Consider the following 72,089-nt stretch of genomic DNA (forward strand, 5'->3'; position numbering starts at 1 on the left):
GCTATCAGTATATCTACTATCAGTATATCTACTCTCTGCTATCAGTATATCTACTCTCTGCTATCAGTATCTCTGTTCTCTGCTATTAGTATCCCTACTCTCTGGTATCAGTATATCTACTCTCTGCTATCAGTATCTCTATTCTCTGCTATCAGTATATTTACTCTCTGCTATCAGTATCTCTTTTCTCTGCTATCAGTATCTCTACTATCAATATATCTACTCTCTACTATCAGTATCTCTATTATCTGCTATCAGTATCTCTACTATCAGTACATCTACTCTCTTCTATCAGTATCTCTACTATCAGTATATCTACTATCTGCTATCACTATATCTACTCTCAGTGTATCTACTCTATGCTATCAGTATCTCTATTCTCTGCTATCAATATACATGTATCTACTCTCTGCTATCAGTATCTCTACTATCAGCATATCTACTCTCTGCTATCAGTATCTCTACTCTCTGCTATCGGTATATCTACTCTCTGCTATCAGTATCTCTGCTCTCAGAATATCTACTCTCTGCTCTCAGTATATCTACTCTCTGCTCTCAGTATCTCTACTATCAGTATATCTACTATCTGCTATCACTATATCTACTCTCAGTATATCTACTCTATGCTATCAGTATCTCTATTCTCTGCTATCAATATACATGTATCTACTCTCTGCTATCAGTATCTCTACTATCAGCATATCTACTCTCTGCTATCAGTATATCTACTCTCTGCTCTCAGTATATCTACTCTCTGCTATCAGTATATCTACTCTCTGCTATCAGTATCTCTAATATCAGTATATCAACTCTCTGCTATCAGTATATATACTCTCTGCTATCAGTATCTCTAATATCAGTATCTCTACTATCAGTATATCTACTCTCTGCTATCAGTATCTCTAATATCTGCTATCAGTATCTCTACTATCAGTATATCTACTCTCTGCTATCAGTATCTCTACTATCAGTATCTCTACTCTCTGCTATCAGTATCTCTAATATCTGCTATCAGTGCTATGTCTGCTATCAGCATATATACTCTCTGCTATCAGTATCTCTACTATCAGTATATCTACTCTCTGCTGTCAGTATATCTACTCTCTGCTATCAGTATATCTACTCTCTGCTATCAGTATCTCTACTATCAGTATATCTACTCTCTGCTATCAGTATATCTACTCTCTGCTATCATTATATCTATTCTCTGCTATCGGTATATCTACTCTCTGCTATCAGTATCTCTGTTCTCTGCTATCAGTATATCTACTATCAGTATATCTACTCTCTGCTATCAGTATATCTACTCTCTGCTATCAGTATCTCTGTTCTCTGCTATTAGTATCCCTACTCTCTGCTATCAGTATATCTACTCTCTGCTATCAGTATCTCTATTCTCTGCTATCAGTATATTTACTCTCTGCTATCAGTATCTCTTTTCTCTGCTATCAGTATCTCTACTATCAATATATCTACTCTCTACTATCAGTACCTCTATTATCTGCTATCAGTATCTCTACTATCAGTACATCTACTCTCTTCTATCAGTATCTCTACTATCAGTATATCTACTATCTGCTATCACTATATCTACTCTCAGTATATCTACTCTATGCTATCAGTATCTCTATTCTCTGCTATCAATATACATGTATCTACTCTCTGCTATCAGTATCTCTACTATCAGCATATCTACTCTCTGCTATCAGTATCTCTACTCTCTGCTATCGGTATATCTACTCTCTGCTATCAGTATCTCTGCTCTCAGTATATCTACTCTCTGCTCTCAGTATATCTACTCTCTGCTCTCAGTATCTCTACTATCAGTATATCTACTATCTGCTATCACTATATCTACTCTCAGTATATCTACTCTATGCTATCAGTATCTCTATTCTCTGCTATCAATATACATGTATCTACTCTCTGCTATCAGTATCTCTACTATCAGCATATCTACGCTCTGCTATCAGTATATCTACTATCTGCTATCAGTGTCTCTACTCTCTACTTTCAGCTATCTCTGCTATTAGAATCTCTAATCTATGCTGTCAGTGATATCTCTGCTATCAGTATCTCTACTCTCTGCTATCAGTATATCATTATCTCTAAATACTGCTGAACCTGTCTTGAACAGCTATGAAAGGCAGCCATGCTGAACCTGTCCCATTGGGTGCATCACTACCCTGCCTGGTTTATAGCACTCTAAAGCATAATCTGTCAGACCAACTGGTCATAACTAATACTGCATGGAACCTTCATTCATTTTGTCTGTAAACAATACATGTTAAGCCAAGTTAATTAAAAAACACCATTGCAAAAACACTGGCCACCAAAGCTATTTGGGTGCCCTAAGCGAGAGAGAAAAATTGACATTTTAAAATACATTTCCTGCAATTCTACACATTTTGCCACGGGGAGTAGAGAAGTTTAGCAATTTTATAACACATTTCATGCAATTTCACTCATTTTGCCATATGGTAGAGAAAACAAATGTGCAATTTCACAGCTAATTTCCTGCAATTCTTCCAATTTTGCCATGGGGTGGAGATTTTGCCACTGGGGCCATGCTCTCCCCCATCCAGGACATCTACTTGAAACGATGCCTAAGAATGTCCCGCAGCATCATCAAGGACCCCACAGACCCCGGCCATGAGCTCTTCACTCCCTTACCGTCAAACAGATGGTATCGGAGCACGGGGTCTGATATCAACAGGTTCAGAGACAGTTTCTATCTACAAGCCATCAGACTGCTGAACACTTTAAATGGACTCTCCACACCTTAGCACACATGCGCTCACACACCCACACACACCCACACAGACATACACAAACCCACACAGACCCACACAGACATACACACACACAGACATACACAAACCCACACAGACCCACACAGACATACACAGATATACACCCAGTCACTGGAAAAAAAATCTGCGACATTTTCAGCTGGTCCTAGTAATGCTTCATCTGCCCCCCTGCGGACCGCCGGCCAAGCTGAAGCTGGTCATTCAGGATCTTCTGTGGCAAGCACTCCTGAGACATTCTAATGACATGCCCGAGCCAGCGTAGTTGATGTTGGGTGACCAAGGCCTCCATACTCTTGTAGTTGGTCTTAGCAAGTACTTCTGTATGGGGAACATGGTCACACCAGGTGATTCCCAGGGTGCACTGCGGGCATCTTATGTGGAGTCACTCGAGTTGCTCGTTGTGGTGACTGTAAGTGACCCAGGCTTCACAGCTGTAAAGAAGTGTGGTGATGCAGGCGGCTTGATAGACGGTGACTTTGGTGTGGAGGTGGAGATCCCTGTTGTGGAAGACCTGAGTTTCCTGAGTTTCCCCGAAAGCAGTTAATGCTCGATCCTATTTTGAATTTGAACCTGCTGCCCGGGTATTTGAAGGACGGGACTATTGCCAGTGATTTGTGTTTAATGGTGAAGACAGGCATGGTGGGTGGAGGGCAGGATCTCCATTGGCAGACCACCTCTGTCTTGTGGGTGTTGATAGACAGTCCTATAGACCCTCACAACCTCACAGACACTCACGGACTGAAGCTCTTCCGGCGCCACAAGAATACAGTCATCAACGATGAGATTGTGCTCGGCACATAGAGTTAGCAGGCTCACGCCGTTCTCATGGACCTGGCCAACAGCATGCCTACCCAGCAGTCCACTCCATATCCTGTTGTTCTGTCCCAACCTTGCATTGAAGTCACCCACATCTTGGCTAGGGTCTATACGGAGAGACATGAGTCTTTCATTTCTGCCTACAGGTGGTTTCGGTGAAGGCTGGGTAAAAGGCTGTTCTTAGTTGCCAGTCCCACGCCGTGCTGATGTTGTCCACCTGGAGGGTAAACCATTCCAGGATAAGGCCTTCTCCCTCCTCTTTCAGGGACCCTTCATCCAGGAACCTGTTCTCACTCAGGGCAGCAATGTCAATGTTGAAGAGCCTTAGTTCTGCAGAAATCAAAGCTGTTCTCCGATGGGGCCTAATCGCTATTATCGTCAGTTTTCCAAAGGAGTTCTGATGTTCCATGTCTCCAGTTTCAAGGGAATTATTTTCTTTAGCATTTTTCGACTACCCGATAGGCGCGGTAGCCTATCCAGGATGTAGTGAGTGAGCCATTTTTAGGCCACTTTTTCCATGCCTCTCCCCAGCTGGGGTGAGCAGTGTGATTCCTAAATAGGGCTGCTCAGTCATACAGGGGTCTGCCGAGAGCAGCTGCCACTCAAGTCCCAACCGCTGATGACCATAATAGTCCTGTGCCGCTGGCGTGCAAGGGTCTGATTAAGGGCTTCCGGTGCATTCACTCCTGCCCCCATCACCGGATACCCCAACGCCGCCAGACATTAGTCCGGTTTCACGGTTGATGGCTTCACCTGAGGTCAGAAGTGGATACCTGCACAAATGAAGTTATTTAAAGTGCAGCTGAGGGTGTGCAATCTCCAACAGCACTTCCTCCCTGTAGGAAGGTGAATTCCAGTGGCAAGGGGGGAAACCCAGGATGACCAGTATCTTCCACACCTGCAGGAGGCTTCCGGATTCCCCAGTCTGTCCACATCCGCCCACCGTGTGCCGCCAGCACGCTGCTTTTCTCTCAGGGTGTTCTCCCCTAGCCTTTGTCATGCCTGACTAACCCACAAGGCAGCGGGTTAGTGGTTGATGGCTGCCAGGACGTGTCCATACAGAGGTGGGCCTGTAGAGATGCATCTCGGGGGCACACTGCTGCTCTGAGATCCCCTGCCTGAACAGACGCATCTCTGGGGCCCACTGCTGCTCTGAGATCCCCTGCCTGTAGAGATGCATCTCTGGGGCCCACTGCTGCTCTGAGATCCCCTGCCTGAACACACGCATCTCTGGGGCCCACTGCTGCTCTGAGATCCCCTGCCTGTAGAGATGCATCTCTGGGGCCCACTGCTGCTCTGAGATCCCCTGTCTGTAGAGATGCATCTCTGGGGCCCACTGCTGCTCTGGGATCCCCTGTCTGTAGAGATGCATCTCTGGGGCCCACTGCTGCTCTGAGATCCCCTGTCTGTAGAGATGCATCTCTGGGGCCCACTGCTGCTCTGAGATCCCCTGTCTGTAGAGATGCATCTCTGGGGCCCACTGCTGCTCTGAGATCCCCTGCCTGAACAGATGCATCTCTGGGGCCCACTGCTGCTCTGAGATCCCCTGCCTGTACAGACACATCTCTGGGGCCCACTGCTGCTCTGAGATCCCCTGCCTGAACAGATGCATCTCTGGGGCCCACTGCTGCTCTGAGATCCCCTGCCTGTACAGACACATCTCTGGGGCCCACTGCTGCTCTGAGATCCCCTGCCTGTACAGACACATCTCTGGGGCCCACTGCTGCTCTGAGATCCCCTGCCTGTACAGATTAATCTCTGGGGCCCACTGCTGCTCTGAGATCCCCTGCCTGAACAGATGCATCTCTGGGGCCCACTGCTGCTCTGAGATCCCCTGCCTGTACAGACACATCTCTGGGGCCCACTGCTGCTCTGAGATCCCCTGCCTGTACAGACACATCTCTGGGGCCCACTGCTGCTCTGAGATCCCCTGCCTGTACAGATTCATCTCTGGGGCCCACTGCTGCTCTGAGATCCCCTGCCTGTACAGATTCATCTCTGGGGCCCACTGCTGCTCTGAGATCCCCTGTCGGTTAGCCTAGACTTTCAAGACAACCAGTTAACTTGTGCAGCCGTGAGGAGGCCCGACAGGAGTCTTTGTCATGAAGAGGCTTTGTACCGGCAAGAGGAGACTTGTGCATGAAGTTGTTCCCCAATTCACCACAAGGAATGAACCCGGCGGCAGGGAGCTGTAAGAGAGAGTATGCAAGCACGTGGTAAGCGGGCATTCAACTTTGCTCTACCTAGGCACTATTGCAGTATATGCATCACATGCACCCTGCAGATGCAAACACACACACACACACACATCATCATCATCCTCACAACTGCTGCTACCAGACCCTTATTTATTATAGCTAATATGGCACCATTTAAAAACTTGCCCCCCCCCCCTCCCCCTGTTACAGGTGTAAATATTGTACAATAAATGGTCCCTTCCTGTATTATACTTATGCTAAAATATTTATTATATTTTACTGAGCCATTTAATTTATGTTCATATTCGCATCTTGTATTATTTATTATTGTCGAGAAGGAACCTACAAGTAAGCATTTAGTTGGACAATACGTATATAACCATGTGTATCCTGTACATACAACTAATAAACCTTTAAACTTGAGGTCAGGGCCCCTGGGCACATGCCATGTGTGCCCTGTCGGTATTCGGCTATGATTAGCTGACTAGACTAACTTAATAATTACATTTTTTTTTTTGCTGACATAGCTAACTGAGTGACTGACATAACAAGAGAAAAACTGATAATGCGCAAACACATTGTGACTTGTGTATTCTACTATTCTCTAAGTTGTGACCTCGACTGAGTTTCACATTTTTATATATTTTTTATTTATTGCCTTTGCAGACGGCAGATTGACATGAAGTGTAGTCAACTTTGTTCTAAGGGCAGAAAGAATCTGACTTGTTTGTGGCAGAACAAATCCGATTGGTTTCTTAAAGGTCAATGGGCGGAGTTTAAAATGGGCGGAGTTTAAAAGGTTTGAACTGAGAATCTTGTAAATGAAATGTTGAATTACAAGTTTGAAAATAATTTAAAATCATTATTGTGTTACAATAGTCAGACTTCATGTGACAATATCTCTAAGATACAACTGGTCTTCTGACTTGAAGCAACAAAAAAAAGTTAAATGTAGCAAGCTAGCAGCAACATGCTAAAATAATCAGAGCAAGCAAGCTAGCTAGGCATTTAGCAACCTCTTAGCTACGTATGTTGAATTAATACATAGAACTAGCTAGATAGCTAGGTGTCAAATATACAAGTAAGTCAGCTAACATTTGCTGTATTGAAATTTGATAGCTTGAAAAGATCACTTGAGGCCATCAGGGCACTTCAAGCACAAAAGGTAATACTAGAGTCTTTACTGTCCTCGGGGAAGCCATTGGAATGCGCTGTTTATATGCTTCCCCAGGCGAAATAATGTTTGGGTTAAGATCAATTTTGTGCCCTAAAGGCATACTTCAAGCAAATGTTGTTAATTCATGCAATAAGTATCTAAAATATATCCTATGGTTATCTTCACCCAAACTAACAATAATGCTCCTGGATCAGCATTCCGATTTGTAGTTTATTAAAAATTAATCTTACCAATTATACTTGCTTCTTATCATTTTTCTCATTTACTGGAATATTTGAGACCTAGCTAGCTAGCTATATTTTATGACTCAACATTAGTAAGAAATAGCTATTTGCTAGCCAACTAGCTCTGTTTAGCTTAGCATTTAACTTTGCTGTCCATTACTTATTTTATTTAAGTTCATGAACCTTATTCAACTTAACATTTCAATAAAGCAAATGTTAGCTGACTTACTTGTATATTTGAGACCTAGCCAGCTAGCTCTATTTATTCATTCAACATGAGTAGCTAAGAGGCTAAGAACTTGCACTGAATAGTTTAGCATGTCGCTGCTAGCTTGCTACATTTGACACTTTGCTTCAAGTCAACAGACCAGTTGTATCTAAGAGATATTGTCACATTTGTCTAACTACCGTAACACAACAATTATTAATAAAAAATAATAAAAAAACACTAACTCAAAGTTTTATTTTCAAGATTCTCACTTCAAACCTCTGCCATGCTTGCACAAATTGTGCATCTGTTAAACTCCACCCATCGACCTTTTTAATAACCAATCAGATTTGTTCTAAACCAACCATATTATGTCTGCCCTAAGATCAAAGTTGACTACACTTTATGTCAATCTGCTTGTGGCAGGGGGCCCCTGACCAATTGCTTATGTCTGGAGCCAGCCCTGAGCCAAAGAATCAAGGAGAAATAATGTGTTGAGTGGGTTATTGAGAGTAGCTGGGTGGAAGTTTGAATGGGCATATGTCATTCATATTTTGTATGAAATATTTTATGTGAATCATAGATGTACCAGCTCCCCACATATTTCCTTTTAAAAGCTCCTTGTTGGTGCAATTTAAGGCATGAAGAAACTCTTAACTGTTGACTAACCAAAGGTCAGCATGGGTCAACCCAGGAGACAGATGTATTGACTTTGTCATTTCCTGTTCGCTAAGCTTTAAAAGATAAGGATACTGTGAGAAAGAGAAGACTGTGGACTTCAATAACAGCTCGGCTCCAGTCGAGAAACAAATAATGATTCATGACAACTGTCTTCTATTAAATGGAGCATGGAACTGAAATGCTGTGGAGAATGTCTCTCTCTCTCTCTCTCTATGAGAGGTGCTGACACACACATACGAACGCACACACACACAGACAAACACACACACATGCACACGCTTTAGAACTAAACGAGAGGCTTTGACCCCAATTAGAGATAATTACAAGAGCTACGTGATAATTAGCAACACAACAGCAACCTCACAGAAGCACCATTCAGTTAAAAAACACATGGCGATTAAAGCACTGTTGTTGGAGTCATTATGTAGTTTACAACCTTCCGTTTCCCATCTACCACACACACACACCATGTATTTAGAGGCCTGAATGCTCTACAGAACTAGCTGAAGAACTTCCATTTTTGCCCACACCAGTAGTTCCTAAAAGTCATGACGATATGAGGCGGCAGGGTAGCCTAGTGGTTAGAGTGTTGGACTAGTAACCGGAAGGTTGCAAGTTCAAATCCCTGAGCTGACAAGGTACAAATCTATCGTTCTGCCACTGTTCCTAGGCCGTCATTGAAAATAAGAATTTGTTCTTAACTGACTTGCCTAGTAAAATAAAGGTAAAAAAATAAAATATATCATAAGCATTTTGTATTGATATTAATAATAACCACTATTGTTCCACTGTATGTGTATGCAGATGTCTGTGAGCTATAACTCTTACCTCTGATCATAAATATAGTTCATTATCTGTAGAAGATAAAAACCAGTGAAACCTATCAGGAGAGGCCCTCCATATTCCATAATCATATTTCACATACACATATCTTCTCCTCTCAATGCAGGGTCTGAGCCTTACACACACACACACACACACACACACACACACACACACACACACACACACACACACACACACACACACACACACACACACACACACACACACACACACACACACACACACACACACACACACTCAACCTATCAGCCAGTGATGTTGAAAAAACAATTGCTTGTGGTGCAGCATCTCTTCTTTTCAAACTTGTGCATTCTTTGTTTTCTTTTCAGCCAAATTGAATATTGATTCAATCAGAAAACCTACTGCAGCGCCCAAAAGCACCTCATTGATGTACCAGACTGACGTTTTTCTTGAAGTGTGACATAATAACTACATTATTCTAAAAGCAAAACACTCTTCTAAAATGCTGTTTTGTAAGGTACCCACTAAAAAAATGTAGTTCATTACAATAAATACTCCTATTGGGTCGGATTCCCAGTCGCAGAGTAGTCCCGAATTACAATCAAATATTATATTGAGAACAACTTTTAGTCCTGCTCTGGACTAATCTGTGTCTGGGAAACATACCCATTATGCTCTAGAGACAATCTAATCCTGGATTATTAATAACTGGAAATTGTATGACATATCACTGTTATTAATCACTGAGATTATCATCTGGAGACTGGACTAGAGTAATGATTTAGGCCGCCCCGGGGTCAATGCTAACAGTGGAGAACAGTTGGACACAAAAATAAAGCAGTTTACACTATTTTCTATGCTAATTTAAAAGCTAGAATCCTTAGTCTCTACATGCATTTTGGGATTTATAAATTCATGATATATTCTATTGTATGATATTTATACAATAAAATATTGTATAAATGCTTCATGAGTTTAGCTCCTCTCCTGTACAGTAGATCGAACCAAAAGCTTGTTTCACTCCAATGTTTGTAAACAATGTAAATGTAAACAAACACTATGTTAGCTTCAAAACATGGTTTAAACTATCATTTTTATATCATGGATGGTCAGTCTTTGCATCCATAGCTCTGTCTATGAATTTGAGAGTGGTTACATTTCTCAAGGCCCATATCCCTCAGCTTTATCCAAAACAGAGGCAGGTTGTCCACTTCGTAATTGTTACAATGGAGGACTCTAGTCTTAACTGTGGCAGCATCATAACAAAAGGCCTACGTTTGAAGTATGAGAATATAAAGACAACCACATTTATCCGCAGCTGACATCCGGCTTTGGTAACACTGTGAACAACACCATTGTCTTAATTTTTGTCAGCTCACAATATGTGTATTTTTCAATACATCACGGAATTAGTTTGAAATACTTATGACAAATGCGTATGTTTAATTATCTAACCAATTCAACGCCACTGATAGGAGCGCATTGTGTATCCTAATTCTACATACAACGTGTTCACCAGGGCTGCAATGATTAGTAAATATACGTTTTGCAACGAAAATGAGACTTTCTACTGGACTAATTCAGGTAGGCCCCTCGCCGTTTCGGTTGGTTCCTAGTGAATACACCCAATGTTACGGGAAAATGGTAGGAACATTTCTTCTCGATTGCGTTTCATTTCGGACAATAATACAGCGTAAGGCCGGAAACATTAGACAGCGGAAAAGAAGCAAACTACATATTTTCAAAGTAGGCTATTTCGGAGATAACTTGCTAGCAGTCATGTCGAGCACAGATATATTTCAGACACAGTTATCCCAAATCATGGGGTTATTAGTTGAATCAACAGTTAGCGAGATGGCGCGACTTCTCGACGTGTGTGCTGCTGTTTTGGAGAATAAAGACAATCGTTTCCTGGAGAGAGAAATGGAGCGTGTGAATACAACCAACAAAGTGAGTGAGAAGTGCACCATCAAACCAATTATCTGTGATCAAACCGTAGAGATGGATAGAAGACTCATGTTTTTATATATATATATATATAATCTGCCATACTAGGGTTTGTGACTGCATGGGCAGCGCCATTGAGGCTGAAGCCACAACCCATAGGAAACCCCACGCAGGCTACATGGTGGAATCCTTCAATGTCACTGCCCATGCTAAATCGTCCTTTTGGCTACTAGAGGCCTCTGTCATTCTCTATGGATATATATATATTTTAAATATTTAGCTAGCTAACGTTAACCTATAACAGGGCTCTCTAACCCTGTTCCTGGAGCACTACCGTCCTGTGTGGTTTTCGCTCCAACCTTAATCCAGCGCTCCGGATTCTCATGTGAGTTACAACTGGGGTTGAAACGAAAACCTACATGAGGGTAAGTCTCCAGGAACAGAGTTGGATAGCCCTGGAATATATTTATTCAGATGTGTTACAAACGAGGCAGGCAGTGAGTGTGTGTTTTGAATGGTCAGTGACGGTGTCAGTAATTCAGTCAATAATTGTTTATTAATCTTTCAGATAAAGTTTGCGTCATTCATGGAAGTGTTGAGTAAAAGCTCGATGGAGAAAATATCATTACTAATGACTGTGGATGAGATGGAGGTGACAACGGTGGAGAAGACTGGTGGAGAAGGCACAAGTGGTGGAGATGCAGTAAACTTGCTTAACCCAGACGTAAAATCACGTGTAATTATAATCTGTCCAGGAGATATTAGAGAAGCACTTGCGACTCAAAAAGGAGCCGTAAAGGGTGAGTCATTTGTGGTTGTTTTTACATTGATTGTTCATTTGTGGTTGTGGATGTTCCCATAAGAGAGAGTTAAAGGACGCAACGTTGTATCTGTCCCATTACAGAGTCTGTGAGAGCATTGGGAAACGCATAGAGAATGATAGAGGGATCGCTTTGCCTTCACATAGTATTCACACTCATTGACCGTAGCCACATTTTATTGTTACAGCCTGAATTTAAAGATACTCTATGAAGGAACCCCTCCACCTTTTGCTGTTTACTAAAAAATTAGAATAGTTTGCTTTATTTCAGTTTGTGACAAAACATGCAAGTATAGTGTAAAGAATCATTGTACCACTAAAATATTGTATTTGCCGAAAGTATGAAGCAAAAACTGAACATAAGTTAAGCATTTACATTTACATTACATTTAAGTCATTTAGCAGACGCTCTTATCCAGAGCGACTTACAAATTGGTGCAATCACCTTATGACATCCAGTGGGACAGTCACTTAACAATAGTGCATCTAAAACTTAGGGGGGGTGGGGTGAGAGGGATTACTTAACCTAAGCATAGAACATATTTGGTTCCATGTTTCATGAATCGAAATAAAAGATCCCAGACATTTTCCATACTCACAAAAAGCTTATTGTTCTCAAATGTTGTAAACAAATTAGTTTACATCCCTATTAGTGAGTATTTCTCCTTTGCCAAGATAATCCATCCATAATCCATCCACCCGACAGCTGTGGCATATGGGTCCTTCTGTAGCTCAGTTGGTAGAGCATGGCGCTTGTAACGCCAGGGTAGTGGGTTCGATCCCCGGGACCACCCATACGTAGAATACGTAGAATGCACACATGACTGTAAGTCGCTTTGGATAAAAGCGATAAAAGCGTCTGCTAAATGGCATATATTAAGAAGCTGATTACACAGTATAACCATTACACAGGTGCACCCTGTGCCGAGGACAATAAAAGGCCACTCTAAAATGTGCAGTTTTGTCGCACAACACAATGCCACAGATGTCTCAAGTTTTGAGGGAGCGTGCAATTGGCATGCTGACTGCAGGAATGTCCACCAGAGCTATTGTCAGGGAATTGAATGTTCATTTCTCTATCATAAGCCACCTCCAATGTCATTTTGGAGAATTTGGCAGTACGTCCAGCCGGCCTCGCAACCGCTGACCACGCTTATGGAGTCATGTGGTTTGCTGATGTCAACCATGTGAACAGAGTGTCCCTTGGTGGCGTTATGGTATGGGCAGGCATAAGCTACAGACAGCTAACACTTGCATTTTATCGATGGCAATTTGAATGCACAGAGAGACAGTGACAAGATCCTGAGGGCCATTGTCGTGCCATTCATCTGCAGCCATCACCTCATGTTTCAGCATGATAGTTCACGGCCTCATGTCGCAAGGATCTGTACACAATTCCTGGAAGCTGAAAATGTCCCAGTTCTTCCATGACCCACATACTCACCAGACATGTCACCCATTGAACATGTTTGGGATGCTCTGGATCGATGTGCACGACAGTGTGTTTCAGTTCCCTCCAATATCCAGAAAATAATTATACCCTTCAGTTGATTGGACTTGAAAAGGTACTATGTCTATGTCTATAAGGTCCCACAGTTGCAGTGGTGTGAAGTACTTAAGTAAAAAATACTTGAAAGTACTACTTAAGTTTTTTGGGGGCATCTGTACTTTAATATTTTTGACAACTTTTACTTCACTACATTCATGCAGAAAATAATGTACTTTTTACTCCATACATTTTCCCCTGACACCTAAAAGTACTTGTTATATTTGAATGCTTAGCAGGACAGAAAATGGTCCAATTCACACACTTATGGAGAGAACATCCCTGGTCATCCCTACTGCCGCTGATCTGATACACTCACTAAACACAAATGCTTAATTTGTAAATGATGTCTGAGCGTTAGTGTACCACTGACTATCCGTCAAATTAATTTTAAAAAATGTAAGGAATTTTAAAAAAATTGATACTTAAGTATATTTAAAACCAAATACTTTTAGACTTTTACTCAAGTAGTATTTTACTGGGTGACTAACTTAATAGAAAACGAATCAAGTAAAAGTGATCTTTACTTTCGCGTACCATTGCACAGTTGACTACATGTCAGATCAGAAACCAAGCGATTTAAAAAAATTTTTTACCTTTATTTATATATTTTAATTTTAATTTTACCTTTATTTAACTAGGCAAGTCAGTTAAGGACAAATTCTTATTTTCAATGACTGCCTAGGAACATTGGGTTAACTTGCCTGTTCAGGGGCAGAACGACAGATTTGTGCCTTGTCAGCTCGGGGATTTGAACTTGCAACCTTTCAGGTATTAGTCCAACGCTCTAACCACTAGGCTACCCTGCCGCCCCATGAAGCGAAAGGAGTTCTGAGACAAGATTGTGTCGAGGCACATATCTGGGGAAGGGTACCAAGAAATGTATGCAGCATTGAAGGTCCCCAAGAACACAGGGGCCTCCATCATTCTTAAATAGAAGACATTTGGAACCACCTAAACTCCTCCTAGAGCTGGCCGCCCAGCCAAACTGAGCAATCAGGGGAGAAGGGCTTTGGTCTGGGAGGTGACCAAGAACCCGATGGTCACTCTGACAGAGCTCCAGTTCCTCTGTGGAGATGGGAGAACCTTCCAGAAGGACAACGACTTCTGCATACTCTACCAAATCAGGCCTTTATGGTAGAGTGGCCAGATGGAAGCCACTCTTCAGTGAAAGGCACATGACAGCCCACTTGGAGTTTGCCAAAAGGCACCTAAAGGACTCTCCGACCATGAAAAACAAGATTCTCAGGTCTGATGAAACCAAGATCAAACTCTTTGGCCAGAATGCCTAGCGTCATGTATGGCAGAAACTAGGCACCACTCAACACCTGGCCAATACCATCCCTACGGTGATGCATGGTGGTGGCATCATCATGTTGTGGGGATGTTTTTCAGCGTCAGGGAGACTAGTCAGGATCAAGGGAAAGATGAACGGAGCAAAATACAGAGAGATCCTTGATGAAAACCTGCTCCTGAGCGCTTTGGACCTCAGACTGGGGTGAACGTTCACCTTCCAACAGGACAACGACGCTACGCACACAGCGAAGACAACGCAGGAGGGGCTTCGGGGGCAAGTCTCTGAATGTCCTTGAGTTACCCCAGCCAGAGTCCGCACTTGAACCCGATCCAACATCTGGAGAGACCTGATAATAGCTGTGCAGCAACGGTCCCCATCCAACCTGACAGCTTTTGAGGATTTACAGAGAAAAATGGGAGAATCTCCCTAAATATAAATCAAATCAAATCCTATAGATGTGCCAAGCTTATATTATCATAGCCAAGAGGACTCGAGGCTGTACTCGCTGCGCCAAGCTTGTATCGTCATAGCCAAGAGGACTCGAGGCTGCCAAAGGTGCTTCAACAAAGTACTGTGTAAATGGTCTGAATACTTGTGATTTATTTTTTGTAGTAAATGTGCAAAATAATTCTAGCCTTGTTTATGCTTTGTCATTATGGGGAATTGATGAAGGGGAAAAAATATTTTAATCAATTTTAGATTAAGGCTGTAACGTAACAAAGTGTGGAAAAAGTGAAGGGGTCTGAATGCATTGTAATTGATAGTGTAAAGAAGGAAGCCTGTACAGAATACACATATTCCAAAACATGCATCCTGTTTGCAACAAGGTATTAAAGTAATACTGCAACAAATGTGTCAAAGCAAGTAACCCTTTGTCTTGAATACAAAGTGATATGTTTGGTGCAAATACAACACATTACTGAGTTCCACATTTCTCAAGCATAGTGGTGTCTGCATTGTTTTTTGTTTTTTGTGTATGCTTGTAATTGTTAAGGACTGGGGAGTTAAAAGAGAGAAAAAAGGAACGGAATACAGCCCAACCCTAGTGCATATTGACACCTAGATTGTGTTGTTTAAACAGGTATAAACATAAAGCCAAGGTTGGTGATTTTCCTGGAACATGCAGTTATGGAATGTTTGTTCACGAGTATAATTCATTGGCTGATCCCTCCTGATGACCCGAATGGAATCGTGATCCTTCCTTAACCATAGGAAGTCCCACCCAGTTGACTACTTTAAAATGGTGGAAGCCCTTAATGGCATTGTCCATGCCAAAACGGGTTTTTATCCATTTAGAGTCGTCTATTTAACTCTATGGATGTTCCAAGTACAGTTTCCTATTCCTGTGTAACATCAATTATATTACAACATTGTGTACATATTCTTGTTGCTACAGTTAAATAATTTGTGACCGAACGGCTTATGTAGTAAAATTTGTAATTGTGTTTTTTATTTTTTTACATTGTAGAAAAGTAGAGACTCAGAGCTAGAAAATGGTATATCATACACTACAGTTGAGGAACAATGGGAAAGTAATCCTGCTTTGAAAGTTGCTAAACTTGTAATCTCACTTTTGAGAAAATGGCCCTTGAATGTTTTAGTAAACCTATACTGAGAGCTCTTCTTTGTCGACACCCATTCAGCACTGTTCACACCCTCTTAAGCCTTAGCCCCACCCATCTCTTTAAGGATTCACATGTGAGGCCATGTACTAAACAACCAAAGATTAAGACTGAGGGCTGTCTATTGGCAGTTGTAGCAGTGACATAATGAACATTCTATTGTTGTCTGAAATCATACTTGTTGTTATGAATAAGTATAAACCCAAAAACTACAGGCTGCATGACATCACCTGCCTGGTGATCCAAAATAGCATAACTAGTGTATTTTAACACAAATAAACCACCCATTAAAAAATTTGGTATATGTCACTCTATCAAACCAGGCAACATTCTAAAAAATATTTTGGTTAGTTTCTAGCTTGTTAGTTAGATGGCTAGCCAGATCAAACAATGACCATATCATATAGCTGACAACATCTTCACTTTAGCTCATGTGTCTTCATTATTACAGGAAAATAAACTCACAACAATATCATTACTTACTGGTTAATGGTGAGCCAATTACAGAACGTAGCTTACGTTTGTGAGTGCGACGAAATAAAAGCAAAGCTTTCTACTGGAGAATTTTAGAACTTGGACTCAGGCCAATGAGAAACGTTATAGCCTCATTTCACTTTGGTGCAGATCATGTTCTACACATCACTGGTCTCTGGTAAACACATAGTATATAAAATGCATGTTTATTTGTCACTTGTACAGGATACAGAAGGTGTGGTGAAATGATTACTTGAACGGTGGAGTCTTTTTTGTTGTTGTTTGTTTAGACATGTAGCGAGCTAGCTAAACAATGAACCACAATCCCAACTCGTGACGTTGCTACCCTGCATGAATCTGTGGGTATCTAACCAACTAAGTTCAATGTTAGCTAGCTAGCTAACATTAGGCTACAACTAGCTATGCAAATGGACCTTAGATACGTGTATAATCGTGTAGTAATATTATTTGTAACGTTAGCTACCTAAAAGTACGCTTTAACTTGAAATGAAAACAACTTTGTGGCAAAGATAAAACATATCTGAAAATGTAGCTCGCTAGACCATCTTACACATGGATGCAAACTTCTCCCTCTCTGTCACGATGTTTGAAGATGTAATCCAGAGACGGGCTATACAACAGCGTTCTCTTTTTGACTCCGTCTGCACATTTGCAATCAATCGCCAGAATTTTCTGCATCTCCGTAGCTATCATACTCCTAATTCCACTGATTTCAAAACTCGGTCCTCCAGAAAGTGAAGAGCAACACTTTTGTAGTTCTACTACGTGATATATATATTTTTTTAAAGCTGAGCACGAAAGGAGTACCTACACATACTGACCAGCTCATGTTATAGACACAAGTGTGCTACATGGCAGACCAATCAGAACTCATCTCTCGGCATGTCCAGCCCATCCATTATCTCAGCCAAGTATGGCTAGCGAGAAGGTTCCCCTCTTTTTCTGTGACTAAACCATCTAGGCTTCTAATATAACAATTGTATTTACAGATGGCATACAAGTTTGTTACTAAGGCAAATGAAAGTTAATATATTAATTTATTCCAGAAATATTCAGAACACATTTTTGATGAAAAAACAACATTTATTTGCATTCAAATGCCTCTCCTGTGAAGTAGAGACGCAAGCCATATGCCTAGTTCCTGAAACCAGTTACATATCAGATTTTTCTTCCGCACAGCAACAACCACATTGATCTTCTCTGTTTTCCAGACGAGGGATCTTCTGGGTCTGATAGTCAGGAGGATTACCTTGGCCTTGCCCCCTTGCCCTCACCTTCATCAGATGAGGAATGGCTCCCTGAGGTTGATCCCAGCCAGGGTAATGACCTTGACCCTCAGGCACCATCTGCATCTAGGTTGAAGATACCCAGGTTAGGACAACCCTAATAATTCCATATGGTAGTTTTTTTAAATAAACACATTAAGCGCTGTTGCTAACTAGCATAGCTCCCTTTTTTTGATAAAAAAGAATTCTTCCTCTTTAATGCAAAGAGTTATGGGATATTAGAATCCTCTTGTCTTAACCTTTTTTTCTCTTCAACCTAGATCTGCTTCGGACCCAGACAAACAAGACGCAGGTAGGGATGGAGATGATCAAGATGTCCAATGTGGAGATTCTGCAGACGCCGCTCACCAGGGGCCCCTCATCTGTGCCCACCAGGGGCCCCTCATCTGTTCCCACTGTGGAAAATGTTTCAAGGAGAAATGGTATCTGACGAGACACCTTCAGTCCCATACAAAATCTTACAGATGCTCTCATTGTGCGAAAGGTTTTAATCTGGCGAAACAGCTGGCGAAACATTCCATTAAACACCAAGAGAACACCTTCAGTTGTACCGATTGCGACGCGGTGTTTCGCCAGAAATGTACTTTACAGTCGCACAAGAAACGTCACAAAACGGAGAAAACGGTCACGTGCGCAGTTTGTGAAAAAAAGTTTGTAGGGGAAAGGCACAAGTGCATTGCAAAGCAGAGGACATTCAGCTGCTCTTCCTGCCCAAAGGTCTTAAAGACCAGAGAAGGATTGTCTTATCACCAGGGAACACACTCCGGAGAGAGGAAGTATTGCTGTGAGACATGCGGCAAAACGTTCTTCACCTCCGTGTCCTTAAAAACCCATATGATGACTCATAAAGAGAAGGATCATAGCTGTACTGTATGCGGCCAACCTTTCAACAATGGACACGCTCTCAGAAAGCACATGGTAGCCAGCCACCCTGGAGAAACGCCAGAGAAACGCTTCGTCTGCGACGTGTGTGGCAAATGTTTCGCCAAAAGAGACCATCTGTATAAACACATGAGGAGACACAAGGAAGAAAAACCCTTTTCTTGTGACGTTTGTGGCAAGAAGTTTCATTCTTCGGGTAATTGCAAAAGACACGAGATAACGCACACAGGTGAGAAACTATATCACTGTGACCTTTGTGGGAAAAGTTTTACCCAGTCCGGAACCCTAACCATACATAAACTAAACACGCACACAGACGGCGAAGAAAAGCCCTCTTTCAAGTGTGAGATTTGTGGGGAAGTTTTTCCAAGACGTTATACCCTAAAAAATCATATGGTCACTCACACGGGGAAGAAACCATGTCAATGTAGCGTTTGTGGGAAAGGGTTCTTTAGCAATCCTACTCTTAAAGCTCACATGCTCATTCACACAGGGGAGAAACCGTTTGAGTGTGATCAATGTGGGAAAAGGTTCACCCAGTCGAGTCATCTAAAATATCACGAGCGACATGTGCACACGGGTGTCAAACCATTCGTGTGTGACATCTGTGGGAAGGCCTATGCAAATAGACAGAATCTGAAACTCCACAAGTGCAGTGCTTCTGCTAAACAGTAGTCTGCGCAGTGCTTCTGCTAAACAGTAGTCTGCGCAGTGCTTCTGCTAAACAGTAGTCTGCGCAGTGCTTCTGCTAAACGGTAGTCTGCGCAGTGCTTCTGCTAAACGGTAGTCTGCGCAGTGCTTCTGCTAAACGGTAGTCTGGGCAGTGCTTCTGCTAAACGGTAGTCTGGGCAGTGCTTCTGCTAAACGGTAGTCTGCGCAGTGCTTCTGCTAAACGGTAGTCTGCGCAGTGCTTCTGCTAAACGGTAGTCTGCGCAGTGCTTCTGCTAAACGGTAGTCTGCGCAGTGCTTCTGCTAAACGGTAGTCTGCGCAGTGCTTCTGCTAAACGGTAGTCATCTAGCGTCACAACTAGATAATTGTCACCCTGTCAATGAGCAATATACACTGCTCAAAATAATAAAGGGAACACTAAAATAACACATCCTAGATCTGAATTAATGAAATATTCTTATTGAATACTTTTTTCATTATATAGTGGAATGTGCTGACAGCAAAATCACACAAATTATCAATGGAAATCAAATTTATCAACCCACGGAGGTCTGGATTTGGAGTCACACTCAAAATTAAAGTGGAAAACCACGCTACAGGCTGATCCAACTTTGATGTAAACAAGTCCAAATGAGGCTCAGTAGTTTGTGTGGCCTCCACGTGCCTGTATGACCTCCCTACAACGCCTGGGCATGCTCCTGATGAGGTGGCGGATGGTCTCCTGAGGGATCTCCTCCCAGACCTGGACTAAAGCATCCGCCAACTCCTGGACAGTCTGTGGTGCAACGTGGCATTGGTGGATGGAGCGAAACATGATGTGCTCAATTGGATTCATGTCTGGGGAACGGGAGGACCAGTCCATAGCATCAATGCCTTCCTCTTGCAGGAACTGCTGACACACTCCAGCCACATGAGGTCTAGAATTGTCTTGCATTAGGAGGAACCCAGGGCCAACTGCACCAGCATATGGTCTCACAAGGGGTCTGAGGATCTCATCTTGGTACCTAATTGCAGTCAGACTACCTCTGGCGAGCACATGGAGGGCTGTGCGGCCCCCCCAAAGAAATGCCACCCCACACCATGACTGACCCACCGCCAAACCGGTCATGCTGGAGGATGTTGCAGGCAACAGAACGTTCTCCACGGTGTCTCCAGACTCTGTCACGTCCTCAGTGTGAACCTACTTTCATCTGTGAAGAGCACAGGGCGCCAGTGGTGAATTTGGCAATCTTGGTGTTCTCTGGCAAATGCCAAACGTCCTGCACGGTGTTGGGCTGTAAGCACAACCCCCACCTGCGGATGTCGGGCCCTCATACCACCCTCATGGAGTCTTGTTTCTGACCGTTTGAGCATATGCACATTTGTGGCCTGCTGGAGGTCATTTTGCAGGGCTCTGGCAGTGCTCCTCCTTGCACAAAGGCGGAGGTAGCGGTCCTGCTGCTGGGTTGTTGCCCTCCTACGGCCTCCTCCACGTCTCCTGATGTACTGGCCTGTCTCCTGGTAGCGCCTCCATGCTCTGGACACAACGCTGACAGACACAGCAAATCTTCTTGCCACAGCACCCATTGATGTGCCATCCTGGATGAGCTGCACTACCTGAGCCACTTGTGTGGGTTGTAGACTCCGTCTCATGCTACCACTAGAGTGAAAGCACCGCCAGCATTCAGAAGTGACCAAAACATCAGCCAGGAAGCATAGGAACTGAGAAGTGGTCTGTGGTCACCACCTGCAGAACCACTCCTTTATTGGGGGTGTCTTGCTAATTGCCTATAATTTCCACCTGTTGTCTATTCCATTTGCACAACAGCATGCAAAATGTTATTGTCAATCAGTGTTGCTTCCTAAGTGGACAGTTTGATTTCACAGAAGTGTAATTGACTTGGAGTTACATTGTGTTGTTTAAGTGTTCCCTTTTATTTTTTTGAGCAATATATTCCATGCTCCTCCACGTGAAGGGGAAAATACAACACAAACTAACCAGGTTTCCATCCAACCTTTTAATGCCGGTAAATTGCATAAAGTGCACAGTGACGAGCTTGATGCTCCTTTCCAATAAATATTGAGGGACTTATTCTGGTGACATGATGATCGATGCTTGGCTGCCGTTTTTATAAATAAAAATGATCTCACTCTTTTGTCCATTATAATGTCATCATGTAGACGATACCCGCACTGTATCTGTGAGCTTGAGGCTAGTGCAGACGTGCCAAGACCAGAGTGGGCACATTCACTATAGTCAGCAGAGTTGAAAAGAAGATGGAATCCCATTTAACTTGTTTTTTAAAAGTTTTTTTTCGTTAACGTTACATTGGAATTTAAGCGGAAAAGTTATTATGCTCACTGTGTCCATCATGCACATCCTTTTATCCTCAACAAGTCAGTTTATAGAAACTCATCCCAGGTAGTAAAAATATGAAGATTGTTTTTATGCAGATTTTTAGAATATTCGCATTTAAATTATGTCTCCAATTGGATGGAAACTTTGCTATTTTTTAAGGGAAATAATCTGTGTACATTTTTTTTGAAAATGCTTTGAGTGTGTATTGTCATGACTGGACTCCATTCTGTGTCGGGCGGCTGGTAGTCGTTTAGCACCAGACAGAGCCGTGCAGTGGCTAGCTCCCATCACAATGTCCTTGTGAATGTATTGATCCTGCTGCATCTAATTGGAGACCTTCATATTGTTAGGAGTCTGTTGATTGATCGTCTACTCATTATCAATCAATAGACGAGCTCATTTTCCAATGTCATCCGGTCACCAGGTCTTTATGATTTAAAAAAATAATTTGACCTTTTTTACTTTTATCTAGATGAGATCAATGTGTTTTTTTTAAAGTTTTTATTTTATTTTTGTTGTTGGCTCTCAAATAGCAGTGAAATCAAATGACAGAATTTGTGATTTTTACCCCTAGCATAGTTGCTTCTGCTTTAAATGCAAATATTCTGTATTTAAATAAATAAACAAATTAGCATCTGTGTATTTTGTTCTTGTGTCTCTTCTCCAAGCCACTCTGTATTAAATCACCATCAGCATGTCTGAGTTCTCTGGCAGCATATTCTTTTACATTTTAGTCATTGAGCAGCCTCTTATCCAGGGTGACATAGTGCATTCATCTTAATAATGTAGGTGGGACAAACACACCTCGGTCATAAACCATGTTTCCATCCACAGTTTTGTGATTATAGTAATATGTAAAAAAATATATATATATATATATAAAAATCACAACAGATGATGGAAACAGGACGCTTTGGTACAATTTTATGAATGCTGACAGATAAGAGTTCCAGTTTGACATGGTGGGATCTTTTTGTAAGCAGGTTATCATCTAACCTTTATTTTGCGAGTTTAAGGAAGTCCGATAAGCATGTCACCATCCAATGGTTTACAGTGACTTCAGAAAGTATTCAAACCCCTTATTCCAGACATTGTTACAGCCGGAATTCAAAATGTATTTAAACAAAAATTCTTGTCCATCTACACACAATTCCCCATATTGACGAGGGGGAATGTATAGGAAATGAAATACAGAAATACACTCACTATATATACAAAGTATGTGGATTTGGCTATTTTAGCCACACCTGTTTCAGGCAGGTGTATAGAATCAAGGAGCACACCGCCATGCATAGACAAACACTGGCAGTAGAATGGCCTGTACTGAAGAGCTCAGTGACTTTCAACGTGGCACCGTCATAGGATGCCACCTTCCCAACAAGTCAGTTGGTCAAATGTCTATCTTTGCTAGAGCTGCCCCGGTCAACTAAGTGCTGTTATTGTGAAGTGAAAACATCTAGGAGCTACAACAGCTCAGCTGCATAGTGGTAGGCCACACAAGCTCACAGAACTAATGTCAGTTCCATTGTGGACATTTCCCTGAAATGAGGTGTTGGCCTACCACGGCTAAGGGCTGTGTCCTAAGAACAGCCATTGGCCGTAGTATATTGGCCATATACCACACCACCTCTGGTCTTTTATTGCTTACTTATAGCCGTCAAAACAAGTTAAGATCGACATCTATTGATCGAAAATGATCTGGGAAGTTTAATAAGGGCAAATTCTTTTCTCTTGAGACATGCAGTGCATTCAGAAAGTATTCAAACCCTTTTTTGACTTTTTTTGTGTTACGTTATGCAATGTTTCATCGTGCTCATGCGCACCATCTAGTGCTCGTTCGACTTTTGAATCGGATTTCGGATTTGACAACATATTAAATCAAATATAATTTTATTGGTCATACAATTAGCAGATGTTTTTGCGGGTGTAGCGAAATGCTTGTGTTCCTAGCTCCAACAGTGCAGTAGTATCTAACTAAATGCTTGTGTTCCTAGCTCCAACAGTGCAGTAGTATCTAACTAAATGCTTGTGTTCCTAGCTCCAACAGTGCAGTAGTATCTAACTAAATGCTTGTGTTCCTAGCTCCAACAGTGCAGTAGTATCTAACTAAATGCTTGTGTTCCTTGCTCCAACAGTGCAGTAGTATCTAACTAAATGCTTGTGTTCCTTGCTCCAACAGTGCAGTAGTATCTAATTAAATGCTTGTGTTCCTAGCTCCAACAGTGCAGTAGTATCTAACTAAATGCTTGTGTTCCTAGCTCCAACAGTGCAATAGTATCTAACTAAATGCTTGTGTTCCTAGCTCCAACAGTGCAGTAGTATCTAACTAAATGCTTGTGTTCCTAGCTCCAACAGTGCAGTAGTATCTAACTAAATGCTTGTGTTCCTTGCTCCAACAGTGCAGTAGTATCTAACTAAATGCTTGTGTTCCTTGCTCCAACAGTGCAGTAGTATCTAACTAAATGCTTGTGTTCCTAGCTCCAACAGTGCAGTAGTATCTAACTAAATGCTTGTGTTCCTAGCTCCAACAGTGCAGTAGTATCTAACTAAATGCTTGTGTTCCTAGCTCCAACAGAGCAGTAGTATCTAACTAAATGCTTGTGTTCCTAGCTCCAACAGTGCAGTAGTATCTAACTAAATGCTTGTGTTCCTAGCTCCAACAGTGCAGTAGTATCTAACTAAATGCTTGTGTTCCTAGCTCCAACAGTGCAGTAGTATCTAACTAAATGCTTGTGTTCCTTGCTCCAACAGTGCAGTAGTATCTAACTAAATGCTTGTGTTCCTAGCTCCAACAGTGCAATAGTATCTAACTAAATGCTTGTGTTCCTAGCTCCAACAGTGCAGTAGTATCTAACTAAATGCTTGTGTTCCTAGCTCCAACAGTGCAGTAGTATCTAACTAAATGCTTGTGTTCCTAGCTCCAACAGTGCAGTAGTATCTAACTAAATGCTTGTGTTCCTAGCTCCAACAGTGCAGTAGTATCTAACTAAATGCTTGTGTTCCTAGCTCCAACAGTGCAGTAGTATCTAACTAAATGCTTGTGTTCCTAGCTCCAACAGTGCAGTAGTATCTAACTAAATGCTTGTGTTCCTAGCTCCAACAGTGCAGTAGTATCTAACTAAATGCTTGTGTTCCTAGCTCCAACAGTGCAGTAGTATCTAACTAAATGCTTGTGTTCCTAGCTCCAACAGTGCAGTAGTATCTAACTAAATGCTTGTGTTCCTAGCTCCAACAGTACAGTAATATCTAACAATTCACAACAATACACACATCTAAAAGTAAAAGAATGGAATTAAGAAATATATAAATATTGGGATGAGCAATGTTGGAGTGGCATTAACTAAATATAGTATATACATATGAAATTAGTAAAACAGTATGTAAACATTAAAGTGCCCAGTGATTCCATGTCTGTGTACAGTTGAAGTGTGAAGTTTACATACACCTTAGCCAAATACATTTAAACACAGTTTTTCACAATTCCTGACATTTAATCCTAGTAAAAATCCCCAGTTTTCGGTCAGTTAGGATCACCACTTTATTTTAATAATGTGAAATGTCAGAATAATAGTTGAATGATTTATTTCAGCTTTTGTTTCTTTCATCACATTCCCAGTGGGTCAGAAGTTTACATACACGCAATTAGTATTTGGTAGCATTGCCTTTAAATTGTTTAACATGGGTCAAACATTTCAGGTAGCCTTCCACAAGCTTCCCATAATAAGTTGGGAGAATTTTGGCCCATTCCTCCAGAGAGCTGGTGTAACTAGGTCAGGTTTGTAGGCCTCCTTGCTCGCACACACTTTTTCACATTTTCTGTAGGATTGAGGTCAGGGCTTTGTGATGGCCACTCCAATACCTTGACTTTGTTGTCCTTTAGCCATTTTGCCACAACTTTGGAAGTATGTTTGGGGTCATTGTCCATTTGGAAGACCCATTTGTGATCAAGCTTTAACTTCCTAACTGATGTCTTGAGATGTCTCTTCAATATATCCACACAATTGTCCTCCCTCGTGATGCCATCTATTTTGTAAAGTGCACCAGTCCCTCCTGCTGCAAAGCACCCCCATAACATGATGCTGCCACCCCCGTGCTTCAAGCCTCCCCCTTTTTCCTCCAAACATAACGATGGCCATTATAGCCAAACAGTTCTAATTTTGTTTGATCAGACTAGAGGACATTTCTCCAAAAAGTACAATCTTTGTCCCCGTGTGCAGTTGCAAACCGTAGTCTGGCTTTTTTATGGCGGTTTTGGAGCAGTGGCTTCTTCCTTGCTGAGCAGCCTTTCAGGTTATGTCGATATAGAACTCGTTTTACTGTGGATATAGACACTTTTGTACCTGTTTCCTCCAGCATCTTCACAAGGTCCTTTGCTGTTGTTCTGGGATTGATTTGCACTATTCGCACCAAAGTATGTTCATCTCTAGGACACAGAACACGTCTCCTTCCTGAGCGGTATGACGGCTGCGTGGTCCCATGGTGTTTATACTTGCGTACTATTGTTTGTACTGATGAATGTGGTACCTTCAGGCGTTTGGAAATTGCTCCCAAGGATGAACCAGACTTGCGGAGGCCTACAATTGTTTTTCTGAGGTCTTGGCTGATTTATTTTGAATTTCCCATGATGTCAAGCAAAGAGGCACTGAGTTTGAAGGTAGGACTTGAAATACATCCATCCACAGGTACACCTCCAATTGACTCAAATTATGTCAATTAGCTTATCAGAAGATTGAAAATCCATGACATCATTTTCTGGAATTTTCCAAGCTGTTTAAAGGCAGTCAACTTAGTGTATGTAAACTTCTGACCCACTGGAATTGTGATACAGCAAATTATAAGTGAAATCATCTGTAAACAATTGTTGGAAAAATGACTTGTGTCATGCATAAAGTAGATGTCCTAACCGACTTGCCAAAACTATAGTTTGTTAACAAGACATTTGTGGAGTGGTTGAAAAACTAGTTTTAATTACTCCAACCTAAGTGGATGTAAACTTCCGACATCAACTGTACATAGGGCAGCAGCCTCCAAGGTGCAGGGCTGAGTAACCGGGTGGAAGCCGGCTAGTTATGGCTATTTAACAGCCTGATGGCCTTGAAGCTGTTTTTCAGTCTCTCCGTCCCAGCTTTGATGCACCTGTACTGACCTTTCCTGGATGATAGTGGGGTTAACATGGCTCGGGTGGTTGATGTCCTTGATGATCTTTTTGGCTTTCCTGTGACATCGGGTGCTGTATGTTTCCTGGAGGACAGGTAGTGTGCACCCGGTGATGCGTTGGGCAGACCGCACCACCTTCTGGAGAGCCCTGCGGTTGCTGGAGGTGCAGTTGCCATACCAGGAGGTGATACAACCCGACAGGATGTTCTCAATTGTGCATCTGTAAAAGTTTGAGGGTCTTAGGGGCCAAGACAAATTTCTTCAGCCTCCTGAGGTTGAAGAGGTGCTGTTGCGCCACCTTCACCACACTGTCTACATCAGTGGACCATGTCAGTGATGTGTACGCCGAGGAACATTTTCACCTTCTCCACTGCGGTCCCATGGATGTGGATGTGCTCCCTCTGCTGTCTGAAGTACACAATCGGCTTCTTTGTTTTGTTGACGTTGTGGGAGAGGTTATTTTCCTGGCACCAGTCCGCCAGGGAGCTCACCTCCCTGTAAACTGGTAATCAGGCCTACTCCTATTGTCTGCAAACTTCATGATTGAGTTGGAGGTGTGCGTGGCCATGCAGTCATGGGTGAACGCAGAGTACAGGAGGGGGCGGAGCACGCACCCTTGTAGGGCCCCTGTGTTGCGCATCTACGTAATGGTGTCGTGTCCTACCTTCACCACCTGGGTGCGGCCCGTCAGGAAGTCCAGGACCCAGTTGCACACGGTGGGGTTCAGACCCAGGGCCCCGAGTTTAATGATGAGCTTGGAGGGTACTATGGTGTTGAAGGCTGAGCTATAGTCAAAGGAACAGCATTCTTACATAGGTATTTCCTCTTGTCCAGATGGAATAGGGGAGTGTGCAGTGTGATGGCGATTGCATCTTCAATGGATGGGGTGGTATGCAAATTAAAGTAGGTCTAGGGTGTCAGGTAATGTGAGTGATGATGTAGTGAGCTCCAGCTAACAGATAGCAGATACAGTGCTGGTGCAGACTACTACTACATCATGAGATTATGGACAAAGGAGACAAAGGATTATTTTTATTAGTCAAACGGCAGCCAAGCATCGATCATCATGTCACCATGTATAAGATCCTTGATATTCCATTGGAAAGGAGTCATTGATTCATTTTTTTTAGGTATTTGAGTTGTTAGAAACATGAATACTTGAATACATTTCATCAATCTTACATGATTTCTAACTATTATTTCTTAATTCAATCGTGTTTGAGTAACACAAGTAAATATGTAATAATCACTTAAAGTAAAAAATAATCTGTTTCCATTAGGTGTAGCCTAACTACTGTCCAACATCGAATTAAGTATATATTATTTGCACTTTTACCACTCTGAAATTCACAATTGATTTCATCTCTAGCCTAATAAACTGCATGGTTTCCTGAGTCATAGTGGGAGGACCACACATCATATCCTCATCTGACTCCAAGGGTTTTCGTGAATTCATTCTGGCTATCTACTCCGATTTCAGAGCACTCTCGTCTGAGTGTGCCAGACTGCAGAATAACTGATGAATTTACAAACGCTCAACACCTGTTGAATATGGCCGGTGTGTAAACTTTAGCAAAAAAAAGCCACCACCATTTATTGCATAATGAATTTTATTGGCGCAAAAAGATCCCACCATGTAGGATGTGTTCCTAAATTAAATCTGGAGTGCCATCTGGCTGTAAATTCAGCACGGTCTGATTGTCCATTCATAATGTCTTGGACCCTTCAGAGGGCACACTGGATTCTCTGGCTGAAGAGTAGGGTTGATCCGAGCATTCTGACCTCACAACTGCGGTCAAGCACCCAGGCTGACGGGCTGACTTGCTAGCTACTTACAGACACAAATTACTCTGACCATATTACGCGCCCTAGCAGAGCCGGTTGGGCTGTTTTCATGTTATCCAGATCGTTGATGGCTAAATGTGACGCTTGCAACAATTTAATTGCGCTTTTTTGCCGATGTTTACTGACGCAGAGTGAATAAATTATATGTCGGCATATATAAAATTGTACCGAAACGACCTGTTTCCATCACAGATATCGTGATTATTTTTTTGTATACAGTATAACTTTACTCGCATAAAAACTGAATGGAAACGTGGCTACTGACAGTCAATAAACAAAGTAGACTACCCAGCTGCTATTGATTGCATTGGTGTTTATGGGAGACACCCAGTTAACGAGACCGCAATTGACACTTTTATTTCGACAGCAAACACTGCCTGAGTGATCTTCATTTATCCGCCATTTTGATTAAATTATATGAAACGTTCCGTCATTGGACATTTCGAATTATATCAAACATGCATCTTCGTTGATTGGCCAATGATGCACGTAAACGTTGTCGTTACGTACGGTTCTGTAGCCTATCACAGCGCACGTTTGTCTAAGAGCGGGACGTTCCAAAGGGGAGAGGAAAGTTCTGCAAATCCATCTTTGTTTTCATTTGACTCGAAGATGTTGGTAATCCTTTTCAGATTCACCTCTTAGTCAAATTAACAGATACACATAGTTATAATTAACTTTTAGTGAAAAAAATATATAAATTAACTCTATGGGGGTAAGTGTAATTTACTTAATGTAACTAAATTCAAATGTCTCGATACGTTTAGCAAGCTAACCAGTTAGCCAACGGTAACTCAAACGAGAAGGAAGCTCGGTTGTTACGGTTACCAAGACAAGCGATTTAAATATGCAAATCTGGTAAATGTATTTGTGAAAAGTGAAAGTCAGTTGGAAGTACATTACTGTCGTCAATTTTACTATAGTCAGTAAAATTGACAAAATATTAGCTAACGTTATCTAGTTAGCTAACATCTTTAGCTACTGTTAATGTCTGTTAGCAAACAACATGTTGACAAGTTAGATACATTAGATAATTATCGCGGGCTTCTAGGTAGCTAACATTTGACCATTCAAATGGATGGTAAATGTTAGTCAATATGAGTGCATAAGGTTACATTTTCGTGCATATATTTTCATATTGTCATCTAAAGGCATTGTAGTGCAGACACTACTAGCATTGGTGGTGGAACATTGTTTCATAAAGAACGTATGCGTATACTTTCCCTGTTGTTTTTCACCATTAAATCGAGTTAAGGAAGAAATCGACGCATTTGCAGCTTATTTATTAAGATTTATTTATGAACGGTCCACGGGAGATCCGATTGTATAACCAGTTGAATACAATGTCTTTGGACTGTAAGATTAAATTACTAACTCCATCTACAGGCCTTTGGGCTATTCACGAAATCCTCTGTCTAAACGCAAATACGCCTTTTACTCGATACAGTTTTAGACACATAACTTTATCATTCATATACGCGAGAAATAATGTTTCAAATTCAAAATATATACAGTTAATGTTCACAGTTTAGTAAAGTTGTATTCTGGTTGCACAATGCAGAGGGCTCCACTTTGACATGCTTGGTTGACGGAAGGTGGGAGGTCCTGTATAAACACAAACTTACTTCCTTGACAACTTCATTCACAAAAGCTCTGCCCGTAGAAGCACAAGAAGTATGAATGCCCTGACTTCTGCAGAGGACATAACACTGTAAATGCTGCACGGCCAATGCAGACATCTGAATGATCATGCAGCGCCTTCTTATCCTTGGGACATCCTAACCTTAGCCATAACCCTTACCTAACCTTAACCGTTTCACAGCTCAAACAGGAAAGACTGAGATCATATCACGTCTCATCAATTTCATGATAGCTACAACTAAGCTAACAATATTTTTGTCATTTTGCAGACATGGTAAACTCAAACACTGACTTCAAACCAAGAATCTAAGAACAATCCAAGTTACTGTTTTATATAGTGAGTCAGAAGATGGAGGAGTTGTACACCCTTGAGAGGGAGGTCGGACGAGGCAGTTACGGGGTGGTCTTCGAGGGCCACATGGCTAAAACAGGCGAGCGGGTTGCCATAAAACGCCTGCCCTGCAGTAGCCCAGAGTGCATCGAGCTTTACCTCCAGGAGCTGTGGGCTATGAGAGCCACGGCCAAGAACCACCCCAATGTCATCGCCCTCCATGGCTGCCTGCTGCAGACCGGACCCAAGACCCTGCAGCCCCTCGGGCCAGGCAGGCTGCCTCTGGACCTGGTGGAGAGCGCCCTAAAAGGGAGCGTGGTGGGGATAAAGCAGAGCCAGGAGGTGAAAAGGACTAAGTCAGACTCCTCCCGGTCTAAAACTAAGAACAGAACTAACTCAGGTGGTCTCTTCAGAACCAAGAGCAGATTGAGAACTAACTCAGAGTCAGACTTCTTCATGTCCAAATCCCAGGAATCAACTAACTCTGACTTATCCATGTCCAAAACGCCTGTGAGGAAAATTTCTGGCCTCTCCAGGCCCAGAAAGAGACCAGCCCCCACAGGAGAGAAGGAGAACCGTGGTCCCAGGCGCTGCTTGGCCCTGTGGCTGGTGATGGAGTACTGTGATGGGGGAGACCTGAACCACTACCTGTTGTCCAGACCTCCAGAAAGCCAGAGGAACCACAGTGTGGTCCAGCAGCTAAGCTCAGCCATGGCCTTCCTCCACCGCCTCCGTATCGTACACAGAGACCTGAAGCCAGACAACGTGCTTGTCTGTCTCACGCCTAACGGGCCTCTCATCAAGGTAGGTGCACCAAAATTCAAAGGGAAGGGAAAGGGGTGTGTGCGTGCTAAGAAGATGAACACTTCAGTGTAACCACGGTCCCAACTGAACACTTCAGTGTAACTAAATCAAATTTTATTTGCCGAATCTAACAGGTGTAGACCTTACCGTGCTTACTCACAAGGCCTTAACCAACAACAATGCAGTTAAAGAAATATACTTAAGAAAATATTTACTAAATTAACTAAAGTAAAATATAAAATGAAGTTACACAATAAAATGACATAACAATGAGGATATAAACCTTGGGTACCGGTACTGAGTCAATGTGCGGGGATACAGGTTAGTTGAGGTAATATGTACATGTAGGTAGAGGTAAAGTGACTGCATAGATAATAAACAGTGAGTAGCAGCAGTGTAAAAACAAAGGATGGGAGTTGTCAATGTAATTAGTCCTGTGGCCATTTGATTAATTGTTCACCAGTTAAGAAGCTGTTAAGGAGCCTTTTAGACCTAGACTTGGTGCTCCGGTACTGCTTTCCATGCGGTAGCAGAGAGCACAGGCTATGATTTGGGTGACTGGAGTCCTAGACAATTTTTTTGGGCCTTCCTCTGACACTGTTGTGCGCTCTTCACGACTGTCTTGGTGTGTTTGGACCATGATAGTTTGTTGGTGATGTGGACACCAAGGAACTTGAAACTCTCTACCCGCTCCACTTCAGCCCTGTCGATGTTAACAGAGGCCTGTTGGGCCCTCCTTTTCCTGTAGTTCAGGATCATCTCCTTTTGTCTCGATGTCATTGAGGGAGAGATTGTTATCCTGGCACCACACTGCCAGGTCTCTGACCACCTCCCTATAGGCTGTCTCATCGTTGTTGGTGATCAGGCCTACCACTGTTGTCATCAGCAAACTTAATGATGGTGTTGTGCCTGGCCACGCAGTCGTGGGTGAACGGAGATGACTAAGCACGCATCCCTGAGGATACGTTGAGGATCAGCATTGCGGATGTGTTCTTGCCTACTCTTACCACCTGAGGGCGGCCCGTCAGAAAGTCCAGGATCTAGTTGAAGAGGGAGGTGTTTAGTCCCACGGTCCTTAGCTTAGTGATGAGCTTTGTGGGCACTATGGTGTCGAACGCTGAGCTGTAGTCAAAGAACAGCATTCTGACTTAGGTGTTCCTTTTTTCCAGGTGGGAAAGGGCAGTGTGGAGTGCGATAGAGATTACGTCTGTAATGGTTTGCAAGCCCTGCCACATTCGACGAACATCAGAGCCGGTGTAGTAGGATTCAATCTTAGTCTTGTTTTGATGCTTTGCCTGTTTGGTAGTTCATCTAAGGATATAGCGGGATTTCTTATGTGCCCGGATTAGTGTTCCGCTCCTTGAAAGTGTCAGGTCTAGCCTTTAACTTCTGGTTGGGATATGTACGTACGATCACTGTGGGGAATGACGTCGTCGATGCACTATTTATTTATTTAGGAATTTTTACCCCTTTTTCTCCCCAATTTCGTGGTATCCAATTGTTTTGATAGTAGCTATCTTGTCTCATCGCTACAACCCCCGTACGGGCTCGGGAGAGACGAAGGTTGAAAGTCATGCGTCCTCCGATACACAACCCAATCTTCTTAACACAGCACGCATCCAACCCGGAAGCCAGCCACACCAATGTGTCGGAGGAACCGCTGCGCACCTGGCAACCTTGGTTAGCGCGCATTGCGCCAGGCCCGCCACAGGAGTCGCTGGTGCGCGATGAGACAAGGATATCCCTACCGGCCAAACCCTCTCTAACTCAGACGACGCTAGGCCAATTGTGCGTCGCCCCACGGACGTCGCGGCCGGTTACGACAGAGCCTGGGCTCGAACCCAGAGTCTCTGCTGGCACTGCAGTACAGCGCCCCACTGCGCTACCCAGACTGTGACTGAGGTGGTATACTCCATGCTATTGGATGAATCCCAGGAACATATTCCAGTCTGTGCTAGCAAAACAGTCCTGTAGCGTAGCATCCGCGTCATCTGACCACTTCCGTATTGAGAAAGTCACTGGTACTTCATGCTGTAGTTTTTGCTTGTAAGCAGGAATCAGGAGGATGGAATTATGGTGAGATTTTCCAAATGGAGGGAGAGCTTTGTCTGCATCTCTGTGGAGTAAAGGTGGTCTAGAGTTTTTTTTTTTTTTTTTTTTTTCTGGTTGCACATGTGACATGCTGGTAGAAATGAGGTAAAACAGATTTCAGTTTACCTGTATTAAAGTTCCCGGCCACTAGGAGCACCGCTTCTAGACGAGCATTTTCTTGTTTGCTTTTGGCCTTATACAGCTGGTTGAGTGTGGTCTTAGTGCCAATATCGGTTTGTGGTGGTAAATAGACTGCTCCGAATAATATAGATGAGAACTCTCTTGGTAGATACACTACCTCAGGCGAGCAGTACCTCAAGACTTTTTAAATATTAGACATTGCGAACTCTGTCCCGTGATGCACTGTCATGGTAATTTCCTGTATTACTAAGAGAAAGGAGAGTTTACAAACCACACACAAGTCAGAGTTATACTTTAAACTTCATTGTTTAATAATATGAGCTTCACCATAGCCCTGTGACTCTCAGATCAATTCAGTGTCTATAAATGAATTCTGAGAGAGTCAACATAATGGCAACTGAGATCTTTTATCTTAAAGATCCACCCCCTAGTCGACATGACAAACCATAGATAATAGGAACTGTTCACAAAGAAAGACTTTTACTTGAGAGAGGAGTATCCCATAGCCAGACAGCCTTAGCTATACATTATTGTTCAGTTTGGTCTCCTAAATGAGGTTCTAATCTCGTTCTTGGTTCTTCATATTTCCAAAACATTACCTCCTCCAATGGCATATATCAATTGTCAATTCCAGATATTCCCATCTCAAATACAACCCACCCCTGGACAAACTCTGAGAGGAGTGAGCCTCTAGGTCATATACTAGGTCAAGATAAGTTTCAACATCAGAGGGGACATACAATGGTTTCAGACACTGCCATACTCCTCCCCCCAATGGGAAAAGGAGGGAGTGACTGGAGTACAGACATTGTGGAGCCCTTCACATGGTTTAACATATACACTCACATATGAAGACAATCCTGACCTCTCCCCTCTCAGGGCCCCAAGTGACTTTTTCCACATAAGCATATTATGAAAGTAAATAAAACTTCTTATTTATCAATGTTACCTAACTAATTCTGATTCAGCTACGACAACACGGAAACCCAGCCAGCGCTATATTATCCGTGTCTTCATTCAGCTACTACCCGGTGAAACATAAGATATTACAGTTTTTAATGTCCCATTGGTAAGATAGTCTCGACCATAGATCATCCAGATTATTCTCCAGTGAGTGCACGTTGGCCAATAGAACCGATGGTAGTGGTGATTTACTAATTCGCCTCCGAATCCTCACAAGGCACCCCAAACATTCTCCCTCTGTATCTCCGCCTTTTCTTCATGCGAATGACTGTGTATTTGGGCCTTGTCTCCGGAAAGCAGTATATCCTTTGCGTCGGACTCATTAACTTCTTGCGTCAAGCCAACCCGGATCCGGGATCATGACTACAGCCTCAAGCCCATTACCATAACGCAACGTTAACTATTCATGAAAATCGCAAATGAAATGAAATCAATATGCTAGGTCTCAAGCTTAGCCTTTTGTTAACAACACTGTCATCTCAGATTTTCAAAAATATGCTTCTCAACCATAGCAAACTAGCATTTAGCATTAGCATTAGCAGGCAACATTTTCGCAAAAACATTCAATAAATCATTTACCTTTGAAGAACTTTGGATGTTTTCAATGAGGAGACTCAGTTAGATAGCAAATGTTCAGTTTTCCTGAAAGATTATTTGTGCAGGAGAAATCGGTCCGTTTTCTGCATCATGTTTGGCTACCAAAAAAAAAACAAATTCATTCATCCAAACGCCAAACTTTCTTCCACATTAACTCCATAATATCGACTGAAACATGGTAAACGTTGTTTAGAATCAATCCTCAAGGTGTTTTTCACATATCTCTTCATGATATATCATTCCTGGAAGTATCCTCTCTGTCTCAATCACATGGATGAATGCGAGCAGCTTGGAGATTACGCAACAATTTCAACAAAGGACACCGGGCGGACCCCTGTTAAATGTAGTCTCTTATGGCCAATCTTCCAATGATATGCGTACAAATACGTCACAATGCTGCAGACAACTTGGAGAAACGATAGAAAGGGCAGGCTAATTCGTGGCGCTTTCACAGCCATATAAGGAGACAATGAAAAACAGAGCGTCAAAAATCCTGCTCATTTCCTGTTTGAAGTTTCATCTTGGTTTCGCCTGTAGCATCAGTTCTGGGGCACTCACAGATAATATCTTTGCAGTTTTGGAAACGTCAGAGTGTTTTCTTTCCAAAGCTGCCAATTCCATGCATAGTCGAGCATCTTTTCGTGACAAAATATTGCGCTTAAAACGGGCACGTTTTTTTATCCAATAATGACATAGCGCCCCCATAGGTTGAAGAGGTTAAAGGAAAAAATCTTTGTCCAGTTTGAAGTGTGTAATCGCTGTTCTGACATCCAGAAGCTTATTTTGGTCATAAGAGATGTTAGCAGCAACATTTATGTACAAAATAAATTGGAAACAACGCAGTAAAAAAAACTACTAAATAATACGGTTGGTTAGGAGCCCGTAAAACGGTAGGGTCCTACATATAGGAACAGAGATGATGCAATCCCCTCCGGCCCCATTACATGTAGGGTCCTACATATAGGGACATAGATGATGCAATCCCCTCCAGCCCCATTACATGTAGGGTCCTACATATAGGGACAGAGATGATGCAATCCCCTCCAGCCTCATTACATGTAGGGTCCTACATATAGGGACAGAGATGATGCAATCCCCTCATTACATGTAGGGTCCTACATATAGGGACAGAGATGATGCAATCCCCTCATTACATGTAGGGTCCTACATATAGGGACAGAGATGATGCAATCCCCTCATTACATGTAGGGTCCTACATATAGGGACAGAGATGATGCAATCCCCTCATTACATGTAGGGTCCTACATATAGGGACACAGATGATGCAATCCCCTCATTACATGTAGGGTCCTACATATAGGGACAGAGATGATGCAATCCCCTCATTACATGTAGGGTCCTACATATAGGGACACAGATGATGCAATCCCCTCCGGCCCCATTATAACACCGTTGTACTGAACACCAGTGTAACCACGGTCCCAACTGAAAAGTACATAGAACATTTCTTACAGTTTGTCTACTAAAAGGGTGAAAGGGTTTTAACTGCCAAACACAGACAGTTAATTTAAATCCTCAGCTTGATCTTGTAACAATTATTCACCTTCAATCTTCCATTCCACACTATCTTCCTTTAGGTGGCTGACTTTGGCCTGAGTAAGATGAGCGTTGAGGAGGGCCAGGGGATGGAAGGAGACACCAGTCTGACCAGACAGCACTTCTCCTCTACGTGTGGCTCTGACTTCTACATGGCACCAGAGGTGTGGGGTGGCCTCACCTACACAGCCCAGGCAGACATCTTCTCCCTGGGGGTGATGTTCTGGGCCGTCCTGGAGAGACTCACCTTCCTGGAGGAGGGCTCCACACAGGAACAACTGGGTGAGTTGGAGGGAGGGAGGGAGGGAGGGCTCCACACAGGAACAACTGGGTGAGTTGGAGGGAGGGCTCCACACAGGAACAACTGGGTGAGTTGGAGGGAGGGAGGGCTCCACACAGGAACAACTGGGTGAGTTGGAGGGAGGGAGGGCTCCACACAGGAACAACTGGGTGAGTTGGAGGGAGGGAGGGCTCCACACAGGAACAACTGGGTGAGTTGGAGGGAGGGAGGGCTCCACACAGGAACAACTGGGTGAGTTGGAGGGAGGGCTCCACACAGGAACAACTGGGTGAGTTGGAGGGAGGGAGGGCTCCACACAGGAACAACTGGGTGAGTTGGAGGGAGAGAGGGCTCCACACAGGAACAACTGGGTGAGTTGGAGGGAGGCAGGGAGGGCTCCACACAGGAACAACTGGGTGAGTTGGAGGGAGGCAGGGAGGGCTCCACACAGGAACAACTGGGTGAGTTGGAGGGAGGCAGGGAGGGCTCCACACAGGAACAACTGGGTGAGTTGGAGGGAGGCAGGGAGGGCTCCACACAGGAACAACTGGGTGAGTTGGAGGGAGGCAGGGAGGGCTCCACACAGGAACAACTGGGTGAGTTGGAGGGAGGCAGGGAGGGCTCCACACAGGAACAACAGGGGGAGGGAGGGTGTGTTTGTGTTGTCTCGGCCTGTGGCGACCTATGGAAAACAAATCTATGTTGACTATCTGTGAAAAGATTCAGAGGGGTTAGTTACGCTAACCCTTGAATATGAATGCTCGCGGTTTCATTTTGGCTCTTCAGAGTCGGAGGATAATGAAGCAGTAGAATACAGACTGTCAGATTTAATTCTCTAAAATGTCTGGTGTCCACGAGCAGCTCTGTTGGAGGAAAACACTGCTACAGGTTTACTATAAAATACCTTCCTTCCCCACCTCCATTTATAATACCTTCCTTCCCCACCTCCATTTATACCTTCCTTCCCCACCTCCATTTATAAAGCCTTCCTTCCCCACCTCCATTTATAAAGCCTTCCTTCCCCACCTCCATTTATAATACCTTCCTTCCCCACCTCCATTTATAAAGCCTTCCTTCCCCACCTCCATTTATAATACCTTCCTTCCCCACCTCCATTTATAAAGCCTTCCTTCCCCACCTCCATTTATAATACCTTCCTTCCCCACCTCCATTTAAAATACCTTCCTTCCCCACCTCCATTTATAAAGCCTTCCTTCGTTTCAAGTGGGTTATCAACCTGAATGAAAATGTCTCTGTTACCGAAGACAATCCTGGATTTGAATATAAACCGGGGAACTGAGGCGTCATTATGTTGCCCATGGTCTGGTGGGTGAATGGATGGGGTGAGTTGGGGAGGGAGGGAAACTTCCTGGACCAGTAAAGTAGTGGCTCATTACTCCTCTGTCTCCTTTTGTTGTCTTCCAAGAGCCCATGAATGGATGACATTTCTCCTAGGATCAAGATAATGGCTTGTTGTTGTTTTTTCTACATATAAACATGATATTTTTTCTGGAAAAAAAATGAAATACTGATATATGTCCTGTACCTGTGTAGTCCCACAGGTGCGTATGTGTTTTTAAGGTGTCAGCTTGTTTCAGTTCAGCTAGCGCCTAGCAGAACTCGGCGAACCGAACGACTGTACCTTCATACTCTCAAGACCTTTTCTTGAAAAACGCGAAGAATAGAGCAATAGTACTGTTTGGCCCGAATACACTATCTCAAAATTGTACGAATTAATCTAAGATGTCAAAAGTAATGACAGATTTCTTGAGTTATTTTTGATCTTAGTTGCGCATTAAACACGCATTTTACATCTAACTGATGTTTGGGGCGTAGACTTCGGCTCCGAACTTGCCTCCCAGAAAAGAAAAGGAAATGGTGTGCCTGAACATCCCGGGGGAAAATCCCCTCACCGAAGTCTAAAATGAACACATAAAAAACATCTCAAAGTATATGCACAAACTCTAGCCAACTGTTTTGACTGGGAAACATGCAGATACCTCAAAGGTGTTAGTACTGATATACAGTATGTTTCCCTACAGGTGCGTATGTGTGTAAGGCTCGCTGGCTGATGCCACTGGGCGAGGCGTTGTGTGAGAACCCAGACCTCCAGTTGTGCATCCCCATGAAGTCCCGCCGCGCCCCCCCTCTACCGCCCCCTCCTGGCCAGGCTGTCTGCACCCTGCTACTGGACATGCTGGCCTCAGACCCTGACGCCCGGCCCACCGCCGCCCAGCTGGAAGACAGGGTCCGCTCTGCCATGGAGGAGGACGCACAGTGACTCGTCTGCGTCCCAAAGGATACCCTATTCCCTATATAGTGCACTACTTTAGACCAGGGCCCTTTAGGGTTTTAGTTAAAAGTAGTGTATTGTTACAGGGATATTGGACCCTGGTCAAAGTAAGTGCCCTAGATGGGGAATGGGGTGCATATTGGGATGCAGAGCTGGTGACAGAGCTTCTATATCCAATGTGCTGAACACTCATATTCAGTCTTATCTACTAGTGTGAGGGACCATGATGGCGTTAAACCCACAACGTTGGGTTGATGTTGCCACCTGTCCGTACCATGCTAACCACTGATGCATCTCTTCTTCTCATCAATATATTCAGTTGTATGTGGTCCCTACAGAAATATAACCCACAACCTTGGTGACCCAATGCTCTCGCCATCTAATGGTCAAAAGAAACGTGTGCTGACTTGCCAGCACCATGCACGCACCAAGTCACCAGGAACAACTACTGCTACATAGGAACCTGGGGTTCTGTACCTAGTCTTAAAGATGCTTTTGGGAAACCGGGCCCTAGTCTTCTGACTCTGAAGGAAGCTTACTGTTCTTTAGGCACATCAATATACCTTGTGAGTGAGTGGTGGTGGTGTGGTGAGTGGTGAGTGAGTGGTGGTGAGTGGTGGTGGTGAGTGAGTGAGTGGTGGTGGTGGTGAGTGAGTGAGTGAGTGAGTGAGTGAGTGAGTGAGTGAGTGTGGTGAGTGAGTGTGAGTGAGTGGTGGTGGTGAGTGAGTGAGTGAGGTGAGTGGTGAGTGAGTGAGTGAGTGGTGAGTGGTGGTGAGTGAGTGAGTGTGAGTGAGTGTGAGTGAGTGAGAGTGAGTGAGTGAGTGAGTGAGGTGGTGAGTGAGAGAGTGAGTGAGTGAGTGAGTAGGTGAGTGAGTGAGTAGGTAGGTAGGTAGGTAGGAGGTAGGTAGGTAGGTAGGTAGGTAGGTGAGGTAGGTAGGTAGGTAGGTAGGTGAGGTAGGTAGGTGAGGTAGGTGAGTGAGTGAGTTAGGTGAGTGGTGTTTTTGTCTTCGATGCTACAAACAGTTTGGTTCGCTAGCCTATAGGCCTATGTTGTGGTCAGAAATGGTTTGCACCTAATATTTATTTTTTCATTAATCATGGAATGTACTTGAATGTTTGTAGCACTGCTTGAAGATACCACTTGATATATATATATATATACATGTGTTAAACTGTAACATTTTATTTTAAGGGAATGTGATTTAATAAATACATTTATGGAGTTTGAGTCGGTCAGTGGTGTCTTTAATCAATATGATGCTCAGTTTGATTTGATTTGGGGAGTTTCTCAAATTCTTCTCTGCAGATCCTTTCAATCTCTGTCAGGTTGGATGGGAAGCGTCTCTGCACAGCTATTTTCAGGTTTCTCCAGAGATGTTAGCTCGGGTATAAGTCTGGGCTCTTGCTGGGGCACTCAAGGACATTGAGACTTGTCCTGAAGCCACTCCTGCGTTGTCTTGGCTGTGTGTTTAGGATTGTTGTCCTGCTGGAAGGTGAACCTTCACCCCAGTCTGAGGTCCTGAGTGCTCTGGAGCAGGTTTTCATCAAGAATCTCTCTTTGATCTGTTCATCTTTCCATTGATCCTGACTAGTCTCACAGTCTCTGCTGCAGAGAAACATCCCACAGCATGATGCTGCCACCATGCTTCACCGTAGGGATGGTGCCAGGTTTCCTCCAGACTTGGTATTCAGGCCAAAGAGTTCAATCTTGGTTTCATCAGACCAGAGATTCTTGTTTCTCATGGTCGGAGAGTCCTTTAGGTGCCTTTTGGCAAACACCAAGCGGGCTGTTAAGGAAGCCACTCCTCAGTAAAAGGCCCATCTGGCCACTCTACCAAAAAGGCCTGATTGGGGGTGTGCTGCAGAGATGGTTGTCCTTCTGGAAGGTTCTTCCATCTCCACAGAGGAACTCTGAAGCTCTGTCAGTGTGACCATCGGGTTCTTGGTCACCTCCATTACCGAGAACCTCCCCGATTGCTCAGTTTGGCTGGGCGCCCAGCACGAGGAAGAGTCTTGGTGGTTCCAAACTTCTTCCATTTAAGAATGATGGAGGCCACTGTGTTCTTGGGGACCTTCAGTGCTGCAGAAGTGTTTTGGTACCCTTACCCAGATCTGTGCATCAACACAATCTTGTCTCGGAGCTCTACGGACAATTTCTTCGACCTCATGGCTTGGTTTTCGTTCTGGCATGCACTGTCAACTGTGGGACCTTTTTATATAGACAGGTGTGTGCCTTTTCAAATAATGTCCAATCAATTGAATTTACCACAGGTGGACTCCAATCAAGTTGTAGAAACATCCCAAAGATGATCAAAGGAAACAGGATGAACCAGAGCTCAATTTCGAGTCTCATAGCAAAGGGGTCAGAATAATTACGTAAATGTTTTTTTAAACATTTTGTAATACATTTTCTAAAAATGTCTAAACCTGTTTTCACTTTATCATTGTGGGGTATTGTCTGTAGATTGATGAGGAAAATAAATATATTAATACATTTTAGAATGTTATATTTTTAACAATGTGGATGTGGTGAGGGGTCTGAATACTTTCATAGTGTATGTAGACACCTCTTCAATAACTGTGGATTCTGCTATTTGTCACACCTGTTGCTGACAAGTGAAAAAAAAATCAAGCACATAGCCATGCAATCTCCATAGACAAGCATTGTCAGTAGAATGGCCTTACTGAAGAGCTCAGTGACTTTCAACGTGGTACCGTCATAGGATGCCACCTTTCCAACAAGTCAGTAAGTTACATTTCTGCCGTGCTGGAGCTGCCCTGGTCAACTGTAAGTGCTGTTATTGTGAAGTGGAAATGTCTAGGAGCAACAACGGCTCAGCCACAAAGTGGTAGGCCACACAAGCTCACAGAATGGGACTGTCGAGTGCTGAAGCGTGTAAAAATTGTCCTGTCCTCGGTTGCGACACTCACTACCGAGTTCCAAACTGCCTCTGGAAGCAAGGTCAGCACAATATCTGTATGTCGGGAGCTTCATGAAATGGGTTCAATCTTTACTACTGACAAGCCTTTGCCTAAAGCCAGTGTGTCTATGTATGAGTTTGACTCAACACTACCCATGTCGGCTACTATAGAGACTGGAATAACTGCAACACTTAACAAAGAGCTGCAGTTAGTTTCAGAATGGGTGGCAAACAATGAAAAATTTAGTCCTAAATATTTATTAAACACAAAGACTTGTATTAGGGACAAATCATTCACCCTAAACCTCAAATTAATTTTGTAGTAAATAAGGTGGAAATTGAGCAAGTTGAGGTGACTAAACTGCCTGGAGAAATCCCGGATTGTAAACGGTCATTAAAACATATTGGTACAACAGTAAGATGGGGAGAAGTCTGTCTATAATAAAGTGCTGCTCTACCTTCTTAACAACACTATTAACAAGGCAGGTCCTGCAGGCCCTAGTTTCTACCTTCTTAACAACACTATCAACAAGGCAGGTCCTACAGGCCCTAGTTTCTACCTTCTTAACAACACTATCAACAAGGCAGGTCCTACAGGCCCTAGTTTCTACCTTCTTAACAACACTATCAACAAGGCAGGTCCTACAGGCCCTAGTTTCTACCTTCTTAACAACACTATCAACAAGGCAGGTCCTACAGGCCATGGTTTCTACCTTCTTAACAACACTATCAACAAGGCAGGTCCTACAGGCCCTAGTTTCTACCTTCTTAACAACACTATCAACAAGGCAGGTCCTACAGGCCCTAGTTTCTACCTTCTTAACAACACTATCAACAAGGCAGGTCCTACAGGCCCTAGTTTCTACCTTCTTAACAACACTATCAACAAGGCAGGTCCTACAGGCCCTAGTTTCTACCTTCTTAACAACACTATCAACAAGGCAGGTCCTACAGGCCCTAGTTTCTACCTTAACACTATCAACAAGGCAGGTCCTACAGGCCATGGTTTCTACCTTCTTAACAACACTATCAACAAGGCAGGTCCTACAGGCCCTAGTTTCTACCTTCTTAACAACACTATCAACAAGGCAGGTCCTACAGGCCCTAGTTTCTACCTTCTTAACAACACTATCAACAAGGCAGGTCCTACAGGCCCTAGTTTCTACCTTCTTAACAACACTATCAACAAGGCAGGTCCTACAGGCCATGGTTTCTACCTTCTTAACAACACTATCAACAAGGCAGGTCCTACAGGCCCTAGTTTCTACCTTCTTAACAACACTATCAACAAGGCAGGTCCTACAGGCCCTAGTTTCTACCTTCTTAACAACACTATCAACAAGGCAGGTCCTACAGGCCCTAGTTTCTACCTTCTTAACAACACTATCAACAAGGCAGGTCCTACAGGCCCTAGTTTCTACCTTCTTAACAACACTATCAACAAGGCAGGTCCTACAGGCCATGGTTTCTACCTTCTTAACAACACTATCAACAAGGCAGGTCCTACAGGCCCTAGTTTCTACCTTCTTAACAACACTATCAACAAGGCAGGTCCTACAGGCCCTAGTTTCTACCTTAACAACACTATCAACAAGGCAGGTCCTACAGGCCCTAGTTTCTACCTTAACAACACTATCAACAAGGCAGGTCCTACAGGCCCTAGTTTCTACCTTCTTAACAACACTATCAACAAGGCAGGTCCTACAGGCCCTGGTTTCTACCTTCTTAACAACACTATCAACAAGGCAGGTCCTACAGGCCCTAGTTTCTACCTTCTTAACAACACTATCAACAAGGAAGGTCCTACAGGCCCTAGTTTCTACCTTCTTAACAACACTATCAACAAGGCAGGTCCTACAGGCCCTAGTTTCTACCTTAACAACACTATCAACAAGGCAGGTCCTACAGGCCCTAGTTTCTACCTTCTTAACAACACTATCAACAAGGCAGGTCCTACAGGCCCTGGTTTCTACCTTCTTAACAACACTATCAACAAGACAGGCCCTACAGGCCCTGGTTTTGTCACATCTGGACTACTGTTCAGTTGTGTGGTCATGTGCCACAAAAATGTACTTAGGATAATTGCAATTGCCTCAGAACAGGGCAGCACGGCTGGGCCTCAGAACAGGGCAGCACGGCTGGCCCTCAGAGCAGGGCAGCACGGCTGGCCCGCAGAACAGGGCAGCACGGCTGGGCCTCAGAACAGGGCAGCACGGCTGGGCCTTGGAAGTACACAGAGAGCTAATGTTAATAATATGCATGTCAATCTCTCCTGGCTCAAAGTGGAGGAGAGATTGACATCAGTAGTGATGATGTCACTGAGGTATTGCCATGTTGAATACACCAAGCTGTCTGTTTAAACTACTGGCACACAGCTCAGACACCCATACATACCCCCCAAGACATGCCACCAGAGGTCTCTTCACAGTCCCCAGGTCCAGAACAGACTATGGGAGGTGCACATTACTACATAGAGCCATGACTACATGGAACTCTATTCCACATTAAGTAACTCATGCAAACAGTACAATTTGATTTTAAAAAACAGAAAGAAGTACTACTTATGGAACAGCAGAGACTACGAAGCAACACAAACAGGCACAAGCACATGCACACACACACACACACACACGATAACATACACACACACACACGATAACATACACACACACACACAATAAGATACACACACACAATAACATACACACACACACACGATAACATACACACACACGATAACATACACACACACGATAACATACACACACACGATAACATACACACACACACACACACACGATAACATACACACACACGGTAATATACACACACGATAACATACACACACACGATAACATACACACACACTATAACATACACACACACACGATAACACACACACACACGATAACATACACACACACGGTAACATACACACACACAATAACATACACACACACGGTAACATACACACACACACACACGGTAACATACATACACACACACGGTAACATACACACACACACACACGATAACATACACACACACTATAACATACACACACACACGATAACACACACACACACGATAACATACACACACACGGTAACATACACACACACAATAACATACACACACACGGTAACATACACACACACACACACGGTAACATACATACACACACACGGTAACATACATACACACACACGGTAACATACACACACACACACAATAACATACACACACACGGTAACATACACACACACACACACGGTAACATACATACACACACACGGTAACATACATACACACACACGGTAACATACATACACACACACGGTAACATACACACACACACACGATAACATACACACTGTACACATGGTGTTGTGAAATCTGTGAATGTATTGTAATGTTTTTAAATTGTATAAACTGCCTTCATTTTGCTGGACCCCAGGAAGAGTATCTGGGTAGTTAATGGTGATCCATAATAAATACAAATACTAACCCCTCCAGGCTATGCTTTAGTTTATATGATTCTGCCAATTACAGCAAGCCTGAGAGATGGTACACATCAATTTACACAAATCCTAAACTCATCACACCAAAATTATGTTTAGTCTCTCTCAGCGTTTCACAGTTACAACGAGGGTCAGTTTTTTTCAGCCATTTTTCAAATGACAGGCCTCCTTTTATGGAGAGCGGTTACATCCCAAATGTTACCCTGTTCCCAATAGGGCTCTGGTCAAAAGTAGTGCACTATGTAGGGAATAAGATGCCATTTGGGAATGCAGTCAGTGGGCCACTCAGTCGCTGCTCAGTTGACTGAGGACTGATAGAGATGTAATTGGACTGGCTTCGTGTGTCAAATGAAGCAGTAGAAACCATCAGAGTTCTCATCATCTGGGGTCTCCTGAGGAACACAACCTCTGATAGGCTCCTCTAGATTCTAGAACACATCATCATAGGAAGTGCTGCCATGGTGATGGAGCCAGGTGCTTTAATGCAAATGGCTTTTCAGAGTCGGAGACAAAGGAAAATCTTTTGTTGTTGAAATATTCTGTTATTTTCAGACAGTTGGAAAAACGTTATAGTTAGCTTTCAGATAGATAAGCTGTCAGGTGGATAAGCATTCAGGTGGATAAGCTGTCAGGTGGATAAGCATTCAGGTGGATAAGCTTTCAGGTGGATAAGCTTTCAGGTGGATAAGCTTTCAGATGGATAAGCTGTCAGGTGGATAAGCTTTCAGGTGGATAAGCTGTCAGGTGGATAAGCATTCAGGTGGATAAGCTTTCAGGTGGATAAGCTTTCAGGTGGATAAGCTTTCAGATGGATAAGCTGTCAGGTGGATAAGCTTTCAGGTGGATAAGCTGTCAGGTGGATAAGCTGTCAGGTGGATAAGCTGTCAGGTGGATAAGCTGTCAGGTGGATAAGCTTTCAGGTGGATAAGCTGTCAGGTGGATAAGCTGTCAGGTGGATAAGCATTCAGGTGGATAAGCTTTCAGGTGGATAAGCTTTCAGGTGGATAAGCTTTCAGATGGATAAGCTGTCAGGTGGATAAGCTTTCAGGTGGATAAGCTGTCAGATGGATAAGCTTTCAGATGGATAAGCTTTCAGATGGATAAGCTTTCAGGTGGATAAGCTTTCGAAGATGAGTTGAGTAGTAAAGGCAGTTGAATGAGGAAATGACGTGGTCTCTATGTCACCAGGCACACATTCTGTGTTCCCATTCTGTGTTCCCGTGCTGTTACTGTGTTCCCGTGCTGTTACTGTGTTCCCGTGCTGTTACTGTGTGCTGTTACTGTGTTCCCAGTGCACACTGTGTTCTGTGTTCCCGTGCTGTTACTGTGTTCCCGTGCTGTTTCTGTGTTCCCGTGCTGTTTCTGTGTTCCCGTGCTGTTTCTGTGTTCCCGTGCTGTTACTGTGTTCCCGTGCTGTTACTGTGTTCCCGTGCTGTTACTGTGTTCCCGTGCTGTTACTGTGTTCCCGTGCTGTTACTGTGTTCCCGTGCTGTTACTGTGTTCCCGTGCTGTTACTGTGTTCCCGTGCTGTTACTGTGTTCCCGTGCTGTTACTGTGTTCCCGTGCTGTTACTGTTAGTTCTACTGTGATCCAAGCGGTGTAATGTTTCTAATCTGGTCCCAGATCTGTTTGTGCTATCATTCCACTCCTAGCCCCTCACGAGTGGCATGATGACACCAGGCTATAATATTTTTAAATATATTTATGGAAAATTATATACGGAACCAAATATATATGCAACATGTAAAGTGTTGTTCCCATGTTTCATGAGGTGAAGTAAAAGATCCCAGATATGTTTCAAGCTCACAAAAAGCTTACTAATCTAAAATGTTGTAAACAAATTAGTTTACATCCCTGTTAGTGAGCATTTCTCCTTTGCCAAGATAATCCATCCACCTGACAGCTTTGGCATATCAAGAAGCTGATTACACAGCGTGATCATTACACAGGTGCACCCTGTGCTGAGGACAATAAAAGGTCACTCTAAAATGTGCAGTTTTGTTGTCATGTTTGTCATTTATTATCATGTCTTGTCCCTGTGCTCCCCATGCTATTCGTTTCCCTCTGCTGGTCTTATTTGGTTCTTTCCCTCCTTCTATCCCTCTCTCTCCCCCTCCCTCTCTCACTCTCTCGCTCTCTCTTCTCTCTATCGTTCCGTTCCTGCTCCCAGCTGTTCCTATTCCCCTAATCATCATTTAGTCTTCCCACACCTGTTCCCGATCCTTTCCCCTGATTAGAGTCCCTATTTATTCCTTTGTGATCCGTTCCTGTCCCGTCGGTTCCTTGTATTGTATTCACCATGCTGTGATTGCGTTTCGCCCTGTCCTGTCGTGTTTTTGCTGTGATTGTGTATCGCCCTGTCCTGTCGTGTTTTTTTGGCCTTCATCAGATGCTGCGTGTGAGCAGGTGTCTCTGTCGACTACGGCCTGCGCCTACCCGAAGCGACCTGCAGTCTGTGGCCGCTTCTCCAGTTGTTTTCCCTTCTACAAGTCTAGAGGATTTCTGTTATTCCGTTTTGGACTTAAATAAACTCTGTTTCTGTTAAGTCGCTTTTGGGTCCTCTTTCACCTGCATGACAGAAGGAACCGACCAAGGAATGGACCCAGCGACTACAGACGCTCGTTACACTGCCGTCAAGATCCAAGGAGCCATGCTCGGCAGACACGAGCTGTCTGCTGCTCGCCATGCCGTGGAGAACCTGGCCGCTCAGGTTTCCGACCTCTCTGGACAGTTCCAGAGTCTACGTCTCGTGCCACCTGTTACTTCCTGGCCTGCCGAGCCTCCAGAACCTAGGGTTAATAACCCACCTTGCTACTCCGGGCAGCCCACTGAGTGCCGCTCCTTTCTCACGCAGTGTGAGATTGTGTTCTCTCTCCAACCCAACACATACTCTAGAGAGCTCGGGTTGCTTACGTCATTTCACTCCTTACTGGCCGGGCTCGAGAATGGGGCACAGCTATCTGGGAGGCAAGGGCTGATTGCTCTAACAAATTCCTGAACTTTAAGGAGGAGATGATTCGGGTTTTTGACCGTTCAGTTTTTGGTAGGGAGGCTTCTAGGGCCCTGGCTTCCTTATGCCAAGGTGAACGGTCCATAACGGATTATTCTATTGAGTTTCGCACTCTTGCTGCCTCTAGTGAGTGGAACGAGCCGGCGCTGCTCGCTCGTTTTCTGGAGGGACTCCACGCAGTGGTTAAGGATGAGATTCTCTCCCGGGAGGTTCCATCAGATGTGGATTCTTTGATTGCTCTCGCCATCCGCATAGAACGACGGGTAGATCTTCGTCACCGGGCTCGTGGAAGAGAGCTCGCATCAACGGTGTTTCCCTGCTCCGCATCGCAACCATCTCCCTCCTCTGGCTTTGAGACTGAGCCCATGCAGCTGGGAGGGATTCGCATCTCGAATAAGGAGAGGGAACGGAGGATCACCAACCGCCTGTGCCTCTATTGCGGAGTTGCTGGACATTTTGTTAATTCATGTCCAGTAAGAGGCCAGAGCCCATCAGTAAGCGGAGGGCTACTGGTGAGCGCTACTACTCAGGTCCCTTCATCTAGATCTTGTACTACTATGTCGGTCCATCTACGCTGGACCGGTTCGGGTGCTACATGCAGTGCTTTGATTGACTCTGGGGCTGAGGGTTGTTTCATGGACGAAGCATGGGTTCGGAGACATAACATTCCTTTCAGACCGTTAGACAGGCCTCGCCCATGTTTGCCTTAGATGGTAGTCATCTTCCCAGTATCAAATTTGAGACACTACCTTTAACTCTCACAGTATCTGGTAACCACAGTGAGACTATTTCTTTTTTGATTTTCCGTTCACCGTTTACACCTGTTGTTTTGGGTCATCCCTGGCTAGTATGTCATAATCCTTCTATTAATTGGTCTAGTAATTCTATCCTATCCTGGAACGTTTCTTGTCATGTGAAGTGTTTAATGTCTGCCATCCCTCCCGTTTCTTCTGTCCCTACTTCTCAGGAGGAACCTGGCGATTTGACAGGAGTGCCGGAGGAATATCATGATCTGCGCACGGTCTTCAGTCGGTCCCGAGCCAACTCCCTTCCTCCTCACCGGTCGTATGATTGTAGTATTGATCTCCTTCCGGGGACCACTCCTCCTCGAGGTAGACTATACTCTCTGTCGGCTCCCGAACGTAAGGCTCTCGAGGATTATTTGTCTGTGTCTCTTGACGCCGGTACCATAGTGCCTTCTTCTTCTCCGGCCGGGGCGGGGTTCTTTTTGTTAAAAAGAAGGACGGTACTCTGCGCCCCTGCGTGGATTATCGAGGGCTGAATGACATAACGGTTAAGAATCGTTAGCTTCCCCTTATGTCATCAGCCTTCGAGATTCTGCAGGGAGCCAGGTGCTTTACTAAGTTGGACCTTCGTAACGCTTACCATCTCGTGCGCATCAGAGGGGGACGAGTGGAAAACGGCGTTTAACACTCCGTTAGGGCATTTTGAGTACCGGGTTCTGCCGTTCGGTCTCGCCAATGCGCCAGCTGTTTTTCAGGCATTAGTTAATGATGTTCTGAGAGACATGCTGAACATTTTTGTTTTTGTCTATCTTGACGATATCCTGATTTTTTCTCCGTCACTCGAGATTCATGTTCAGCAACGTGTTCTACAGCGCTTTTTAGAGAATTGTCTCTACGTAAAGGCTGAGAAGTGCTCTTTTCATGTCTCCTCCGTTACTTTTCTCGGTTCCGTTATTTCCGCTGAAGGCATTCAGATGGATTCCGCTAAGGTCCAAGCTGTCAGTGATTGGCCCGTTCAAGGTCACGTGTTTGCAGCGAGGTTTCGCTAATTTCTATCGGCGTTTCATTCGTAATTTCGGTCAAGTTGCTGCCCCTCTCACAGCTCTTACTTCTGTCAAGACGTGTTTTAAGTGGTCCGGTTCCGCCCAGGAGCTTTTGATCTTCTAAAAGAACGTTTTACGTCCGCTCCTATCCTCGTTACTCCTGACGTCACTAGACAATTCATTGTCGAGGTTGCTTCAGAGGTAGGCGTGGGAGCCATCCTATCCCAGCGCTTCCAGTCTGACGATAAGGTTCATCCTTGCGCTTATTTTTCTCATCGCCTGTCGCCATCTGAGCGCAACTATGATGTGGGTAACCGTGAACTGCTCGCCATCCGCTTAGCCCTAGGCGAATGGCGACAGTGGTTGGGGCGACCGTTCCTTTTGTCGTTTGGACAGACCATAAGAACCTTGAGTACATCCGTTCTGCCAAACGACTTAATGCCCGTCAAGCTCGTTGGGCGTTGTTTTTCGCTCGCGAGTTTGTGATTTCTTACCGTCCGGGTAGCAAGAACACCAAGCCTGATGCCTTATCCCGTCTGTTTAGTTCTTCTGTGGCTTCTACTGATCTCGAGGGGATTCTTCCTTATGGGCGTGTTGTCGGGTTGACAGTCTGGGGAATTGAAAGACAGGTTAAGCAAGCACTCACGCACACTGCGTCGCCGCGCGCTTGTCCTAGTAACCTCCTTTTCGTTCCTGTTTCCACTCGTCTGGCTGTTCTTCAGTGGGCTCACTCTGCCAAGTTAGCTGGTCATCCCGGTGTCCGAGGCACTCTTGCGTCTATTCGCCAGCGCTTTTGGTGGCCGACTCAGGAGCGTGACACGCGCCGTTTCGTGGCTGCTTGTTCGGACTGCGCGCAGACTAAGTCGGGTAACTCTCCTCCTGCCGGTCGTCTCAGACCGCTCCCCATTCCTTCTCGACCATGGTCTCACATTGCCTTAGACTTCATTACCGGTCTGCCTTTGTCTGCGGGGGAAGACTGTGATTCTGACGGTTGTCGATAGGTTCTCTAAGGCGGCACATTTCATTCCCCTCGCTAAACTTCCTTCCGCTAAGGAGACGGCACAAATCATTATTGAGAATGTATTCAGAATTCATGGCCTCCCGTTAGACGCCGTTTCAGACAGAGGCCCGCAATTCACGTCACAGTTTTGGAGGGAGTTCTGTCGTTTGATTGGTGCGTCCGTCAGTCTCTCTTCCGGGTTTCATCCCCAGTCTAACGGTCAAGCAGAGGGCCAATCAGACGATTGGTCGCATACTACGCAGCCTTTCTTTCAGAAACCCTGCGTCTTGGGCAGAACAGCTCCCCTGGGCAGAATACGCTCAATTCGCTTCCTTCGTCTGCTACCGGGTTATCTCCGTTTCAGAGTAGTCTGGGTTACCAGCCTCCTCTGTTCTCATCCCAGCTTGCCGAGTCCAAGCGTTTGTCCAACGTTGTGAGCGCACCTGGAGGAGGTGAGGTCTGCACTTTGCCGTTACAGGGCACAGACGGTGAGCCGCCAATAAACGCAGGATTAAGAGTCCAAGGTATTGTTGCGGCCAGTGTGGCTTTCCTGCAACCTTCCTCTTACGACAGCTTCTCGTAAGTTGACTCCGCGGTTCATTGGTCCGTTCCGTGTCTCCCAGGTCGTCAATCCTGTCGCTGTGCGACTGCTTCTTCCGCGACATCTTCGTCGCGTCCATCCTGTCTTCCATGTCTCCTGTGTTAAGCCCTTTCTTCGCACCCCGTTCGTCTTCCCTCCCCCTCCCGTCCTTGTCGAGCGCACCTATTTACAAGGTACATAAGATCATGGACATGCGTTCTCGGGGACGGGGTCACCAATACCTAGTGGATTGGGAGGGTTACGGTCCTGAGGAGAGGAGTTGGGTTCCGTCTCGGGACGTGCTGGACCGTTCACTCATCGATGATTTCCTCCGTTGCCGCCAGGATTCCTCCTCGAGTGCGCCAGGAGGCGCTCGGTGAGTGGGGGTACTGTCATGTTTGTCATTTATTATCATGTCTTGTCCCTGTGCTCCCCATGCTATTCGTTTCCCTCTGCTGGTCTTATTTGATTCTTTCCCTCCTTCTATCCCTCTCTCTCCCCTCCCTCTCTCACTCTCTCGCTCTCTCTTCTCTCTATCGTTCCGTTCCTGCTCCCAGCTGTTCCTATTCCCCTAATCATCATTTAGTCTTCCCACACCTGTTCCCGATCCTTTCCCCTGATTAGAGTCCCTATTTATTCCTTTGTGATCCGTTCCTGTCCCGTCGGTTCCTTGTATTGTATTCACCATGCTGTGATTGCGTTTCGCCCTGTCCTGTCGTGTTTTTGCTGTGATTGTGTATCGCCCTGTCCTGTCGTGTTTTTTGGCCTTCATCAGATGCTGCGTGTGAGCAGGTGTCTCTGTCGACTACGGCCTAGCGACCTGCAGTCTGTCCGCTTCTCCAGTTGTTTTCCCTTCTACAAGTCTAGAGGATTTCTGTTATTCCGTTTTGGACTTAAATAAACTCTGTTTCTGTTAAGTCGCTTTTGGGTCCTCTTTCACCTGCATGACATTTGTCACACAGCACAATGCCACAGATGTCTCAAGTTTTGAGGGAGCGTGCAATTGGCATGCTGACTGCAGGAATGTCCACCAGAGCTATTGCCAGGGAATTTAATGTTCATTTCTCTACCATAAGCCACCTCCAATGTCATTTTAGAGAATTTGGCAGTACGTCCAGCCGGCCTCACAACCGCAGACCACGTTGATGGCGTCATGTGGGTGATTGGTTTTCTGATGTCAACCTTGTGAACAGAGTGCCCCATGGTGGGGTTATGGTATGGGTAGGCATATGCTACAGACAACGAACACAATTGCGTTTTTATCAAAGGCAATTTGAATGCACAGAGATACCGTGACAAGATCCTGAGGCCCATTGTTGTGCCATTCATCCGCCACCATCACCTCATGTTTCAGCATGATAATGCACGGCCCCATGTCTCAAGGGTCTGTACACAATTCCTGGAAGCTGAAAATGTCCCAGTTCTTCCATGGCCTGCAAACTCACCAGACATGCTCATTGAGCATGTTTGGGATGCTCTGGATCGACGTGTACGACCCCGTCTTCCAGTTATCCAACAACTTCGCACAGCCATTGAAGAGTGGGACAACATGAGGCAAATGATGGTCCCACCAGACACTGACTGGTTGTCTGATCCACACCTTTTTTTATAAAGGTATCTGTGACCAACAGATGCATAGCTGTATTCCCAGTCAATGTGAAATTAGATAGATTAGGGTCTAATGAATTTATTTCAATTGACTGATTATCTTATATGAACTGTAACTCAGTAAAATCTTTTAAATGTTTGCATGTTGCGTTTTTATTTTGGTTCAGTACACTTGAGACATTCTCCTGTATGAACCTGTAGGGTTCCCTGATTGTTCCTCCTATCACTCACTCAGCCCAGGTGGAGATGACTCTCGTAAAAGGTAACAGATCAGAAATCTGGGTCCCTGAAATTACCATAACGGACAGAGTTTGCATACCAAATTGCACCCTGTTCCCTAATGTAGTGCACTACTTTTGACCAAATCCCTATGAGACCTGGTCCAAAGTAGTGCACTACATCGGGAATAGGGGGACGAACACAGCAGCTGAAGCTGAGAGTGGCTGGAGGATAGAGAGAGAGAGTAGTGACAGGGCCAGGGAGGGTAAACCCACAGTGATACAACTATCTCTGTGTTATGGGCTAACCTTTAGACTGTAGAATGAGATAGAGTTCTGCTCACAGTCTTTTAAACACGTTTTATATGTGGGGCTTGCATCCCCAATGGTACCTTGTTCCCTACATAGAGACCTACTTTTTCACCAGATTCTTATGGGCCCTAGTCAATCAGTGCACTATATAGGGAATAGGGTCGGGGGTGCCATTTGGGAAAGGGCTGTGACATTTCCTCCTCTCAGAAACTCCTGGCCTTTCCCTTCACGCCTGGCTGGCTGCTAAATAAAACACTCAGACACAGAATATGTCCCAAATGGCACCCTAATCCCTAATATGGTGCACTACGTGTGACCAGGGTCCATAGGGATTTTGGTCAAAAGTAGTGCACTACATTAGGGAACAGGGTGCCATTTGGGATAAGGCCACCGTTTGACCTCAGCTCAGTAAGGACAGCTTTCAGGTGCTTCATGTCATCTCCAGTTCATCTACATAAATCTAGGAAGGAAGGCCACAGAGGTCTGGAGGAAACGGACTGGTAACCTGGGCGTCCGAAGATTTTGGAAACGCAAACTCGTTTTCATCTTCAGGTTCTCATAGCGACTTAATTTTCACTGCGTTTTAGCAATCAGGCTACCACTCTGTTTGCTCCAGGCCTCTGTGGCGTCCCAGCCTGATGAAGATTAATTGGAAATGACCACGGGAGCTCCTGAGAACTGAGGCGAGGTCAAATAAGGTCTGAGCTAGCCAACTGAGCTGTATTTTGCTGTTTAACCAGCTTTCGCCTACGTTTTATAACAGTATCAAAATCAGCTTGGACCCCAGGCTACTAGTCTGTTTGCTCCAGACCTCTGTAGCCTCCTGGCCAGTTGAAACATTAACAGGAGATGACAAATTTGTAAAACGTGGAGAATGCACAGTTAGGGAGAAAATTGGCAGGAGAGTAGTTTTAGATTTCACAGATAGTAGCAGACCGAGATAGATTGGCAGCATAAGGAGATGCGATATTGGCCCCATTACTTCAGTGTTGAAAGTGAAGCAGTAACACACAGTGAAGTCACAACATTAGTTCCAGGAAATGATGCAGTGCAGAGTAGGGCTTACTCATTCAGACTTATTCATCTTTGACTCAACCAACACCACACTCACTGAAGAGAATCTGAGACTTGGGGCAAACATTGAGCGGATCACTTTTGTAAAGTGGTGGCCGCCTTTTCAAAGTGTGTTGCATTATGGGGGATAAAAATGGTCCTACTAGCGGATACAAACAACGAAATAGTTTTGTCGCACTGGAGCCTGATCTTCCTGTCCCCTCGTCGCTGGGGGTACCTGTGTCTGGAGCCTGATCTTCCTGCCCCTTCATCGCTGGGGGGAGCTGTGTCTGGAGCCTGATCTTCCTGCCCCTTCATCGCTGGGGGCACCTGTGTCTGGAGCCTGATCTTCCTGCCCCTTCATCGCTGGGGGTACCTGTGTCTGGAGCCTGATCTTCCTGCCCCTTCATCGCTGGGGGTACCTGTGTCTGGAGCCTGATCTTCCTGCCCCTTCATCGCTGGGGGTACCTGTGTCTGGAGCCTGATCTTCCTGCCCCTTCATCGCTGGGGGGACCTGTGTCTGGAGCCTGATCTTCCTGCCCCTTCATCGCTGGGGGGACCTGTGTCTGGAGCCTGATCTTCCTGCCCCTTCATCGCTGGGGGGACCTGTGTCTGGAGCCTGATTTTCCTGCCCCTTCATCGCTGGGGGGACCTGTGTCTGGAGCCTGATCTTCCTGCCCCTTCATCGCTGGGGGTACCTGTGTCTGGAGCCTGATCTTCCTGCCCCTTCATCGCTGGGGGTACCTGTGTCTGGAGCCTGATCTTCCTGCCCCTTCATTGCTGGGGGTACCTGTGTCTGGAGCCTGATCTTCCTGCCCCTTCATCGCTGGGGGTACCTGTGTCTGGAGCCTGATCTTCCTGCCCCTTCATCGCTGGGGGGACCCGTGTCTGGAGCCTGATCTTCCTGCCCCTTCATCGCTGGGGGGACCCGTGTCTGGAGCCTGATCTTCCTGCCCCTTCATCGCTGGGGGGACCCGTGTCTGGAGCCTGATCTTCCTGCCCCTTCATCGCTGGGGGGACCCGTGTCTGGAGCCTGATCTTCCTGCCCCTTCATCGCTGGGGGGACCCGTGTCTGGAGCCTGATCTTCCTGCCCCTTCATCGCTGGGGGTACCCGTGTCTGGAGCCTGACCTTCCTGCCCCTTCATCGCTGGGGGTACCCGTGTCTGGAGCCTGATCTTCCTGCCCCTTCATCGCTGGGGGTACCCGTGTCTGGAGCCTGATCTTCCTGCCCCTTCATCACTGGGGGTACCTGTGTCTGCAGCCGCTGTGCCTACTCCTACTCCTTCCCCTGTGATTTCCAAGTCGACGTCGGCAACCTTCCATCCCTGCTCTGGACCGAGCGGGGCGTCTCCATCTGTCGGAGGCCTGCACCATCCTGTGAAGTGTGTGAGTGGTCGGATTTCCTCGTCCTTCTCTCCCTCTGTGATTTTGGGCTGCTCCATGGTAAGAAATGTGTAAGAATTGGTCCTGGTACAAAAACAATATCCTATCCTGGAGCTCGAGTATAATGACATTACAAAGCTGCTCCTGAATTGGCTACGTCAGGACATGGACATTGATTCTATCGTAGTCCAGTTGGGTTTTAATGACCTTATGAAGGTCAGCTCTGAACAGTTGAAACTGGATTTTAAAGAGCTGATTGACTCTCTGCATGACACTAATAAAAGACCAATCATATCTGGCCATGTGCCCTTCTCTGAATCGTGCCATGGAATGATTTAGCAGGATTCTTTCTCTTCACAACTGGCTACGTGATTATTGCAGCTCAGTGGGTGTAACTTTTGTTGACAATTTCAATACCTTTTGGAAACAAAACACATTTTATAAGGAGGTTGGGATTTTGTTGTTCCTGGATCCTTTCACAGCGTTATAAGGCTGCGTTGAGATCAATGACCCAAGCCCAGCTCAGTTAATCCTCTACCATTGTGTCGCTGAGTCATCATAATGCTTTTAAGAACAAATTCTTATTTTTAATGACAGCCTAGGAACAGTGAGTTCACTGTCTGTTCAGGGGCAGAACGACAGATTTGTACCTCGTCAGCTCGGGGATATGAACTTACAACCTTTCGTTTACTAGTCCAACGCTTTAACCACTAGGCTACCCTGCTGCCAGTCAAAGGCTACAGTACCAGTCAAAGGTTAGGACACACCTACTCATTCAAGGGTTTTTCTTTATTTTTTACTATTTTCTACAATGTAGAATAATAGTGAGGACATCAAATCTATGAAATAACACATATGGATACATGTCGTAACCAAAAAAAGTGTTCAACAGGTTCTTCAAAGTAGCCACCCTTTGCCTTGATAGCAGCTTTGCACATGCTTGGCATTCTCTCAACCAGCTTTATGAGGTAGTCACCTGGAATGCATTTCAATTAACAGATGTACCTTGTCAAAAGTTCATTTGTGGAATTTGTTTATTTCTTAATGCATTTGAGCCAATTGGTTGTGTTGTGACAAGGTAGGGGTGACAGTCCATCATTACTTTAAGACATGAAGGTCAGTCAATGCAGAAAATGTCAAGAACTTTGAAAGTTTCAAGTGCAGTTTCGAAAATCATCAAGCGCTATTTAATTTTACCTTTAGGCAAGATCAGTTAAGAACAAATTCTTATTTTCAATGACGGCCTAGGAACAGTGGGTTAACTGCCTGTTCAGGGGCAGAACGACAGATTTGTACCTTGTCAGCTCGGGGGTTTGAACTTGCAACCTTCCGGTTACTAGTGCAACGCTCTAACCACTAGGCTACCCTGCCACTATGATGAAGCTGGCAGGACTGCCACAGAAAAGGAAGACCCAGACTTACCTCTGCTGGACCTCAAATAAATGCTTCACAGAGTTCAAGTAATAGAGACACCTCAACACCAACTGTTTAGAGGACACTGTGTGAATCAGGCCTTCATTTTATTTTTAGTTGACTAGGCAAGTCAGTTAAGAATAAATTATTATTTACAATGACGATCAAGGAACAGTGAGTTAATTGCCTTGTTCGGGGATTCGATCTAGCAACCTTTCAGTTACTGGCCCAACACTCTAACCACTAGGCTACCTGCTAGGCTACGCTGCCGCCCCTAATATAGTGTATAAGAGGTCATACAATACATTTTGTAGTGAATCCTATGTTGTTGATGTAAAGAATATTTGTTGGTCCATGTAATGAGGACCAACCTGATGTTGCACTTAACACATTTATGAAAATTCATATCCCAGTTACTAATCATCACATCGGTTACATATGCACTAATAATTATGCATTAATAATTATGCAATTATGAAAAATTACTGTAAATGTGTTTAAATCCCAGTGGATTGATGAGCAATTTACAAAATTGTATGGTTGAGAGGGATGAGGCAAAAGGAATGGCAAATAAGTCTGGCCGCACAACCCATTGCCAAACGTATTGCAAATTAAGAAATCATGTGACTAAACTAAATAAAAATAAGAAAAAACTACACTATGAAACAAAGATAAATGACATGAAGAATTACAGTAACAATCTTTGTATCACTTTCAATGTACTTTTTATAAAACCGACTGGTATTTCCAACTATTTTAATGATTTTTTTCATTGGCAAGATTAGCAAATTTCGGCATGACATGCCAGCAACAAATGCTTACACTACACATCCAAGTGTATCTGACCAAATTATGAAAGACAATAATTGTAATTTTGAATTCCATAAAGTGAGTGTGGAAGAGGTGAAAAAATGATTGTTGTCTGTCAACAATGACAAGCCACCGGGGTCTGACAATTTGGATGGAAAATTACTGTGTGATTTCAGGCCTGGAGGGAAGCAAAAGTCATTCTGCTACCTAAGTATAGTAAAGCCCCCTTTACTGGCTCAAATAGCCAACCAATCAGCCTGTTAACAACCCTTAGTAAAGTTTGACCAGAAACAATGCTATTTTACAGTAAACAAACAGACTTTCAGCACGCTTATAGGGAAGGACATTCAACAAGGACAGCACTTACACAAATTACTAATGATTGGCTGAGAGAAATTGATGATAAAAAGATTGAGGGGCTGTTTTGTGAGACGATCATAGTCTACTGCTGGAAAAACAAATGTCTTGTGGCTTTACACCCTCTGCTATATTGTGGATAAAGAGTTACCTGTCTAACAGAACACAGATGGTGTTCTTTAATGGAAGCCTCTCCAACATAATCCAGGTAGAATCAGGAATTCCCCAGGGCAGCTGTTTAGGCCTATTACTTTTAAAATCTTAACTAATGACATGCCACTGGCTCTGAGTAAACCAGTGTGTCTATGTATGCGGATGACTCAACACTACACACATCAGCTACCACAGTGACTGAAATGACTGCAACACTTAACAAAGAGCTGCAGTTAGTTTCAGAATGGGTGGCAAGGAATAAGTTAGTCCTAAATAAAAAAATTAAAGTATTGTATTTGGGACAAATCATTCACTAAACCCTAAACCTCAACTAAATCTTGTAATAAATAATGTGGAAATTGAGCAAGTTGAGGTGACAAGGCAGGTCCTACAGACCCTAGTTTTGTCCCACCTAGACTACTGTTCAGTATTGTAGTCAGGTGCCACAATTGGCTCAGAACAGGGCAACACGGTTGGCCCTTAAATGTACACGGAGAGCTAATATTAATAATATGCAGGTCAATCTCTCCTGGCTCAAAGTAGAGGACAGATTGACTTCATCACTACTTGTTTTTGTTAGTGTTGACATGCTGAATGTACCGAGCTGTCTGTTTAAACTACTAGCACACAGCTCTGACACCCATACAGTACATACCCCACAAGACATGCCACCAGAGGTCTGTTTAAACTACTAGCACACAGCTCTGACACCCATCCATACCCCACAAGACATGCCCCCAGAGGTCTGTTTAAACTACTAGCACACAGCTCTGACACCCATACAGGACATACCCCACAAGACATGCCCCCAGAGGTCTGTTTAAACTACTAGCACACAGCTCTGACACCCATCCATACCCCACAAGACATACCCCCAGAGGTCTGTTTAAACTACTAGCACACAGCTCTGACACCCATCCATACCCCACAAGACATATCCCCAGAGGTCTGTTTAAACTACTAGCACACAGCTCTGACACCCATCCATACCCCACAAGACATGCCACCAGAGGTCTGTTTAAACTACTAGCACACAGCTCAGACACCCATCCATACCCCACAAGACATGCCACCAGAGGTCTGTTTAAACTACTAGCACACAGCTCTGACACCCATCCATACCCCACAAGACATGCCACCAGAGGTCTGTTTAAACTACTAGCACACAGCTCTGACACCCATCCTTACCCCACAAGACATGCCCCCAGAGGTCTGTTTAAACTACTAGCACACAGCTCTGACACCCATCCTTACCCCACAAGACATACCCCCAGAGGTCTGTTTAAACTACTAGCACACAGCTCAGACACCCATCCATACCCCACAAGACATGCCCCCAGAGGTCTCTTCACAGTCCCCAAGTCCAGAACAGACTATGGGAGGTTGTAAGTCGCTCTGGATAAGAGCGTCTGCTAAATGACTTAAATGTAAATGTAAATGGGAGGTGAACATTACTACATAGAGCCATGACTACATGGAACTCTATTCCACAGTACTACATAGAGCCATGACTACATGGAACTCTATTCCACAGTACTACATAGAGCCATGACTACATGGAACTCTATTCCACAGTACTACATAGAGCCATGACTACATGGAACTCCATTCCACAGTACTACATAGAGCCATGACTACATGGAACTCTATTCACAGTACTACATAGAGCCATGACTACATGGAACTCTATTCCACAGTACTACATAGAGCCATGACTACATGGAACTCATTCCACAGTACTACATAGAGCCATGACTACATGGAACTCTATTCCACAGTACTACATAGAGCCATGACTACATGGAACTCTATTCCACAGTACTACATAGAGCCATGACTACATGGAACTGGAACTCTATTCCACAGTACTACATAGAGCCATGACTACATGGAACTCTATTCCACAGTACTACATAGAGCCATGACTACATGGAACTCTATTCCACAGTACTACATAGAGCCATGACTACATGGAACTCTATTCCACAGTACTACATAGAGCCATGACTACATGGAACTCCATTCACAGTACTACATAGAGCCATGACTACATGGAACTCTATTCCACAGTACTACATAGAGCCATGACTACATGGAACTCTATTCCACAGTACTACATAGAGCCATGACTACATGGAACTCTATTCCACAGTACTACATAGAGCCATGACTACATGGAACTCTATTCCACAGTACTACATAGAGCCATGACTACACATGGAACTCTATTCCACAGTACTACATAGAGCCATGACTACATGGAACTCTATTCCACAGTACTACATAGAGCCATGACTACATGAACTCTATTCCACAGTAACATAGAGCCATGATTCCACAGTACTACATAGAGCCATGACTACATGGAACTCTATTCCACAACTACATAGAGCCATGACTACATGGAACCACACAGTACTACATAGAGCCATGACTACATGGAACTCTATTCACAGTACTACATAGAGCCATGACTACATGGAACTCCATTCCACAGTACTACATAGAGCCATGACTACATGGAACTCTATTCCACATCAGATAACTGATGCAGCAGTAGAATCAGATTTTAAAAAAACAGGTAAAACATACACCTTATGGACCAGCAGGTACTGGGAAGCAACACAAACACAGACACATGGATTATGTGTTGTGGATGTGGTTGTGGAGTAGGGGCCTGAGGGCCACACACTTAGTGTGTTGTGCATTCTGTAATTCATGTATTGTAATGTTTTTTAAAATTGTATAACTGTCTTAATTTTGCTAGACCTCAGGAAGAGTAGCTGCTGCAGGAACTGAACGGGAATCATAATAAATACACGTCGAAAGCATGAACTTTACAAAAATCGCGTGATCAAAGGTCATGAAGTTTTTGACTGCAGTCGACAGCAAGTTTGTGCAGTTGGTCTTCACCATCTTCAGCCATCGACTGCATAGTGGGAGGCTCTGTGGTCAACCAATCATTAGGCTCTGTGGTCAACCAATCATTAGGCTCTGTGGTCAACCAATCATTAGGCTCTGTGGTTAACCAATCATTAGGCTCTGTGGTCAACCAATCATTAGGCTCTGTGGTCAACCAATCATTAGGCTCTGTGGTCAACCAATCATTAGGCTCTGTGGTCAACCAATCATTAGGCTCTGTGGTCAACCAATCATTAGGCTCTGTGGTTAACCAATCATTAGGCTCTATGGTCAACCAATCATTAGGCTCTGTGGTCAACCAATCATTAGGCTCTGTGGTCAACCAATCATTAGGTTGTTTTTGTTTGACCCAAGCAAATGTGACCAGAAGACATGACTGAAACAGGAACCAACTTTGCCATGATTCTTGTATAACGTGGATATATACAAATGAATGTGATGTTTGAGGCTCTCTCTCACTAGTTTATTGTACAATGTGTACATACGTGACTTCAGTTTGTGATTGTATGATATCGGTGTTGGAGACATGTTTATTTCAACATTATATAAAGAAACACTTTTATAAACAAGGCCAACACTGCCATGTTGTTCTGAGCGTTGCTGTTGGAAAACCACACTAGTGTCCGACTTCTGTCTGTCGCGTACAAACATCCCCCGAAATCACCCCTCCACTTTCTTCTACAGCCGGTTGCTTTGACCTTATCACTTAAACGTGCCCATGGTCTCCACGTGAAAAGAGGTTTCACAGTTACAACGAGGGTCAGTTTTTTGTCAGCCATTTTTCAAATGACAAGCCTCCTTTTATGGAGAGCGGTTACATCCCAAATGTTACCCTGTCCCCAATAGGGCTCTGGTCAAAAGTAGTGCACTATGTAGGGAATAAGATGCCATTTGGGAATGCAGTCAGTGGGCCACTCAGTCGCTGCTCAGTTGACTGAGGACTGATAGAGATGTAATTGGACTGGCTTCGTGTGTCAAATGAAGCAGTAAAAACCATCAGAGTTCTCATCATCTGGGGTCTCCTGAGGAACACAACCTCTGATAGGCTCCTCTAGATTCTAGAACACATCATCATAGGAAGTGCTGCCATGGTGATGGAGGCAGCTATTTTTTTTTTTTTACCTCAAATGGCTTTTCAGAGTCAGAGAGACAAAGGCTGATTTTTGTTAAAAAAATGTCCTATTCTTTAGTTTATATTTCTCTACTCTGTTTTTGACTGGAAACTCATGCAGTATAATTAGAAACATGTTTATCTTATCAACACAGGCATTCTCTGACAGACAAGTACATTTGTCTTTTTTATTTAACAGAAGCTCTTATCGAGAGTAAACACATTGAATAACAAAACAAGGGCAAAAAAGTGACAACAGTTGAAATTATATAACTGTTAAATATTTTATTCCATGAAACCAAAAACAGCTTTCTGAGCAGTGAAAGGGATTTTAACTGAAATCTTAAGTCCAACAACCAAAACAAAAGTAACATTTGTTGTAAATAAAAAACAAAACAGCAAAAAACATGGGATAGGATTAACAGAGGGTTTAAAAATAAACATATGCAACACTATTATTCCATTTCCTGCCCTATAAAAACATCTGTTCAGAGACAGAGAGAAGACTTCCTCCACCGACTGACAAATTAAACAGTGCCAAGTCTGTTAATGAACACCGATTCATACTGCTGGTCTTCCTCAACTCACTGATAACATGATGAACTTAAAAACATGACGCTAAACAGCCTCCTCGTTATCTCATGAAGCTGGACGAGACTCTTCCCAACTATTCCTGAACTACGGCTTAATAAATGACAGAGGACGCACAGACCACTGGTTCATCAAGGCGACTCTTATGCTGTTCCCACTCTGGGTAGAAGTGACTCTTTTATGCACAGATCTAGGATCAGCTTCCTCCAAACTGACCTATTCACTCCCTCTGATACCACAAGCATACCCAAAACAAGAGTGGTTCATGTATTGTCATGCATGTACTATGCAGTGTCTCCAAAGTAACAATCATGTACTAGTAACAAATAAATATATTTTTTTTGTCTGGTGTGTGTCTTGGTAAAATAATTATAATAAAAACACGTTAATTCCCAAGTCCGTCTACAGACACACCTCCAGGTGTTTCACCATATACGGTCCCTCCAGCTCATAACCCAGCTTCCTGTAGTAGTTCCTAGTTCCCACACCTGAAACACAGAAGTTAGATAAAGACATGGGTTGATGGGGAAATGTTATCACGCAATCCAGTCTCGACAAAGAACCAACTGTCTGTGTGCGTGTTAATTCATATCTTACAGAGTGCTTTTCCACACCAATGGGTGTAAAAATCAATGAAGAAATCAAATGTATTTTATAAAGCCCTGTCTACATCAGCAGATGTCACAAAGTGCTTTACAGAAACCCAGCCCAAAACCCCAAACAGCAATGCAGATGTAGAAGTACTCCCCAAAGAGCTTCACTTGTTGAAATTATGTTTATTAATGATTTGGCAAAATAAATTAAACAGCTCAATATGGGTGTAAGATATGATGAAATGATAAGTATCCTACATCCTGCTGACAGTGGTGTAAAGTATTTAAGTAGTACTTTAAAGTATTTTTTACTTAAGTTGTTTTTTTGGGTATCTGTACTCTACTATTTATATTTGGACTATTTTTACTTCACTACATTCCTAAACAAAATAAAATATACTTTTTACTCTCTACATTTTCCCTGCCATCCAAAAGTATGTTACATTTTGAATGCTTAGCAGGACAGGAATATGATCCAACTCACACCCTTATCATTCCTTGTGCCTCTGATCTGGGGGACTCAACGAAACACAAATGCCCGAGTTAGGAAGGGTTTGGCCCGGCAGGGATATCCATTTCTCATCGCGCACTAGCAACTCCTGTGGCGGGCCGGGCGCAGTGCACGCTGACCAGGTCGCTACGGTGTTCCCTCCGACACATTGGTGCGGCTGGCTTCCGGGTTGGATGTGCGCTGTGTTAAGAAGCAGTGTGGCTTGGTTGGCTTGTGTATCGGAGGACGCATGGCTCTCGACCTTCGCCTCTCCTGAGTCCATACAGGAGTTGCAGCGATGAGACAAGACAGGAACTACTAACAACGGGACACCATGAAAAAGTGGGTGTTTCAGCCGTTCGCTGCCCTCACCCCCGACGAGCATCACTACTCTGGACGGTTCTGAAGTAGAATATGTGGACAACTATAACTGGTTAGACTGTAAACTCTCCTTCTAGAGTCATATTAAAACATCTCCAATCCAAAATCAAATCTAGAATCGGCTTCGTATTTCACAACCAAGCCTCCTTCACTCACGCTGCCAAACATACCCTCGTAAAAGATCCTCGACTTAGCCTCCAACACTCTACTCAACAAATTGGATGCAGTCTATCACAGTGCCATACGTTTTGTCACCAAAGCCCCATATACTACCCACCACTGTGACCTGTACGCTCTAGTCGGCTGGCCCTCGCTACATATTCGTCGCCAGACCCAATGGCTCCAGGTCATCTATAAGCCTATGCTAGGTAATGCTCTGCCTTATCTCAGCTCACTGGTCACGATAACAACACCCACCCGTAGCACACGTTCCAGCAGGTATATCTCACTGGTCGTCCCCAAAGCCAACACCTGCTTTGGCCGCCTTTCCTTCCAGTTCTCTGCTGCCAATGATGAACGAAATTGCAAAAATCGCTGAAGCTGGAGACTTATATTTCCCTTACTAACTTTAAACATCAGCTATCTGAGCAGCTAACCGATCGCTGCAGCTGTACATAGTCCATCTGTAAATAGCCCATCCAACTACCTCATCCCCATATTGTTTTTATTTACCTTTTCTGCTCTTTTGCACACCAGTATTTATACTTGCACATCATCGTCTGCTCATCTATCACTCCAGTGTTAATTAGCTAAATTGTAAGTACTTCTTTACTAATTCGCTACTATGGCCTATTTATTGATTTACCTCCTCACGCCATTTGCACACTGTATATAGATTTTCTATTGTATTATTGACTGTACGTTTGTTTATTCCAGGTGTAACTCTGTTGTTGTTGTTGTTGTTTGTGTCACACTGCTTATGCTTTATCTTGGCCAGGTCACAGTTGTAAATGAGAACTTGTTCTCAACTGACCTACCTGATTAAATAAAGGTGAAAAAAACAAAACAAAAAAAAGATTAAAATAACAGGGGACACGGGCTGGAAACCCTGTGAGGTGAGATGGAAGGTGTGTAATGGTGAGACATTGGAATAGACTGATGGATATGCCAACTGACAGAATAGCCAGCAAAGTTTTTAAATGTGATCTCGAAGAAATAGATATTGAATATGTATTTGATCCTCTATTGCCTTTTCTACCACGATACACTTGTCCTTATTCTAGAAAAGCCCACCGTACAGTGCCTTAGAAAAGTATTCACACCCCTTGACTTTTTCCACATTTTGTAACATTACAGCCTTATTCTAAAATAGATTAATTAAATCTACACACAATACCAAATCATGACAAAGCAAAAACAGGCTTAGAATCTTTAGCAAATTTATAAAAAAATAAGAAACAGAAATATCTTATTTACATAAATATTCAGACCCTTTGCTATGACACTTGAAAATTAGCTCCGGTGCATCCTGTTTCCATTGATCATCCTTGATATGTTTCTACAAATTGATTGGAGTCCAAATTCAATTGATTGGATATGATTTGGAAAGGCACAAACCTGTCTATATAAGGTCCCACATTTGACAGTGCATGTCAGAGCAAAAACCAAGCCATGAGGTCGAAGGAATTGTCCGTAGAGCTACGAGACAGGATTGTGTCGAGGTATAGATCTGGGGAAGGGTACCAAAACATTTCTGCAGCATTGAAGGTCCCCATGAACACAGTGGTATCCATCATTCTTAAATGGAAGAAGTTTGGAACTACCAACTCTTTCTAGAGCAGGCCGCCCAGCCAAACTGAGCAATCGGGGAGATGGTTCTTGGTAATGGAGGTGACCAAGAACCCGATAGTCACTCTGAAAGAGATTCAGAGTTCTTCTGTGGAGATGGGAGAACCTTCCAGAAGGACAATCATCTCTGCAGCACTCCACCAATCAGGTCTTTATGGTAAAGTGGCCAGACGCAAACCACTCTTCAGTAAAAGGCCCATAACAGCCCGCTTGGAGCTTGCCAAAAAGCACCTAAAGGACTCTCAGACCATGAAAAACAAGATGCTTTGGTCTGATGAAACAAAGATGTACCTATTTGGCCTGAATGCCAAGTGTCACATCTAGAGGAAACCTGGCACCATCCCTACGGTGAAGCATGGTGGTGGCAGCATCGTGTTGTGGGGATGTTTTTCAGCAGCAGGGTCTGAGAGACTAGTCAAGGTCGAGGGAAAGATGAACAGAGCAAAATAAAGACATCCTTGATGAAAACCTGCTCCAGAGCGCTCTGGTCCCCAGACTGAGGAGAAGGTTCAACTTCCAACAGGACAACGACCCTAAGCACACAGCCAAGACAACGTAGGAGTGGCATAAATCTCTGAATGTCATTGAGTGACCCAGCCAAAGCCCGGACTTAAACCTGATCAAACATCTCTGGAGAGACCAGAGAATAGCTGTGCAACGATGCTCCCCATCCAACCTGACAGAGAAGAATGGGAGAAACTCCACAAATACAGGTGTGCCAAACGTATATCTTCATACCCAAGAAGACTTGAGGCTGTAACCACTGCCAAAGGTGCTTCAACAAAGTACTGAGTAAAGGTTCTGAATACGTATGTAAATGTGATCTAACTTTTTTATTTTTAAAAATTCTAAAAAACAATGTTTTAATTTGTCATTATGGGGTATTGTGTGTAGATTGATGGGGGGGGGAAAAACCCCAATTTAAAACATTTCAGAATAAGGCTGTAACGTTACAAAATGTGGGAAAAGTGAAGGGGTCTGAATACTTCCTGAATGCTCTGTATATACCCTGGAATTATGTAGCTGAGTCATGAGGAGAAACTGAAATGTGTTTATGTTCATTGTGTATTTCTGTATTTTTAGAAAAAGCCTGGATTAAAATAAAAAGAGCTCTTGAGAGAGAGAGAGATAAGACCATCCTTCTACTGCTCCTAGGAGAGATAGATAAGACCATCCGTCTACTGCTCCTAGGAGAGAGAGAGAGATAAGACCATTCGTCTACTGCTCCAAGGAGAGAGAGAGAGATAAGACCATTCGTCTACTGCTCCTAGGAGGAGAGAGATAAGACCATCCGTCTACTGCTCCTAGGAGGAGAGAGAGAGATAAGACCATTCGTCTACTGCTCCAAGGAGAGAGAGAGATAAGACCATTCGTCTACTGCTCCAAGAGAGAGAGAGAGATAAGACCATTCGTCTACTGCTCCTAGCATGGAGGAGAGAGATAAGACCATTCGTCTCCTGCTCCTAAGCATGGAGGAAAGAGAGAACGATAAGAGACCCACCTGAGATGACGGCTAGTTTCCCAGAGCCGTGTTCTTCTCTGGCGATCCTCTCTGCTTCTTCCATCAGCATCATGCCAAAGCCCTGCAAACAGGAGGAACAAATGAAAAGACAACATCAAGCACAGAGCTTAACAAAAACTCAGAGAGACTTAACAGAGAGACGGAGAGCTTAACAAAAACTCAGAGAGACTTAACAGAGAGACGGAGAGCTTAACAAAAACTCAGAGAGACTTAACAGAGAGACGGAGAGCTTAACAAAAACTCAGAGAGACTTAACAGAGAGACGGACAGTGATTCAGTTCATTTTAAAAACACACGATTCAACTTAACAAAAAATGCCATGATGATGTTGAGTAGCTAGTAAAATAATATGAATAGTGCTGAGCATGAACACAATCTTTAACTGTAGTTCTACAGTTGTCCAGGACCAGGGTGTGTGTGTGTGTGTGTGTGTGTGTGTGTGTGTGTGTGTGTGTGTGTGTGTGTGTGTGTGTGTGTGTGTGTGTGTGTGTGTGTGTGTGTGTGTGTGTGTGTGTGTGTGTGTGTGTGTGTACCTGGTGTTGGAACTTGCTGGGGTCTCTGCTACTGACAGGAACCACGCTGCCGTAGACGTGCAGCTCACGGACGATAGACACGCCCCCTTTGAGCTCAGGGCGAAATGATTGGGCGGAACAACGCCGCAGACGCAGCAGACCAATCAGAATGTCCTGTTCTGGGTCCTCGTAGGACAGGAAGGTCTCCCAGCCACCGTTGGCCACGTAGTCTCTACGAATCAGCTCCACCTGGTAGGGACGCACTTTGTGATGGATCTCCTGGATTCCCACTTCTCTTGTTCTCACATCTCGACACTAGTGGATGAGAGAAAGACGTTATGATCATGTATTCTAACTAGCTAACTACATTGGACTGTAATTACATTTTATATACACACACATTATTGTAAACCGGGTAGTTTAGATCCTGGATTCTGATTGGCTGAAACAGCATTCCAGCCATGTGTATATCAGATTATATATATTATGGGTGTGACGCAAAACTACTTGTTTACTGTTCTAATTACGTTGGTAACCAGTTTATAATGGCCAATATACTACACCCCCTGGGGCCCTACTGCTTCAATATACTACACCCCCTGGGGCCCTACTGCTTCAATATACTACACCCCCTGGGGCCCTATTGCATCAATATACTATAACCCCTGGGGCCCTACTGCTTCAATATACTATAACCCCTGGGGCCCTACTGCTTCAATATACTACACCCCCTGGGGCCCTACTGCTTCAATATACTACACCCCCTGGGGCCCTACTGCTTCAATATACTACACCCCCTGGGGCCCTACTGCTTCAATACACTACATCCCCTGGGGCCCTACTGCTTCAATATACTACACCCCCTGGGGCCCTACTGCTTCAATATACTACACCCCCTGGGGCCCTACTGCTTCAATATACTACACCCCCTGGGGCCCTATTGCTTCAGGGTAGCCTATTGGTTAGAGCGTTGGACTAGTAACCGGAAGGTTGCAAGTTCAAACCCCTGAGCTGACAAGGTACAAATCTGCTAAATGGCATATATTATTATATATTCTACCCCTGAACAGGCAGTTAACCCACTGTTCCTAGGCCATCATTGAAAATAAGAATTTGTTCTTAACTGACTTGCCTGGTTAAATAAAGGTAAAATAAAAATAAAATAAAAAATATACTTGGTAGTTTGGATCCTGGATACTGATTGGCTAAAACAGCATTCCAGTCGTGTGCAAATAAAATAAATTGTGTTCTATTTGAGAGTGAACGCCACGCCCCCCCCCTGGCCTTATTTTATAAATGTTATTTGCAGTGTATTTCCTCACCTCCGTACCCATGTCTTTCATCCTGGCCAGAGCCAGCTCTCGGAGGTTACCATGCTCCACCCCAGAGCTCACCAGAGGCATGGGGATGTCCCTGTGACAGAGACGCAGAGACCGATACATCAGTGTACTGTACATAAAGGGCTTTAGGATGGTCTTAACCCCTTAGTTCCAGTGAAGGGAAACCTTAATGCTACAGCATACAGTGACATTCTAGACGATTCCAACTTCGTGGCAACAGTTTGGGGAAGGCCCTTTCTTGTTTCAGCATGACAATGCCCCCTGGTTCAAATCAAGGTCCATACAGAAATGGTTTGTCGTAAATCGGTGTGTAAGAATTTGAATGGCCCGCACAGAGCCTCAACCCCATCGAACACCTTTGGGATGAATTGGAACACCGACTGCGAGCAAAAGGCTAATCGCCCCAACATCAGGGCCCACCTCACTAACTCTCGTGGCTGAATGGAAGCAGCAAGTCCCCGCAGCAATGGAAAGGGGAAAGCCTTCCCTGGAGAGTGGAGGCTGTTACAGCAGCAAAGGGGGGAGGGGGACCAACTCCATATTAATGCCCATTATTTTGTAATGATATGTTCCACAAGCAGGTGTCCACATACTTTTGGTCAGGTAGTGTATTTCACTGTCTCTGGTCATAAGATAAACAGCAATTGGTGCAGGCGGCAGCAAGATGACTGTCCCCCCTTTTCTCAGCGGAGGGAGTGAGGGAGTTAGGGAGGGGAGAGAGGGAGGGAGTGAGGGAGGGGGGGAGGGAGTGAGGGAGGGAGGGGGAGGGAGTAAGGGGGAGAGGGAGGGAGGGAGGGAGGGAGGGGAGGGGGGGGGGAGGGAGGAGGGGGGGGGGGGGAGTGAGGGAGGACGGGAGTCAGGTGAGAGGGAGGGAGGAGGGAGAGGGAGGGAGTGAGGGAGGGAGTGAGGGAGGGAGTGAGGGAGGGAGGGGGAGGAGGGGGGAGGGAGTGACAGTGAGTCAGGTGAGAGGGAGGGAGGAGAGGGAGGGAGTGAGGGAGTTAGGGAGGGAGGGAGGGGGGAGGAGGGAGGGGGGAGGGAGTGAGGGAGTTGAGGGAGGGGTGAGGGAGGGGGAGGGAGGAGGGAGGGGGGGAGAGAGGGAGGGGGGAGTGAGGGGGACGGTGAGTCAGGTGGAGGGAGGGAGCGAGGAGAGAGAGGGAGGGAGAGGGAGGGGGGGGGGAGTGAG

At 44.3% G+C, this 72,089-nt stretch overlaps 3 protein-coding genes across 5 annotated transcripts in view; 2 read left to right on the top strand and 1 right to left on the bottom strand.

Moving 5' to 3' along the window:
* Nucleotides 1-10,630: 10,630 nt before the first annotated feature.
* Nucleotides 10,631-20,108, top strand: LOC123995418 (gastrula zinc finger protein XlCGF57.1-like). The gene is made up of 4 exons (XM_046299012.1): nucleotides 10,631-10,874; nucleotides 11,440-11,671; nucleotides 17,863-18,022; nucleotides 18,198-20,108. The coding sequence occupies exons 1-4, from the start codon at nucleotides 10,704-10,706 to the stop codon at nucleotides 19,492-19,494; spliced, it is 1,860 nt and encodes a 619-aa protein (XP_046154968.1). The 5' UTR covers nucleotides 10,631-10,703; the 3' UTR covers nucleotides 19,495-20,108.
* Nucleotides 20,109-29,254: 9,146 nt separating this feature from the next.
* si:ch211-63o20.7 (Serine/threonine-protein kinase pdik1l-B-like) lies at nucleotides 29,255-40,130 on the top strand. Of its 3 annotated transcripts, none has more exons than XM_046299017.1 (4): nucleotides 29,255-29,447; nucleotides 30,740-31,605; nucleotides 36,996-37,236; nucleotides 39,277-40,130. In XM_046299017.1, exons 2-4 carry the CDS (start codon nucleotides 30,820-30,822, stop codon nucleotides 39,513-39,515), a joined length of 1,266 nt encoding a protein of 421 aa, XP_046154973.1. In that variant the 5' UTR covers nucleotides 29,255-29,447; nucleotides 30,740-30,819; the 3' UTR covers nucleotides 39,516-40,130. The 3 variants fall into 3 exon arrangements, with proteins under 3 accessions (XP_046154973.1, XP_046154975.1, XP_046154972.1); XM_046299019.1 differs by having other exon boundaries at nucleotides 29,343-29,443; XM_046299016.1 differs by having other exon boundaries at nucleotides 29,368-29,544.
* Nucleotides 40,131-63,959: 23,829 nt separating this feature from the next.
* The window catches only part of LOC123995419 (elongator complex protein 3), a 28,872-nt gene continuing 20,742 nt past the window's right edge, over nucleotides 63,960-72,089 (bottom strand). The window contains exons 11-14 of the mRNA XM_046299013.1: nucleotides 70,889-70,979; nucleotides 69,588-69,881; nucleotides 69,034-69,115; nucleotides 63,960-64,768 (exon numbers count right to left, since the gene is read on the bottom strand). Of these exons, the coding sequence (XP_046154969.1) occupies nucleotides 64,683-64,768; nucleotides 69,034-69,115; nucleotides 69,588-69,881; nucleotides 70,889-70,979 (553 nt within the window). The 3' untranslated portion in view covers nucleotides 63,960-64,682. The remainder of the gene's footprint in view (nucleotides 64,769-69,033; nucleotides 69,116-69,587; nucleotides 69,882-70,888; nucleotides 70,980-72,089) is intronic.

This window comes from Oncorhynchus gorbuscha, linkage group LG14, assembly GCF_021184085.1.
Source record: "Oncorhynchus gorbuscha isolate QuinsamMale2020 ecotype Even-year linkage group LG14, OgorEven_v1.0, whole genome shotgun sequence".
Classification (NCBI taxonomy): Eukaryota; Metazoa; Chordata; class Actinopteri; order Salmoniformes; family Salmonidae; genus Oncorhynchus; species Oncorhynchus gorbuscha.

Bases quoted from the DNA above. Each gene is read 5' to 3' on its own strand.
- LOC123995418 (XM_046299012.1), top strand. From the start codon at position 10,704: ATGTCGAGCACAGATATATTTCAGACACAGTTATCCCAAATCATGGGG. The intron at 10,875-11,439 runs GTGAGTGAGAAG...TTAATCTTTCAG, and splicing joins GTGTGAATACAACCAACAAA to ATAAAGTTTGCGTCATTCAT. The intron at 18,023-18,197 runs GTTAGGACAACC...TCTTCAACCTAG, and splicing joins TCTAGGTTGAAGATACCCAG to ATCTGCTTCGGACCCAGACA.
- si:ch211-63o20.7 (XM_046299017.1), top strand. From the start codon at position 30,820: ATGGAGGAGTTGTACACCCTTGAGAGGGAGGTCGGACGAGGCAGTTAC. The intron at 31,606-36,995 runs GTAGGTGCACCA...ATCTTCCTTTAG, and splicing joins CTAACGGGCCTCTCATCAAG to GTGGCTGACTTTGGCCTGAG. The intron at 37,237-39,276 runs GTGAGTTGGAGG...GTTTCCCTACAG, and splicing joins CTCCACACAGGAACAACTGG to GTGCGTATGTGTGTAAGGCT.